We start from the raw sequence: 72,089 nt of genomic DNA, 5'->3' as shown, positions 1-72,089 counted from the left end.
GCATCCCTGAAACAAAATCAGCTCATGGGGTAACTAAATGGAATGCCCTGTAGATTGCAGGGGAGGGTGTTGTTCTGTGATGGGAAAGGAGGCGCAGCAACAGGCTACAGCAAGGCCCACCCCCACACCTCCCAGCCAATTGCATAAAAGCAGATAGTATGCAGACTTTGTATCTCTTCCAAACGGGCCTATAGGAACATACAACCCTCTAACAGGCCCACAGATTGACACCACTCATCACAAAAGAGTGGGTATACACCTACAGAAGGTAGTAACATGAAGGATTACATGAGCAAACTACAGAAACACAACACAATAACAAATAAAAAAATCACCATGGGTCTTTGTAGTTCTATATTAAATTACAAACTTTATAAACTTCACAGACAGTTTGCTGACATCGTCACTGGGCGTTCAGTTCCACACTGTAGCGGTAGCGGATTTTGACAGGCTCACTCATGAGTCTGAAGTGTGGAACCCACAGCAGCCCTCGCCCCACTACTTAAGGTCAACCTCACATTCCACCAGCCGACTCCGGCCGTCCACTTCCACCCAGCTCTGACCGGGTCACTGAAACCACTGACCTCCAGGCCAGCCCATCCGCTCCCACCTTTCAAACATTTCACACCATACACTTAATATCTCCTCCCAAAAACGGACAGTCAGTAGCAAGTCCAGTTCTAGCTAGAATTTCAGACAGTGTGAATAACAGTATCATTGTTATGGAGGTGAGGGGGAATTTACCAATATGATACTTAGTCCCTAAGCGTAAGTACTGAACTTCAGCACATATTGCTGTGTTGATTCTTTTCATATGTGCATATCATCACCTTTTTGGCAGCCGATATTGCAAATGCAAATGCTTGCCAGATGCTGTTAGCCATAATTGATAGACATGAACTGCAGCACAATTCGTGACCTATATATTTGAAATCTACTCAACACAACATGGGCCTCTGGGAAAACTATGGCTACATCCAACAGCAGAGTGGATGCAATGCACAAAAGACACAAGAGGACCTACTGACCTAAATGGCACCCTAGGCAATTCTCTGATAAAACCCTGGAAAATTGTTTGATTCAACACACAGATCAATGATAAGCTGATGCTGTATGGTTGACTGATGTGTCCCTGATACAACCAGCTACACACCTTCACTTCCAGTTTTTCAGTTCAAAGCTCAGTTTAAACCTCCTCTGACTTTCTGAAAGAGATTAACGTTCATTTCAATATACACTTATTCATATACATTTAAATGACAGGCTGTTTCTCTTGCAAACCGGTGACGCGTACAGCCTGTTTTTCCCTGTATGAGTGCCTGTATCACACGGCTCATAGCCTAAATGAGTCACTGCTTGGTTAAGGGGTCAGAGGTCATGCAGGGGCTGAAAGCAGGACTCAGGAAGGGAAGAAACACGATTCTGTTAACTCTCCACCTCACAAACAAACACAAATTAAAACTAGATGGGGAAAAAAAACCTGCCCAAAGCTATCACCCTGCCAGTAAAAGATGAAAGAATGTACAAAATATCTGCAAGAAAAGAGAACGGTGCATTACACAATGCGTTCACATTTGAGCTTGACTTGATTTTCACTCAACTTAAAAAATCCTGGACAGGATATTACCTGCATGTACTTCATTTACTTAAATTACAGTATACTGTCAGACTGTCATATATCGCATTGTACTCTGCTAAAACATGCTTTCAGAGCCTAAACCCCCAATTATGGTTTCAGGTATATACATGAAATGAATCATCTACAGTGAATGAATGACTCTGCAGTGATCCAGTACTACTAGCCTGACTGTAAATACATGCCCATAGGTTAGAGATGAAATGACAGGGCACAAGAGTGCCCTCAACTGCCAGTCTAACTGTCTCACTGTGTGCTTTTTCTCCCTCATAATGTTTATGGTTGAAGGGATACCCAATTGATTCCTCCTGTGTAAAACGCTGGAATATTGTGAAATATATGTAGCATATTTTTGCATATGGTACGTAGGAGCTCCACAGTATTTTGTATTACATATGTTGTAATATATAACAGTAAGGTATATTATATCATACATCATAGTAAGTATATTATACGTAATATGTTGTATATCCCCTTTTTGGGAAAGCAAAATACTGGAAATGTTAGAACCTCCTCTAAGTCAGGGAACTTGATCTCTTCACCCACAGTGTTCTGCCACCCATTCTGCCATGCACAAACAAGTTGACAAAACGTTTTACACACTGTGATGTGCCCGCTAACTGACGGACGCATTGAAACACCGCCATGTGCCCACAAACTGGTAAATGTGTTCACACTTCCATGTGCCTACAAATTGGCAAATGTGTTTACATGGTGCCATGCGCCCACAAACTGCCAAATGTGTCTATGCATTTCTTGGAGTGTTGGAGCACGGCTCCTTCAGGGAGGAGCCCAATAAAGGGCTAGTTATATGTCAATGAGGGAAATGGACAACACATTTCAAAGTTGATGAGGGAGAATGGAATAAGCAGTCATTTCTGAATGAAAAATAAAACTGGTTGCCACTATGGTGTTCTCATGTTATCATGTAACATGCAGCTTTTTGTTACATGCATCAATGGTACATCTTCACAGCTCCATGTTTCCTGAAAAACACTTTAACAATTTCCAAATGAGAAAAGTCAGGATCTGTACACTTCAATCTAAACATCAAGTCCCTGGATATTCCCAGTGTTTGTTTTAAACCATGCAATTATTGACTCTAATGATTTTGTATCTGATTTCCAAGACACTGTACATTTAATAGACTTGAGACTATCCAAGGGAACTTGTTATAACTCTGTTTGGAGGACAGCTGTGTCATTAGGGAGTCCATGATATTTATCACAGTTCCGCAGGAGGAAGAGACTGCCTATTATTGTTACTTCGATCAATTGGCAGTCATTGTTTCCTCAATGCAAGGCAAACACCACCTATTTAGACCACAAACACTTTTGTGTAAAAGCAACACCCACTCAAAACAGTAGGAGCCCCTGTGCTGCATATGTTAGAAAATATAAGCTTCATTTCCACTTTCAACTAAATAGATGTATTGAACAAGCTGAAGCACACAAATTGTACATCATACTCTCCAATACAGAATGTACATAAAATAGCAGCCACACATATAACTGTAACATGCTTGTTGTGACAAAGCTTTGCAATTTTGAGTGAAAACTCCACTCTGATAATAATGACAAGAACAATAAATTACACTCACATTCTGCTTATCATGAGCTCAAAGACGCTATACAGAATAAACAAGGAAAAAGGAGACACACAGACTAATAGAACAATGGGTGACAGGAAGAAACAGGAGGTGCTGGAATAGAATAGGGTGATTATTCAGAGGAAAACCTGAAGAGATGAGCTTTGAGACAAGGTGTGAATGTGTCATAGGAGGGAGAAGAACGGACAGGAGGGGGGAGGACATTCCAGGGTCATGGGACAGCCCTGGTCACCACGGGCGATGTGATGATGGGGTGTAGAGGAGGCCACAGTTAACGGACCTAAGGGGTTCAGTCGAGGTCAGACAGGTAAGCAGGCATGACCGAACATGGCTTTACAGACAGGTAGGAGAATTTTGCATTCAGTTCTGGCTCTGCATGCAATTTAATGGAAAGCTTTAAGAATCAGGGTGATGTGAGACTGAGAGTTCAAATGGTAAGGAAATGGAGAAAGTTGTGAATAAATGAAAAAGCATTTTATGCCAATGCATAGTAAAAAATGTAATCCAAAATGTAACAAATTGCTACTTCAATATATGCAATCCATGTGTACCAATTTCAGTGTTTGACCATTATATTCACACTTTGCGGCATGCATGGTGCCAAAAGGTACGAATGAAATGGTAATCCAAAAAATTGATTGTCTACTTTTGAATAACTTTACTGAATGACTCCACAAGTTTCACAGAAAGAAACAATGACATTCACCCTACCCTGTTAAGCAAGTGTTTCAAAAATAGTTCCTCTGCTAGCAAGGAAAGTCCAGTTTTCACACTCAAACAGTCATGTTACATAAAACTCACCAAATACCCAGAATTTACATAGATGGTTCAGCCTCATTAGCTGCACAAAAGCACCCCCTTTAATGGCTGTAAACACAATTTCAGAGATGTATATAGACCACATAAGGATTCACATCTGAAGTCCTGTGGTTTCAACACTAAGTCCCTAATCACTATTCCAGCCCTTGGGTAACTTTGCACATGCAAATATCAGCTGGGGTGAGTAAAGATTCACACCAAAAGCACAGCATCATTTCTGTGCTTCATTTAGTTGGTTTCTACTTCTAGATTACGTGTCCAGGATGCAGTGGGAGGCCACAGAGTAGAGTGTATCACAACCCTATAAGAGCAAGGTCACCACATATTCTGCAGATACTCTCTAAGTTAATGCCAGCCTGGTTTATGGATCACTTGCATTGCTCAGTTCAACCGGGTACACGAGAACCTCAAAACTATCACTGAAATACCTGCACAAAGTGAATGCCACACAGTATACCACATTAAAGACTTGCTCTAAGTTGCCTGCCATCCTCTGTTCCCTCAGCCCATCCCCGAAAAGTTCATCAGAGAATCCTATGCGACACCACCGTACTTCTCGGGGATACACCTGTCAGACTAATAATAAGACATGAAGATCTCAAACAGGGCTATGGAGCCACCTGCAGAACTGCATCAGTTCTATTACCAGTGTAACCGAAAGGTTGCTGGTTCAAAGTCCCACCGTGGCAATGCTGTTGTATCCTTGGGCAAGGTACTTAACTCACAATTGCCTCAGTAAATATCCAGCCGTATGAATGGATAAGATTGTAACCTATGTAAGTCGCTCTGGGTGAGAGCATATGCTAAATGACAATAATGTAATGTAATGTAATACAAGTGACCAATCTCACCATTGCCACTATTACAAGCATTGTCAAATCTCACAGCTTCTAGCTCCGTTCTGCAACTCTTCTGCAAATTCATCTTTGCATCCCTACATCACTACTACAAAAAGCACACACACCCTCTTTGGCTTTACACAATCCCTTGCTGTTGGATTATAAGTGTAAAATTTAACAGCTGTGAATTACTGCCACATGATTGGCATCTTTTGGAGAGACACACAGGCCCGTTGACTATACAAATTCCATCTTAACCTAATCAACATAAAAGGGTGACTGGTTTGTGCCAGCATTTGCATCAGGAAACATTCGTCCTTCACAGTTTATCTGAGAAATATTCCAGGGATAAAGAGAGAAGGAGAGGGAAAATGCAATGGATTATTTTTCAGGGGGGAGGGGGAGAGTGATGGGGGAGGAAGGAGGGGAGAGGATGACAAGGTGATGGATACTGTGAAAGATTTGAGACTGAAGGTTAATCTGAATAACACTTAGAAATTCCCTCAGCATATATCGAGGACCAATCTGCATCCAGATATGATGATCAAACCCAGCTGCTTATCAGTGAGCTGACCTTGTCATGGGAGGAGAACACGGGAGAGGTCTAAGGGAAGAAAAGGGCAAAATAGTGGGAGCTGTTGGAGCAGGCTCCAGCCATCGGATAGAGGACATACTATTACCCTGTAGAAAAAAAACTGTTTCAAAGCAGTGCTGAGCTCCTGAAATAGTGAAAGTACTGGACCTGCCTGTTTGTGTGATGAAAATGACATCTTTGCCTTCCTGTGAGACACAAGTCAGACACTAACAAAAAAGCTCCCCTTTATGTCTGTGCAAAGACACCATGCAACAAAACTTTTAGCGCTGATCTTGGATCAGAATTCCCAACCCCAGTCCAAACCTAAACTGATACTTTTTCTTCTGCTAAATATGATCAACAGTAATTAACCTGAATCGTTACTGAAATATGGACACTTTATATTTGTTCCATCCAAATTTCATTTACTACACCCACACTGTTTCAGCGACAGACAATATTGTTTATTGTTTATCTTCATCAATGCAATATGCAAAATTGCGTGTCCAGGTTTTTCTTTCCTTTTTTTGCAGTGTGGTATTGAAAAGATATCAGATATCATGAAACTTAACTGATATTATACTGAAGTTCGAAATAATCCTAATTAGGTAGGAAAAAGTGGTAAGAATCCAGACTTGGTTGAGAGATTGGTTGAGTAACTGAGTGTGGTGTCAGGAGGCATAAGAATGTGTCAACAGGATGCAGTATATTGATCAACTGAGTAATTAGCCAGGAGGCGATCAGGGTTGAGGCTACACCTTCTACAGTGGTTGGGAAGGGACCGGGCCTGGCACAAAGACAAAAGTGGAACATTCAAGTGAGATAAAATAAATGAACGCTGAGGGATTCCGTATGGGCTAGGAGACTGGTGATGTGGCATGACCATTCATTTATTTGCTGTTGCAAAATTTCATATTATTGCAGTTTTCTGGGGGGTTGTCTGTCTGAAGATGACTGGCAGACCCTCTCTATAGCCCTCTATATAGAAGATGTGATCTTGGTTATGTATGTAATATTAGTGTCACCCAAGACCATTTTCCCTCCTGTTACATTTACACAATAAAGAGAAATGAGAAGGAATGCACGAGAAAACAGGTGGTTTATCTGGAGCGTTGTGTTGTCGAGTTTGTATTGCGCCTGGTTACTTGGCAAAGAGACCGCCACAAAAAAGACGCGCTGCGGAATGGCATTTGGCAGTCGCGCTTCTGAGAATATGCATCTCTGATGATAGCTTTTAAATCATTTTAAAACCTACAAACTGGAAACGAGTCAGTTGAGGCGTGGCTCGTTAACTTAATTTCATTCTAGTCTACAACACAATATCAGTTTCTGGAATTCATATTTTATGTGTCATAGACCGCTCACGCAAATGGACCATTCACTTACAAGTCCAAGGATATAAGTTTAAACTTACGTTTGAACACATAAATATAAGTACAATCAATTTATATTCTGATTAATAGAAACTACCGAAGAAGCAATCATTTTGTGCACACTCCTGAGTTTCCGTTGAGACACGCCAGCAGTCACAACCGCAAGCATTCAACTTAATATTCATATTTAATAATTCATACATTCATATTTAATACTTCTTGCATTTCCATTCCGCGCACTGTAAATTATGCACAAATGTCTGCATATGCCTGCTACACACAAGCCAATTCATCGCCTTGAAGTACAAGTAAACCAACATATAAACAGCTTGACTTGCCTTCCATAAGTTGAGCCGCAGCAGTTAAATGGAACAACCACAGAGCAAGGTGTACAACGTTACCGGGAGGCCGCCGGGAGAGGCTGAAGGTGAGAGGACAGGGTGAAAAAGATCAGAAAACTCTCCACCGTAAGAACCTAATTTGAAGTGATTAGAGTTTTAAATTAACGTACTAACCGGTAATTCATCTTCGATTACTGGTGGTAATTCCCGTGCTTGTGCTGAGAGATGCTGCCTGTCTGTCCCTCTCTCAAGCGGCCCTTACGGTCTCCCCCTCGCTTTCCTCACCCTCTCGCTCGTTCAGTTCCGAATTTAACAAAGGCGGCTTTAGTCCTTCAGTGATTCAACTGGCTCTCAGTGAAACTCGACTCCTCCAACAAACCATCGGTGTAAACTTTTTAACCTCTCCTCGCTTTATATCCCAACCCCTAGAAGTGCAGCCCAATGCCAGTCTCTCATTCGATTACAGATGGGATTATTAAGTGCCTCTTTCGGGCATGTAACAGAGAATACGCTTAAATTTTGTTAAAAATCCACATTTAATATAATTTCTAGATGAATACTTTGGAATGCTACGTTGCATGCTACATTGCATTAGTGACAAAGCAATTTAATAAAAAAAAAAATCAAACGCATCATTAACTTCAAATTGTTGATTATTGGGATAATATTGTGCCCATTAATCTCAGTTCAATGTCGCATTATATACCTCAGCTCTAATTATTGTTAAACATTTTTGTAAATGTGGGCAATGTATTAATCAGTAAATGGAAGAACAGACTTATTTCTGCAAACAAACATGAACTGCAAAAAGAGGAAATGGATAGTTTGGTCTGCATTACAAAAAGGTACATTTGGAGGAATGTCCATCTTTGGAAACAGCCTATGTTGATGCCCTAAGGAAACTTACCCATGGACCAGTGCCCAGACAGCTGACAACAGGTAGCTATTTCCAATGTTTTGATATTTATTACTTAGTTCACTTGCACTGTGATCCACAATCATGAAACCGAGTGTATGTTTCTGCTTGTAGGCAGTACATTGTCTGCTGAGGGGATCACCTTTGGCAACAATCAATCATTCAGTCTTCAGAAGTGCTCCCCAATTCCTTTGTATGCAGGTGCACAACAGCCCCCTGGGCAGGATGAAATTAGGATGGCGTTAACTGTAGACAAGGCATGAAAGGTGAAATAATCATCTGAGATGCATTGTACTGACATGTATCTGTGTGTTTTTTTTTTTTTTGCATGTGTGTGGGTTTCATGAGGTCTGAAGCTGGATATTGTGCATCAGGATTAAACAGTCAAATTTATTAAATGTATCCTCATTAAAAGGTATTTCCAGCTGACCATCACACCATTACAGAAAATTCTTTTTTAACAAACACCAAATATTGAACAATGAAATCGGACTAATCAGAGGGCAACCCACATAAAATGATAATTAATCGTTTTACTGTAATGGAGCTTTCATCTCAAAGTGTGCATTTAACACCCAGTTCCTTAAATTTCCTTTAAATTGAGCATATCCCAAACCAAGGAGATAATGAACTGTGGGCTTTGTGACAGATTGTGCCAGAATCTGCAGGACCTAGCGATGCTGCTATTCAGAGGCCTGTCAGTTCAAGCACCTCATTAAGGCCTGCAGGTTGGTATGGGAACACTTTTAACGAATTTAAGCAGGTACAATTTTTTTTCCAATACTTGTCATCTTGTGTGGTGATCACTGAATGTAATGAAATATGTTGTTAAAGAATTTTAAAAACTCTTGAAGTTCTGCAATCAAAGTTAAGGGCAGAATGCAGTGGAGTTAGAGTGAATCTTCACCCCAGTTTCAGTCTATGATGTCATAGTCATTCATGGTATCATGATATTCATGATCTCAATAACATGTACAGAAAGCTTGGACTCAAGGTGTAGAGATCTATCTGAGCAAGGTTAGTAGTTCCATTTTACATCTGCTCAAATAAGTTTTTCATCTTAACTTGAAAGTAGGTTCATTGAAGTACGTTGAGGCTCATATAACACTGAATACACCTTGCTGAAACAGTGTCCGACATCAGAGGTCCAGCTTCCTTTTATGTTCCACATCAACAGCAACTATTGTAAACTTTGTGAGACTCTCATGTGGTAGAATACACTCTTCCACCACGCCGAGTCATTGTCTGGTTAACAGGAAGATTTGTCATTTCACTGACTGGTTAACTCTGTATTTGGTAAAAAAATGGACTATGATGTCATAGTGAAGAATTAGAAATCATAATCAGAGGGTTGAAGGTTTGATTTCTGTAAGGGGAACAAGAACTGTGCCATTCAGCAAGGCGCTCAGCTGGAATTCTCTCAGTAAATATCTGGCTCTATGGATTACTAGTATGCAAAATTGCATCCTGTATGAATCATTCAAGATAAGAGGGTCTGTAAAGTGCCTGCACAATGTAAAAACAGAACAAGAACAGCCAATCCTATTAGGTCAGTGGATCTTCATGATAGTGTATGGGCTCGCTGAGACAACAATCTGGCTGTGTTTGGTTAATGTGAAGAGAGAGTGGAGGGGATGGGTGTGCGATTGAACTTGATTAAAACATTAATGTCCTCATGTCCTCATCTCCCTCCTCTTTAAACAACAATAAAAACACTCTGCTAACTGACCCTAGCCCAACCCAAGCCATGCCATCTCTGAAACACAGCCGAGAGTTCACTGAGTGCAGGAGTTTCCTGCTGCCTACACTATGAATCTAATTGTTGCCAATATAGAACAATAGGGCAGTGTAAGGTAATGCAATGTAAAAAGTTTAAATCCTACACTCTGTGGGTCCCAGGTCCCAAGATTCACTCGTTGGGAGAGAGAGAGTGAAGGATATTGGTCTGACCAGGAGGAAAGACCCTGTATTGCTTTTAAGAGAGTGATAGCTCTACTAAGAAAAAACCCTGCAGTCTATGGAGGAGGTACAAGCCAATGGACTTACCTTTACACATCTCCATCTATGTGGCTGAGAAGGCCTCAGCCTCTACAATGCCTCCATTGATTGAAGATACATTGGAAAAAAGCGGACTCATTTTTCTAAAGTAATAAATTCTGAGATTCTGTATTTCAACAGCTGAGGTAATGGTGATTTAAGAGTGACAAATAGAGCTTTGACATCCATGATAATAGGGACAACTTCATACATTCTACACTAACTGATTCTTTTACTTGCTCTTAACTTAACCTTATAGACAATCTGTCAGGGTATGACAAATGCTATCTAAATTAGATAAAAAACATTTTGCCACCAGATAATTCATAGCTGAAGAGACACTATTAAGGCCTTACAGAACAAGAAATTTGCTCACAGTTAGTTCTCTGTCAAATCAAAAATGCAAAATAATAATCTTGTGAGCGTAAAGTCAAATCAAACATGAAAATGTTTTAGCCTTCAAAGCAAAGAAAATCTAGCCTTTGATGGTTGTTTCCTTATCCCTCCCTGCTTACATAATGGAGTGCTGAAAGATCTGAAGCTCCTATAGTGCTTTGAGACCAGAACAGAGGAGCAAACATTGATCAGTGGAGAGAGAACTCTGACTAATAATTTAAAGCCATTAAAATCACAATAAAAAAAACTTTCCTTTTACAAAGAATAGACAAAAGCACAAGCCAGTTGCTATAGTTTCTGGTACTACATTAGGAGTCATATTGAATAACTTCTATTTCTTGTTAAGACATGATTGTTTAACACATGAGTAGTTTTAATTTTGGAAATATCAGTTATGGCACTCTGGCACTCTCTGCACTTTGCCTAATAGGATTTGTGGTCTCTGTCTGTTGGTTAGGCAAGTCTAAGTTCAAACTATGATACAAATGAGTGTGACCACTGCATTAAGACTTGAGGCTTGAGTTTTGATTCTGGCAAACTGTGACTTGACTTGACTTGACTGTTGCAGGTTGGAACTTTCCTTTGCTTTAGACTTGACCATTTGACGCAGGGCTTGACTGTTAAGTTAGGACCTGAGACTCACTTGGGACTTGCATGTCTTTGACGTACACTGAGTGTAGCCCCTCTAATTGAACTGCACATTTTTCCTTTGTCAAAACACAGCGACCGAAACATACCCCCTACATCCTGACTGTGAATCCAACTCCACCACCTCAGTTGAAGATAACAACCAGGCCTTATACTCCTCACAAGTAAGAGCCACACATTTTAAAATCCAAATCACATTCCGATGTTAAAGTCATTTGGCTAATTGTACAATGAGGCTCTATCCGGTCCCTGACACACATTGGCTGCTCTATGTAAGCACAGTTGCATTTTCCAAATTTAGCGTGAGAAGGAAAATGGTTTTTGCCTCAGCCAGATTCCATCAATGGAAACCCAGCAATGGAACTGTGAAATGTACATGCAAGTTTTAAGGGGCAATGGGATGCCCTGCCGTTGTGTGGTGTAGGTTCCATTTCTGTACCCTGAGACCCCCAAGAGCTAAAACCGTACCTCAGAGGAAGGGTCTAGACCTTCCCATTTGAACCCAATTTTATTTCTCTTCTGGGGTTAAGCGACAGCCAACAGCTCCGTCAAACACAGGATTCTGAACATAATGGAATTATACTGTAAGTCCAGGCAGCCAAACATGGTGTGTGTTTATTTTAACTGAATCCCTACAGATGTGGGTTCCATTTCTGAGAAAAAAGGGGAGGGGTTCCCAAATGCCACCGTATACCACAAACTACGTACAGTTACGAGCCGTAAAGTCACAGCTGTATTAATGGATGCCACTCAGTTGTCCTTAGATATCCATGCGCCTTGTGTGTACCTTACACTGATGGCCATTGTGTGAACTATTTAATGACCCTCTGATGCCATTAAAGAAGAACTTTACAGTGCTGAAGTGTTACAGAGATGTTAATGCATGCCCTGAAACTTTTTTCCCCTAGCACAGACATGAAAGAAAACAGTGTTGTGGAACCTATGAGGTCATATTTCTATAAATGAAACTTTATGGTGATTTTTCTCCCTGTGTAACATAATAAAGCAAAGTCTCTAAGTAATTGAGACATTTGCACTTTATCTGCAGTAGAAAAAACTGAAGGTGTGAGTTCTTTTAATGGAAAAAAACACACTGTACAGTGTTTTTTTAGGCTTACCATGAATGCTGTTATGTGTATTCAACTGAATAGCATATATCAGTCCAGTTTGTTAGGGGCTGAAAAATGTGCTTGAAACTGTGTTTGACAGCTACTATAATGCTTGCAACTCAACTAGCTAACTAATGAAGAATCTGTTCATATGTACTGAATTATGAACCCAGTGCTGAGTTGGTTAGACCAGAACTGTGAACTCATGACACAATCATCAGTCTTTTCTTCCACCATTGTGAAAGCTCGTATACACACATAACACACACCTGCACTATTGCAGAATTATACAGGCATACAGTCTCATGTTCAGCCCACCATGAGGATAGCTCCAGCCTAGAGTAGGGATGTGTGCCTGTTAGGTCCCCTGGTGGAGATCGAAGGCGTGTATCACACACATATGCCCCTAAGCCTGTAAATCAGGTCAGTGTTTGACACAAGTAAACACAAAACAAACACAAACATATTAAAATATACCATACTCTTGCACAGAAACATGCTCACAGACACACAGGCACACACACACACATACACACACACTAATACAGTACACACACAAACATATGCATATACAGATGTATGCGCACACATTCAGTCACACGCATATACACATGCAAACACACACATGCACATTCACACACTAATACATACATGCACAAACATGCACAAACATAGACACATGCGAACACACACACATTCACACACACACACACACACACACACACACACACACACACACACACACACACACACACACACACACACACACCTACTTAAGGCATTGTGCTTAACATCTACAACATAGTATGGCAGTGAGAAGTCCCCCTTTGGACCCTCTGGAGGAGAAAGGGTTGTTCCTGACCATATGACAAGGACAGCGGAACCCTGGATCCAACCAGGAAGAGGGCCAAAGCCTTGCAGAAGCCTCTGGAATACTGCTCAGCACAGGGACCTGCAAGTAGGGGAGAGACATATAGAGTGGATGAGGCAGGACACGAGCTTCAGTAATTAAACTAAATATAACATCTGCTGCTTTATGATCTTTTCTACCTTTTCCCTTTAAAGGAGCTCCCTGAATGAATTTACTGAATTTACACTGTTTATTTCAGCTTGATTAATGTGTCTGTCCTTCTGGTACTGTTACAGTACCAGCATAACTGTTAAAAAAAAACTACATTGTTGCAAGTCTGCTCAGACTGGGCCCTCTCTGACCTAATCAAAAGACATGTAACGGTAAGCAGACAGTTACATGATTAAAGGTGTTTGGCGTAAAATCTGTTGAACAAGTTCAATGTCCTTAAATAGATTAAACAGAAGCTTGGCCTGGTGGTATTTCTGCAGTTGAAAGTTCAAAGATTGTGTTCGATGCCTTGCTTTGTAAGGAATTAATCACAGCCTATAAGTAAAGCCTGCAACAGTAAACTATCAATGTCCTGTCAGCGTTTTGCAGCTTTGATCAGTAAACAGCTGCCTCCTGTCTTCTTCAGGTGTGGTTTACACTGTCGGCTGGGTTGTAAGTCTTTTCATCACCTGAGGCCTTTCCAGGCAGATTTATGCAGACACTTACAGTACTGACGGAGTATCTCAGGAATAACAGACCACTATTCAACACTCTGATATATTTTGAAATAACAGGTAGAAGACAACAACATGTAGTGATATCTCAAGTGGATTTCATCTTTCTGGAATCAGATGAAGCAGGAGGAAAGACCTGGCTGCCATTTACCATTTGAGTTTTTATACTGATATCAACCCTAATTGTGACCTGGTTACATTCTAACCAGTTACTGAAAAGTTACTGAATATGATTTTTTATTTGTTAATGCATATTTCTATTCATATTTAGCCCTTATTTGATTTCAGTTAATAAGAATGTAAGACACTGGTGTAGGACCAGCTCATGCAGCAAACATTTGACTGTTATTCATAACCGTTGTCATGTCACATTTTCCTTCTAAGAAAAGCAATTACATTAGCTCAGCCAAGAGGGTGTCTGCACCTTTTTTGAAGCAAACCAAAATGGAGCAGATTGCTTTTTCACATATTCCTGTGCCAGGTCTTGGCAGTGGACTGTCCTGGGTGGGGTTGAGGCAAACGTACTGATGTAGACATCACGGGAGGCCCTGCAGAAAGGTAAAAGTTTGCCTATTAACGAATAAACTGATCCTGGAACCCCCACTGTCCTAAAGGATGCAGCTGAATATACGTGTGGCTTCACAAAAGCTAGACTGGGTACACCAGCCTAACATTATTTAGGACATCAACATTAGTGGAGGATACATAAATTCTGGCTTTTCCTTCTTCCTCCAACACAGGCATAAAAACACTTTCCATTGTCAAATTAACCTTGTAGCAGAAATGATAAATTCAATTCTCCAATGATGTGTTACTCCATTTTGCTAATGTAAACATTTCTGAATGCCAAGCAAGTTAGGCAGGAAGTATGTGTGGGCTATTAACTTTTTAATGGCTACTTCCTTTAGGCCTAGCTGAAAGTTTAATTTAAACCACTTTGGAAAAGCTATACTGTGTAAACGTATAGCACCTTCAAAGTACAGTAGATATTGAACATTTACACTTGTAGCGTGGGTGTATATGGTGTAATGAACTTTATCTGTTATGAAGTCAGGATGGAAATGTGTACTTTTGCCTCCTCAATATAAGCTGGATATAACAATTTATTAATTTTAAGTCTGAGTCACAACTGAATGTTCTTGCTGAACATTATTTTTTTAATTGATTTCAGTGACCCCCGCATTATTACTAAATCTTTGGCCAGTGGTTTGAGCAATGGCCAATTTCACTCATTGTTAATTTCACAACAGGAAAGCTTTGAATTGACAATCTAAAAAACACCGGAATCAATTTTATCCTCAAGGTGAAGGACCATCTGCATTGTGTTTAGACAGAACAGAAGCTCAAAATGTTCTTTTTTGACTAAAGTAATGGCTCGTGTGCTTGCAAATGTCTCCACTAAACAGGCTCAGCATTGATACTGTGGGGACTTGGCGGTGTGACTTGTGAGGAATGCAATTCTGTGGGACGCCACAGCATCAGCCCAGGGGTAGGCTAAGGCAAATAACAAGGCCATTTGACTTCACAGTCCATGTGATACAAATTGCCCAAATTATTTCAATTCGATTTACTGCCGTTTTGAAGCATATTAGTGTTGAGGGCCCTGTTTTACTTCTCAGAATGTGAAATTTCTTGAACTAGAATGGAAGAGTGCAAACAGACGTCTATTCAGGGATAATTCATCTCTCAGGACTAGTGACTCTGGTAATTTTGTTTTCTACTTCATTTACAACAAGTGCTACAAACCTTGTCTCTGTAAGTGAGGCACGCGACAAGGATAATGGAAAATGGCTGAACACAATGTATATATTCAGATGCAAATGTACCATTCGCATTTTATTATACTTAGTTTGTATAACTTAACCCAGCACACATTGCAAAGGAGAAGTACAAAGGCAATATAATAAAGTGGAATCTGATTACATTCAAACGTGTCTCAGTCCCTTAGACATTGCTCTACCCATGTATGGAAGAGGACAGGCACCCTTGTGGGAGAGGTCATTCTATTTTCAGTTGTGAAGAAGCTGGCTAATTGTTCTCACTTAAAACAGGAGTCATGTAATGGTGCCGTCACACTGCTGGTACAGTGGCAACTGATGTTATCCTGTTGTTCTACTCCTTACAAATGTGCTTAATCTCACAGTACTAATCTCAAAATCTGTCTTAGATCACCTGAACTGAAGGCTAAATAAGCAGCAGTGTGGTATAGTGGTAAGGAGTAGGTCTCATTGTCAGTCAAATCTTGGGCAAGGTACTGGACCCACAATTGCTTCAGTAAATACCCAGCTGTATAAACGGATAACATGTAAGAATTGTAACCAATGTATGTCCCTCTGGATAAGAGTGTCTGCTAACTAATTAAATGTAAATATGTATTGCTCACCCGAAGAGTGTATGATGGCTAGCCTTCAGTTCAGTTGGCTTATTGTTTTTGAAATCACCACCTGCCACTATCAGCACCTCACTCGGGTTGTACATGAGGTTTCTCTGCTCAACACTATTGTTCACGTAGGGTTTATAAGGATCTGTGTCTGAAACAGAGGCTTCAGAAAAAGGCAGTTAAAGCAGCAAAGCAAACATGTGCTTGAAGTAAAATGCAAGTTTTTCTTCATTAATGCATGTTCAAGGTTTACAGTAAACAGACCATGCTAAACTAATAATTTGAAAGAAAAATAGCTGCATTTGCACACCAATACACTCCATAGCTATACCTGCACAAGAATGCACACAACCCATCTCTTTCCTTAGCCTTCAAGTAGTACCTGTATAAAGTCCCCATTAAGGATCTATAGAAATATGAACTGTGCAGTGTGAAAAAGATCAGTCTGTACCTCTGAGAGAAGCTGAAAATATCGCATTCTTGTTTGGTTTAATGAAAACCTTTTGCCTCTTTAGTAAATGTTTCACCTTTTAAATCATACTCAACTCCAGCACAACCTTTGAGTACAGTTATATACTGCTCTGTCAGCCTTTTCCAACCTCTTAATATTAAAATGACCTCAGCATGAATGTTGAACAGAGATGTACTGTGCGTAGGGATTTTTTATATATTCCAACAGCTCTTGTCAACTAAATACCTAAGTACCTGAAGAGACATGGCCTGTGACCTCTAACTTTGTCCGAGTGATGCCTTGTCCCTGTTGGGTGATGGAATCTTGAGTTGTTTGGTCCTCTGGGGTCCCCTGTGTGTCCTTGGACACATGAGTGACTCCTCTGATACTAGAGGATGATTCACCAGGTGGAAACTATAGAACACAGGCAGGGAGTGAAGAGCAACGAAAAACAGCAAAACTCTAGTATATAAAGTATATTTTTATGTACAGTCACAGAAAATGGCAAAATAGGCAATATCTGTTGGTCAAAGGTCTTATGGTCAAACTTATTTATCCAGATATATAATGAACTGCTTCTCAGTTAACAAAAGGTAATGATGTGAACAAAAGTCTTGCAGCAGCAAAGAGAGACATCAGACAAATAGATGCAGGTACATAGACGAGATCAACAGGTACAAGTATCAGTCATCAGAGCTTTGACCTTGTAATAAAAACAGCAAGTAATGTAAAGTGACATCATTTAAGTCCCCATAGTAGCCCTAAGCGTCCAGTCAGGAACAGAATAGAAGAAATGTCAGCTGCGTGTCAGACAATGCTTAGTCAAAAAGCATAGATTGAAGAATTCACATTACACCACTTTGGTATATGAGCAATGGTACATGCAGCTTTTTCGACCTATTTAATAAATGAACTGTATGTGTTATTTATCTGCTATATTTTCTATACTGAACATACCAACGGTTCCACTGTGTAACTATGCAGGCTCTCTGGTGTGTATCTACAGATACCAGCTGCGGTTTTTCTGATCCAGTTCCCACTGACTGCAGTTTCCTTCCTGAGGCCTGGGAGGCTGAGATGAGGACAGACCTCACATTTATAGAGCAGCCATGCGTCCCTCACTCCCCACAGTAAGGAGATTTAGTTGAAGAAAACATACGGCAGAAACGTCATAACAGACCACCGCGGCCGTCAGGACCTCGCAATATTTCAGTCTGCGGTTGGTATGGCTTTACTGTGGAGATGTAACGCAGTCCACTTCAGCAGGGTGTGTGAATCCAAACACTCCGCCGAAAAATGTGAAAGATTTGTTGAAGAATGATATGTAAATTAAGGTTTAAGGAAGAAACTGACCTTTTTAAAAGGTGCTTTTCTGAGTAAAATCTCACAAATGGTCTCTGAAACCATGTCCCAAAAGGTTGTTTTCTAGGTTCCATGTACTGAAAAAAATAGCAAAGTACATTTTTTCCGTCGAACAATGACAGTTACACCCCTTGGTGGAAGAAAGAGAAAAGTATGTGCGTTTGATTTTTTCCACATTAGTTTCTTCTTGCTGAATGCCTCATGTAAATCAGCAGGAGTTCATGTTCAGAAAGACCCTGCTGATAAGGAATGCCCTACTCAGGGGCGTTTCTATCTATTGAAAAGATCAGGTCAAGTCTGCCTGGGGCTTATCTTTTTTTTTTTTTTTTTTTTTTGAAGGGAGATCAGCATCAGTAGGTTGGGGAGGTTATATCTACCTTTATAATAAATAAATATTATCACACCTTCAGATGCTGCAAGTCAAGTTCCACTCTGTTACACAGTCTGTCTACAAACACCTCCTTTTTCAGGGCGAAAATACTCGGGGCTAGGTTTAAAATAGCCCTGAGTATAATCGGACCTAATGATGCCACTGTTCACTCAGGCTGTAAACATATCTGTCTGTGAGCTTGATTTAATCAACTGTAATATGACAAAAAAGTGACATTTATTAGTTATACTGGACAATGACACTTTTCCATGAGTCCCTGAGGAGCTCTGTGAAACACTATTCTCTGTGGAGCTGATTCAGACGTAAGAGCACTGAATGGTTTTTCTGTATACCCCACTATGCAAATTTTAGCTTTTGTATTCCTTAGCAGGCATGGATCTCTTAAAGTAGAAAGTACATAGTTGCAGACTTGAAAAAATACTTGAAAATGTTTATTTCATTCTGGAAAAAACCACATACCCCTTCCGTGAGCCTGGTGGCTGAAAAATATTATTTTCATGGAAATCCATCAGAACCACTTGTCTTCATTACAAGACATGACCATAAGACATCCACAGCTTTCATTAGTAAAGCTGGGCAGACATTTCTGGGAAATTAATTCTGGAACAGAGATGAATCTCTCAGTGTTTTGGTATAAATGGTAAACATGTCAAAAATGTCAGCTTTAAAAAGTAAATTTATTGTTTTAAAATGAAAATTAAAGCACACACGAAGGCCTATTTGATATGCATACTGGTGTTGCTGAGGGGATGGCCAAGGCAACAGAGACATGACCCAGCTCAGAGAGGGATGAGGCTCAAGTCAGTCTCCAGCTCACATTTAGATGGCTTTGGCCTGACAGAAAAACATGACATGGTTCATAGCAAATCAATGAGAAAAACCTCTGACCTTCAGTTGAATTGTGTAAGATTTGGTTTACTCTTGGTGTACACACTAACAATTTAGATATGCAGTTGTGGAGAAGTTACTTGTGAATAATGTCAAATTTACAATGAATATACATTACAACTGTAAACACCCCATTCTAAGGGCAAACAGTGTGACAAGGTCCCCATGCTGCCTTCTACAACCGTGACCCACCTTTGCTCCTAAACTCCACACCTAACCCTTAACACATGGACCTTGAAGTGCTGTGAGCCATATCTGAGATATATCATGTTCCACACAACGCTATGGGCTACTGATACACTTTATGCAAGGTCTACCTTAACTGCTCTCCCACTGAGTCCTTAGAGGAAGCTTAATGAAATGAAGCAAAGGCAGCTAGCTGAGGGGATTCATAAGTCACAGCTGACAGAGCAACAGTGCGACCCCACTGCATGCTGGGAGAGAGTGATGTCATTGAGCTGAGACCCCATATAAGGCCCAGGCCTGTCAGTGGTCTGAGCTCCCACTGGGCAGGAGCCCGTTGGAATGCTTACACAGATGCATGTTGGAGCTTCCCTACAGACACAGCTACATGCAGGTTCTGTGTGTCTTAGAACCTCTACAGTGAATGAAAAACATCAATAAATGCTTTCTTTTGGTCCCAGCTGAAAAAAAATATATCAGCTGTGAATTATCAATGAACTGAGCAACATGCTTTTAAATGCTTTTTAGTGTAAACATACAGCAACTTCACACCATAAGGCACTGGTTCTGACTTGATACATGTGTGCATAAAATGTAGTTTGTTTGTAGTTCTTCCCAAAGGATTTCCACAGCTCTGTTACCACTACACAAATTCAGACATGGGTTGCCCAAGTTCCCACATGTTTGCAGAAAATGAAGACATTATGCCCAAAATGAGGAAGTGTCAATTATTTCCACGATACCCTTCCATGAGCACAGGTAGCAAATTTTATATAAATGCAATGCATATCTAGCTAGCAAATCCAAAATGTATCTGTTTTATTGCAATGCATTACATTTTAACTCTATTATATTTGAAAAGGGTGAGCAACATGTCAATCATCCATTGAATAGTCACAGTCACTGTAACTGAAACAACAGCGGCAGCTACCCTGAAATCATCCAGTTTCCAAAAGGAACTGTAACATTTCTTTTTGCTAAAAATCCACATTCACATAAATGTGTTTAGCATGTTAGCATTTTTCCATATGTAACAAATGTGAAAGATATGTCAGCACCTCCACGAGTAAGATCCAAAGCCCTGTTCTTGTTGCACAGCTAAAGCGTAATGGCCTACGTTGTTACCACTTGAACTTAAGGCAGTTTTCCCATAGCTTTATTGGCAACAACACTGGCTAACCAGTCTCCATTGGCTAACCAAGTCTTAGGGAGTGACGTCACCACTGAAACTGCTCTGATACCTGCTACCATACTGGCGTTATGCATTACTCACATAAGCCACTAATTTCAGCCACACATACTTAAGATCACACCAGAGCCATTGTATGAATGCTACCATAAATGATGCAATGCTTATTGCAGAGGGCACAGCAGGACAGGTGACACAGTTGTCCCCTAACAGTAGGAAAGTATATTATTATTATCATGTTGTCCCAGAAATATCAAAACTAATGAATATGTTCTAGTGCCCATGATATTCATCAAGGTGGGTTGAGCATTTTAATTAGACCTTTGCTTACCTTGTAAAAGCAGTTTTCCAGTGTTAGCCTAGGGGTAGCAGTGCTTTTTGGACCCACAATGCCATATTGCTATGGCTGCAGTTTGGGGAATAGGGCTAGACCAGCAGGTGCCAGTTTAGTTGTAGTATGTGTCATTGGAATTTATTTAGAGTGTGCAACTTTGTATGGCCCATTATAAGAGATGCATGGGTAGGCAAGCCTGAAAACTGTGAGGTACTGCACATAAAAAAACGCTCTTAAGCTGTTACTGGCCATTCATTTTTACATTTTTTTTTACAGACGTCTCTGTATTTGGGATTACATCTTGAAATCCACCCCTTTACTGCAAGATTGATAAGACTGCTTAGTCCAGAAACGCAACAGATGAAATTCATGTCCCAGGTGGAAATGTAGGTTAATGCAGGTTAATGGCAGGAACTGCATCAAACACCTGATATGATTAACATTTTGCTTTCACTCGAAAACAAAATCCATTTCAAATGACAAGACATCACCCCAAAACACTTGAGTACAGACCTGTATGACAATACACACTAATATTATAATGAAAATCTGCATAATATTGTATGCAGTACTACATCTGCGTGCATTATATTATATAATAAACTGGAATAATATATGGGAAACATGTTTAATATTTACGAGTTTGTAAGTCTTAAACATACCCCCTTCAGAGAAAAGAGATTGACAGTAATATAAAAATATTTTTTCTCCACTCTTCTGTGAATTTTAGAAATCAGTTACGAATTTTATTTAGAGGAAAAATGATGCTGATATCATTTGGTACACAAAGACCCATGACGTCACCACAGTAACCAAAAATCAGGAAAAGGAAATGGCATGAGAACGTGAGTGTGCTTTCATCATTGAGTGGGATGAAGAGGAAGGCTAACACAAGCAGCTAACCTAAGGCCCGGGGCACATAAAACATCCTGTCATCTCTTGGCCGGAAAAAATGTCTTCAGTGGTCACTGCTGCTGGAGTCGTGGAGCTGGCTCCTCTTGAAAGCAGTCTCGTAATTATCTCAGACAATACTGTTTGGTGCATTTGAGGTCATAGCTATAATTGCTATGGAGATGCAAGGCCATTTAGAATACTAGTGTTTGGGATACTTAAAACACATGCCATGAGGATTGAGTCAGTCTTAACTTTCAGTGTAGTTATTCCACTTTTATTAGTTCAACGTACACAAGTGCTAATTTAACTTTATCTATTATGCCAGCTAGCAAAATTAGGGGTTCATCTGAGTGGGAGCTGCTTCCAGAATGTATATAGAGGACATTTCTATGTATGGAAAATGGGGAACTTTTGATTGGCTGACAAGTGTTCTATTGTACAGTAAAAAAGTTCCAAATTTTTTAAAACACATCAATTTAAAAGCGTTTGCACAATCAAAAACTTTTGCATTTGCATTTGCCTAGGAGGTCATTGACACACATGTGGGATTTTGCTCCCCCTAATGGAAATATTTGGAATGACTTAAAACGCTACCTTCCTCTGCACATCCAATAAGATTTTGATTTTAAGAAGAAAAAAAACAAAAACAAACATAAAACAAAATAAGCAGTTTAATCTGCTAACAACAACTGTTATGGTGGGATACCGAAATAGATGGTGATTATATTGTGGACCTGGGGTTTTTTTTTGGACAATTTGTACAGAGCTTATGCAATGAACAGTTTATCAGTTACTACATTATTAATAACACAGTTTTTTTGTTGGCCTGCTTTTGTGCTCCATGTTTCACTGAAACTCATTGGCTGCTCTTCCTTTTCTGGTAAATGCTGGCAGACTGGCAGGGGCTAAGCATGTGCTGGCAGGAGATAAGGCGTGCAGTGGCGGAACAATCGGGGGTCTCTGGTCAGCTGCAAGAAGCGTAAAGTCAGAATAACGCCTTGTAACTTTCACATTAGCCTTCAACAGGCAGCTCTGCTTATAATTATAGATCAACAGCTGCTGCTAGTTGTGTGAAATTTGCAATGAATTACTTAACGGTAATTATAACATTCTGAATGTCATAATTTATTAATTTGTTAAAATTTAGTAGATTTACATAGCTTTACGTTGTCAGATATTTTCCATTTGTACATCTGGGTATATTTGCAGAGATGATTTAAGTTTCGTGTTAAGTGCCATGCTTATGCTTACAAATGCAGTGCTCCACTACTTTCACCACTCATATAATAAAACAATTTTTCCATATAAATATCAAATATGCCCATATCTGTATAAGCAGTCATACATCAGTGTTTGTACACTACATCAAGGTTCACTTGACTTGACATAATAGGACACAGCTGTGTCAAATTTATGGCAAAACACAATAAGTATTGCTAACATAAAAGCAATCAAGATGCGTAATTTTCCAAACAAAACCTCAATATTCCAGAATATGACTGTGTGAGTGACCACATTTTTTCCAGGATATCCTTAAACTATGAATTGCAATATCATGTTACTGGACACTTCATAAAAGAACAGAACATTCTGACATCATGCATATGCTTAGAAGCAGCCTTGATACAGGGGGATCCAACATTATCTATGTGCTGCCATAATCCACAGTCAGTTGATGTCACACCAGAGAAGTGGCATAGTGGTTTGATGACGTAATCAGAAATGGGGTGAGGCAGTGGTCAGCCCTAGACTGGTGCAAGCTGCTTGCTGGTCTGTGGATGGGAGCTGACACATGACGTGGTTGATGATGATGATGATGATGATGGTGACCCCTTGTGCAAGCAGGACTGGAACTCGGGTGCGAGGGGGTGAGAGGCCCTGGGCGATACGCCGTGGCGTGAGCCTCTTGTCCACCAGGAGACCGTTCCGGCCGAGGCCACCAGCGCAGCTAGGAGCAGCCACCGCAGAGCCGACCACACACGCATGCTGGCGGGGGACATGACACCGTGAGGCGGGAGGTATGAGCTTTCAGTTCTCGAACTAAAACATACTAGATCTGGGCCCAAAGGTAACTGTGTTATCCAACCAAACAGGGACCCTTATGTTATCAGTACCTGAGGGGAACCCAAAACCATTCCCTGAGAGCCTTCCTATCAGCTATATTGAATAAACAACTGGTTTAAACTAAAAACTAATTTCCAAATGATTAAGCATAGCCCAGCCCATAATTAAAATTTCAGGTGGCATGCAAAAAGGTAATGCTACCTCCTTAGACAGTGAAGAAGCAAGATTAGCTTGAATGATTGATTCTTATAAAAACTGGCAAGCTTGTTAATGAGGACAGTCTTGGCACCAGTATCATACAGCAAACAGACCACATCTCAGAGTGGCACTATTGCTGCACTCCGGTGCTACCCCATGCCCACTTCCTATTCAGAAATGTGTGAGTCCGGGCTGGGGGCCTAAAGACTAACACAAAGGAATGATGACGATGCAGAGGACTTGAATCTCACCCGGGCTCTCCTGTGCTGTGCCAGCTCAAGGGCGATGTCTGTGTAACCTCTGTTGTAACTGCAGCTGTGTTTGTGGTTTCACCTCTCGGTGGTGTAACTACTGTAACACCAATAGCTCATTAGTAAAAATATTTATCAATGTTCACATGAGTTCCTTTTGTCATTCATAGATGTTTTATATGTACGACCTGGATAACCTGGGGCAGGGGTGTTGTTGCCATGATCATCCTTCATATCAGAACATTACATTACATTATTGGCATTTAGCAGATGCTTTTATGCAGATTACAGGTCTTTTCTTTTATACATCTGGATATCTACTGAGGCAACTGTGGGTTAAGTACCTTGCCCAAGGGTACAGCAGCAGTGCCCCCATGGTGAACTGAACTGACAACCTTTCGGTTACAAGTCCTTCACCTTAACCACTATGCTACATTGCCGCCCCAAATTAGAACAGATAGATAGGACAGATCAGGTAGATACAAGGGAGAATAATGATGAAACATGTGACAGTGAATAGTGATGAAGCATCTCCTTACCCTCCTTCACTTTGAGGTAGACAGAGTCAGTGTCGTCTGCGCGGAACACAGATCTGGAGATGGCGCACTGGTACCAGCCCTCGTCCTCCGCCGTGAGCGCGATCATGGTGACGTAGAACACACCCTCAGAGCGGTCGTCCCACACGGACACCCTGCGATCCGTTACCGTACCATCCGTCATGGCGACCGGCCTGCAGGTACGCCGCACCCCGCCCCTGCACCAGTACTTCACATAGTCCCTGTAGGACCGCTCGTACCTGCACGGGACGGTCACGGCGTGCCCCACCCACCCGCTCACCTCACCGGGACCTCTCACCACCTGGGACAGGCTGACTGAGGAGGGACAAGGGTAAGACATCGAGGACAATTCTCCCACAAAAATGATCACAGCTAAAAATTTTTTCACTTTTTTTAACAGCATGGTTGCTCAGGAGTTCAGTTAATTGAAACTTGCAATATGTTATTTCCATCTATCCTGTGCTCACAGGTCTCAAATACAATCACCTAACCTTCTAATAATGAACTGAAATTATTTGTTGTAAATTGACTGGATGTAAAGAGAAAAATGAGAGAAAGTGTGAGGGTTAATGGATCAACTGACTCTAGACAATTATTCACCCTTGGTGAGTTTGGTTTCATCTTTTGGTCGGATTAAGATGACGGCTAAGAAAGTTGTGCCCAGCTCACCTGTTAAGGTGTGTTAGCACCTGGAATGAACACTGACTGCCCCACTTAATTCAGACCAAGCAAAAACCTCTCTCTTGAATTTCATACAGCAATAATGATCATATGTATAGTAAAAGATGAAATTCTTGGAGAAGAGCTTCCAATGGCTAGTATTCACTGTATCAGCTGTTTAATATAACTGACTGCAATAGCTGGTAAGTAAATGAACTATACATGTTCAGTACACAATCACATTATGGACTTTCTCTCTCTGGTTTCTATCGAATTAAAAGAGTACATATGCTCTCGATGAGAAGCACATCATTAGTTCATCAACAATAACTTGAGAAACAATCATTTCAAGCATTCATGTCTGTAACTCTACATCATTTACTCTATTTCTCTCCATGCAAAATCTGCATAGAGTTGCATTTAGAAATGGCAGGCACCATCCTACTCTGAACAGAAGCATCCTTTTGGGAATGTACTTTTCATTCATCTCTGTGCAAAAGCTAACGATGCTGATTGCAAACTCGAAGAGTGTGATATTTACCCATCAGGCCAGCCATAAAAACAAGGAGCAGCTCCATGACTGAGGACACAGAATGATCTGGACAGAGACATCAGCCTCTCTGGCATTGGGGAGAAAAATAGCAATTCCTCATTTCCTTCCTGCTGCTCAGAAACACAGTCAGCCCACTATCTCTTTCCCTGGCCAGGCAGGCTAGCACCCCTCAAGCCTTTAGAAAGCTTGGCCTAGAGTGCCTGCACACCCACATATTAACATGGATTACTAACTGCTACACACCCTAATTATTAACTGTGGCAGCTATGCCACAGTGGAAATTAGCGGCTTGCACAGCCTCAGACAGTTCATTTCCAGTTCATTACCATCTGAAGCACTCACAGCTGAGATTGCACATTACATTGCAAGCCACTGTGTTCCCTGTATTGATTTTGTTCTGTTCGCTGGGAGGAACAAGTACACTAACAGAATTAAGTGACTAAAACAAATACCTGGTTCAGTGATTATTGTCACTTTCAACTCCTTAAAGGTGAAGACTATGAAATGCCAGTTTGACAAAATGATGATGGAGTTGGTGAGGATGATGATGATGATGATGATAATAACAAACTTTATTTATACAGTAGTTCTCATACAGGCATTCAAAGTGCTTTCCAGATAAAAATTTCCAGAAACTAAAAAGGTGACAATAATAAAAAATAAACACATATAAAATAAAGTTAACTTTAAACACAAACAAGTACGTTGAGCAATGGAAATAAAACAAATAAAAGAGGTAAAATAGGTCATACAATGCAAATATCAGGAATAAACCAAAATAATTACAAAGAATATACAACTTTTAGAAGAGCTTTAGAAGCGGAGACTGTGAAACCCTGATACTCTCTGGCAAAGCATCTCAATTTGTGGACGTGTGCATAGAAAGCTTGATCAACCTTTGCAGGAAGAACAAAGAAAAGCATCATATATTCACTTTCAGTAAGAGCGCCTTCAACTTTAATACCCACTGAAATTGGAAATGCTTAAGGTAGCTGTAAATCCTGCTGTATTACTAAAAACCCCACTGCAGTTTGTTTGAATTGGACAATTTATTGAAATCAGGACCGCGAAAGCCAACCAATATACACATATTACCATTATTTCTGGGTTAAAAATCCAGAAATGCCACACGATCAGATGTGGACTCAAATAAGTAATCTTAATAGGTATCTAAATATATATATATTTCATATAGTAAGCAGGAAGGTGAAATATGCCACTATGGTAGGTACCAACCCAACTCAGCAAAATTAGCTTGGTGTGACACACATAGCTAGACATAACTTTGAACATATATATTGGTCTACAAGCCTTAATGATAGCTAAGAAGCTAGTAGCTACATTTCTGAGATATGTTTTAGCCAATCAAGCTGCCTTGCTTCTTGAATGGCGAACAAGCCAAGCTAGTTAGCTAAGCTAGGTTTGATATCTAACTAGCTGCTACTTCACATTAGTTGCTAACATTAGCTAATTTTAATCTCACAGACCAATTTCAAAACATAGTTTATCCTCAAAATCAAACAATTAACAACCAAACTTGACATAAAACATAGCTATCTAGATTCTGAATCTACCACTTGCTTTTGAAAGACTACTGGTAATGTTAAAATTAAAGTTTTGCAACTCCACTTCACAATGCAAAAAGACTGACCAAATTACATTAGTGTTGTTATACACTGCTATAGAAGTACTTAATATTTCTGAATCGTCTGTTTAGTAACTAGACGATTCAGAAGTTTCTGTTTTAGAATGCTTTAAACAGCTGTTTGGAGCACTCAGTTAGCCTATGAATTCATTTCTCATGTAACAACCCAGTGTACCTTTAAAATCTCAACAACTGAGTCTGTGCTGGCTGTGAGCCTATTTTTTCTGTTATATAGGGAGGTTAATGACTGTCCCTTCACAAAACATAACTATGACTTCAAGATGCAAGAACTCAAAGAACTGAAACAGACGCTCTGAAGGCTGACAGAAATACAGCTTTATTTTGTCAGCACTAGACCAAGAGCAGTCACACTCTTCTTTACAACACACAGTACATAGAAATAAATGCAAAGACTTAAGACACTCATACAAAATAGTACACAGCTAAGAAATTATAAAAGAAACAGAATGTTTTATGTGTGTGTGTTTGTAACCACTGAAATGTATGGCTGAATTGCTGAGCTGACTGTGACAGGCCTTGTCTGCTACACCATGGAGCTGATTCAGTCTTGAGATGCGCTAGTGTGAGCCCTACTTAACTGCTTCCCAAAAGATTCACACACCAAGTGTTTTGCCCAATGAGGGTGTAACTCATTCATTTCCAAGATTTCCAAGCTCACTCATTTTGACATGACACTTAAATCGGTTTTCTCCACAACCCTTTCACCCACAAAAAGGTGGAATAAACAATGTGACACAGTAGCAATCATGTGCAACAACATTGTGAAAATAGAGAACTGAGTTTCTATTTGACTCACATCGAATTTCGTATCAGAATTCCCCCCATTTGATAGTCTGTGCACATTTGTCCATATGATGTTAAGCAACTGCATTCTATAAACGTGACATGATATTCTCCCTGAGGTCTGAAACAGAGGGGCAGAGATGGCAGATTAACTGGTATACACCCCACACACTCATGAATGTTCAATAACTAAACTAGTGTAATAAACTATTTAGCTACACTAACGTGCACACTTGTCATATGTGCGCCCACATGTACAAATAACCACAATAATGTCCCCAGACATGTGGTGTTCTTTAGGAGTAAATTGCCATGTGTCCTGTACTACAAATCTTTCCTTTATCGGTGGCAACTATAGTCCGTGGGGTGGACAACTCCAGTTTTCTCTGAAATTAACAACTGGTCAAAAAACTAGCTAGCTAACATATAAAAAGGAAATTATTTTTTGAAACACACTGTCTTCTTTGCAAGGGGTACTGCCTCCGTTTTGACAGCAAAGAAGTTTAACTAACTTTAGACAAGGCCATGACACAGCTGCCACAGTTTCTCCTGAACAGTTGGGAAGTGTCTTGGACTGCTTTGCTAGCAGTCAGAATTCAACCCATTTTAATAGATACTTGTGTGCGCAAGTTATGTTTGAAAAATGAAAAATGTATGAGGTATGAAAAAAGCCACTTGGCGCTCTGGAGTCGGAATAAGCCCCTGTAATTCCATTAAATAACCACTATGCTCACTGATGATATGCAGACACCTCTACATTCAATATGTCAGCCATAAATAAACTAACCCAATAACTGCAGTACAAGGAGAACCAGTGGTGCAGCCTTACTATGCTGGAGGCAGGAGAGCAGTTAGGCAAAGATTGCTTGTAACTATATGAGTAATTCAGTTGAGATTTACTCATTACATACACAACATACACATACACTTGCAGTGTTGTGGGGGAAACAAAATGTGACTCTCTCTAAAATTCTAAGGACAAAGCATGTTTTGGTTAGAAGCTTCTCTTTTGGCACATTTGTACCTATGCAAAAGATGCACAATTAGAAACGTCAAAACGAATAAACAACAAAGAAAACTGTACAGTATAATACATTTAAAATAAAGACTGTTTTCAGCAGTACACAGTATCTCTTACAACAGAACAGCAATGGGCCAAGTGTCTATGCTTTCTACTGGTAGCTCTGTAAGGCTCACATACCAAAGACTGGACGAGGTCAAAAGCAGCAAAATGCTATGTAAAAACAGCTTATGAGTATATTATTGTATGTGTGTATTCTATCTGGGACCACCTCTGCCCATGTAGCTGATAAAACTGGGCTTCAGGTTAGAAGAGGCAGCACCGACATATACCCTGAACATGGTTTCACACTGTGCCTGCCCCACAGGATTCTAGGAATAAAGCTCACATGGGGAGTTCCTATGATTTCTATCACTCAGTCACTAGGTGTGTCTGCAGTTGCAAATAAGCAAATACTTCTACTGAAATGCCAGGCCAGTTTACACATCATAGCAAATACATTTCTGAGCGTCATAACAACGCAAGTCAAAGGTGATGTTTGCGCGTAAAAACTAAATTATGAGACAAACCTGAAATTCTGTGAACAGTGGCAGACCTGAAATGTTCATGTTTGAATGGACATTTCCATGTAATCAGAATTAGAGCAAGATTTAAAAAAAAAAAAACTGACTGCTGGCTTTTAGCTCAGGACAGACATCGTCTTTCCTTTTATATGGCTATGCTGCTGACGTTATTAATCTATGTGGGCGAAATAAAGGTCTCCATGCATTTGCTCTGTAGCCACTCCTTCCCCACTTACAACCAATCATGTTTCGAGGGCGTAACTGAACCAGATATTTACCATTGTGTACATACTTTCGATCAGATTCTGAAGGCAGAGATTTGCTTAGACAGGCAGAAAACATGAGCAGTTCTCCTCACGCATATCCCTTGGTAGGATTCTTCCACAGAGTTTAAAAAGGGTACATTCACCATTGCTGAAGGTAAAGGAATACACACTTGCATTGATCTTTAATAAAAATACTCCTGCTTTCCCCCCCCATCACATACCTGCATCTAGTATTATGGCTGTCACTAACAACTTCCTGAGAACATACTCCTCAGCTGAGCATCCTGACTCTGGCTTATTCCTACAGCAATGTCTGTTAGCAGGGCCTTGGCTTGATGACGGTCCTCAAAGCTGCACCAGCGGTCAGCTCCCTTGGCGATATGTCCGTTTGAAAGACGAGCACACAGTATCCTGTATTGCTTGCTCTTGCTTTGTCAACAACAAAGAAATAACACACTTACTGCACTCCTCTATACAACAATAAGCACAAAGACAACATATCCCTTTCCCAATAATTTAAATGCAGGGTCCCCTGTATGTAGTGATTTGGATATGTAAATGACCTGTGTGGTCATTTGGTTCTGAGGACTGGAAGGACGTTGCGACTCGTCTGAGATGGTGGTTTACTACACAGCCATATTTGCCCCACATTTCCACAGTTGTGCCTGAGTGACACCTCTTTGGAATGGAAATATTTAAAGGAACTACAACCAGCACATTGCTCTCCCTTTCGCTGGCTCTCTAAGAACCACTATAATTCTGGGCTGTCCTTTGGTCACTAAGGGGCCAATTCAGACTTGAGACACACGTGCACATACTTTGCTTATGCGTGTCCCAGAGGAGTTGCACACCTCCGTTTCCAATATGCAGACGCAGACACAGATGACTTACGTTCCCATGTGTGAGATGAGTTTTTAAACAAAACTGAGTTTCTGTTTTACAAATATTGCCGTATCTGCACAGTTTTCATGGCTGCGTTCTACAGTGAAGACTAGTAACTCCATTATGAAATTTCTCAGCCACTTGTATCTGGAAATGTGGTTTTCCAGGGTGAAATGAGTTTATTCTGAGCATTCTGAAGAGATACTCAGGTGTGTAATGAAACTGAAAAACGCACAAGTGAGGTGTGCAAAAAACAGTGCTCCTGACTCGACCCCTCACTGAGAGCCAGGAACAGAATGGCTACTTCCTCCTTTAGGCTTAGAACTGCCCTGGTTACCATACTGTAATGCTGGCCCATATCCTACCGTACTAGTCAAGCACTTCATTTTGGTACAAGCTTCCACAAAGATATACAGGCATATATTCTTTAAAAACAGAAGCATGGGTAATATGAAACATCCAGCACTACTTTCTACCCTTACTTATGAGCGTTTTGCATATACAAAAAACATGACCCCCCCCCCCCCCACCCCCCATACAGTATTCCACAGTCTAACAGGAGCAACGCACTCAAAGGTGCTATTTGGTGAGAATCCAGCTAAAACAGACCACAGGCTCACTGAAAAAGATAGCCAAACATATCTGTTTCATATCCAGTTTTTTGTCACTTAAAAAGAAACTAAAATTGAACAAAGAAAACTACAGGAACAACAGAGAACACTTTAGTACTTGCGCTGTCCTTTGCTCTACTTGTTTACATAGCAATGCCAGGCATTTTTAAATGTGTGTTTAAAAACAGAAGAGCAGTAAAATGTTAGAGACGCTGAGATGAAATGTGGGTGTGCCACGCCCTGCGGTAAAGGTGACAGCTCTCTCATCCCCGCCCTGCAGGGACTGGTCCTGTGGTGCCGCTCCATGGTCTCGACCCCCTCGCGCCGTTACGAGTAGATGGTGATGACCTCCCGGCCTCCCCCTCGCACTAACAGCACGCGCTCCAGCCCCTCCATCAGAACCTCCAGGAACTCCATGTCTAAGGAGGCCACGGTCAAGGAGGGGAACGAGTCACATGACGAGGGGAAACGCTCATCACGTGACAAGGGACACCCAGGATTCAAGCTAGGCTTAGTAGCATAATGGGAGATATCCGGTGTTGCTTAAGCATGTGAAGCATGCACTCTCACACTGAAACACACTGAAACAAATGCAATAACTGTAAAATAACTGTAAAGGATACAGTTCTCGTCGCCCTCCCTGTTTTTAGGAGGTCCAGGCATGTTGAGCAGCACCAGCTGAGCTCCCTGCGACTTGCTCACCACGGCCTGGTTCAGCTTTACTGCGGTGTGCATCCTTCGCACGTTGGACTGGTTCCTTCAACAAACCAGACAAGAGGCGTCTTTTCAGGGGACTGTACCCAGATCAGTCAGACACAAGCTGGACCCTGACAATTGCAGAGGTTTGTGCCCTGGTGAGCCCCTTAATGACCCTGGATACACCACCTTCTCTCCTATCTTCTAAACAGGACTGATCAATGCGTCAACAATGGAGACTGTTAACAGGAGCTGCTAGCAAGTGAACACAAGTCACACACTGGCTTACAAAGAGAGGACCGACTTGCATACTGATTTCCTAATATAATAAATGATAATAAATGTTTGCCTTTGGCTGCCTTGCGCACACAGGTGTTTGCGCAAGGCAGATTATCCAATCAAGTGTGAAATTAATGCTTCCTGGGACAACCAGGCACTGTTCTAAAACACACTGATGAGAGTGTTCTCACATTAAAGAATTAAATGTTATAAATTATACTTGATATTAGATAATTACTGAGCTAATGACAAAATGAAAGCCCTCCCCCATACCCCAGCATGCGTAAACAACACATATAGCCTGTAGGTTACACAAAACGCAACACTTATGACTGTACAGTCATAGCACAGTGCAGTGGTTATTGTGCCAGTCAAACCTGCAGCAAAGTTCAGAGGAGAGATGGGCTTTAGCTTGGCATGAAGACCAGCAAAAGTCACTGTGCTATGGCACTGTAGCATGCACTGCACCAGTGTTTCACACAGTGACATTCAAACGATATTATTGTCACATTATTTAATTTGATATTATTTTTATATGTTTGAAGTAGCTACCTACGGATGAAGAGAATAACGTTCAAAATGTCAATGTCCATTTTACTCATTCATTTAAAACTCAGTTACTCATCAGAATCAATCATCCTTGGATAGATGTGGTTCTTAAAAGCAGAGTGCACTGTAAATTATGTTTTAATTTTATTTTATAACGGACTGTACAAAAATAAAGAACAATTCAAATACCCTTTGTTTCATATTCAAAGAACAAAGGACATTCCTTGATTAAGAGTTAAATGTTTAAAACACAAACATCCATTTTCTCCCTTCATTTGGAACTCCACTTTAAGAATCTGAGAATCAAACAGTCCAGATTTGATTCTTATATGTGGACTACAATATATTACTTTCAGCAGGTTTAATGACAATATAATGTAATAATGCTGTGAAGTATCAACACCTTGTACATTAGCTTGTCCCTAGAAGGTGAGGAGGATGGGATAATTTTTGTCGCAAACTACACGAATGGACACTTATAGTACTACAGTAATGAGATCCCAGTGTCCTTAGTCAAACAAAACCATTAGATATGAATAAATGTAATTTTGTGCAGACTTCTTTTCTGCAGAAGTGAGCACTGCCCTCAGGGCTTTTAGGACATGCCCTGCAGTGTGTTAATACTTCCCCTTTTAAAACGCTTTTCTCCCTTTATGCAACCCTATTTCAGAATTAGTAATTGAGCATTGTCTCACTGCGATAACCTCCGAGGTCACTGATACACTCTGAGGCAAGGCGAATGCAATCCTTCGACACCGTTTTTGGCACTACATGTCACACAGTGCTCTACAGCACCCACTGGAGGAAAGTTGTTACTCCAGTGATGTCATCCGTGCAACTCGCAAGCACCTGACGAATTACAGGGTGCCTGAGAGACGTGAGGTGAGGAAACCCTGGCTGATCTACCTACCCCTTATCCTCGGCGGAAGGAAACTAATTTGTTCTGCTGCTGTGGATTCCTGGTCTTTATCAGCAAACAGCACTGCCGGTTTCAAAACCCGGGCTGTACACCTCAGCCTGCCCTCAATGGGAACACCTTGCTGACAGAGTCACTCGGGACTTCTTAAATGCTGAATTGCTAAGGATGTTTGCAATCTTCAGACAGCAGGAGAGCGCAGTGCACTTTACAACTTGCACTTTCCATCCAAATAGTAATTAGTATTTCCCTTTATGATGTCATACTTACAAAAGCAATGACTAACTTCACAAAAACTGAGCAAGTATGCAGTCTTAAAGCATGTGTAACACAAGTTAGTTTGCATAATGCATGCCAAAAATGTAAATAAATAATATTATAACATGCAGATCAAACTGGAAAGTCCCTGCAAACGGGGGGACATGCTGCATTTGCGCTGGAGATGTATAGAGAGAATTTCCCCCACACAAACAAACACAAACACGCACACACACACACACACACGCGCACACACACACACGCACAGAGGCTCTGTCGCAGTGAAATGGGTGCTCATGAGAGCGGAGCTGAACTTAAAGAAAGGACACCATCAGACACGCACAAAGACATATGGCAGGCAATGAAAAATTTGACTTACAGACTCTCCCACTCTCTGGAAGGGAAACAAAACAAGACACACACAGGCTTAGACGTTTCCTCTGACGGGTTTTAAAAGGCTTATGGTTACACACACGCTCCCCAGCACCACAACATGACATCATCGCACCCAGTCAGTCTCATCAGACCGTGCATTCTTCCCACCATACAGTATTACCACCAGGACAATAGTCTTCTTTTGGCATAGTATATTGCTAAAATACTATATACTAGAGAGGATATGAAACAATCATGCTGCTGAGTTCTTAATCTTACTGGTTAAACTTTACTGCAGTAGGCTTTAGAACTAAAGAATTAATAGCCACACCCTTAGTGAAGCGCCACATCTCTGTGGCAAACAGACTCCTGCAGGTGGAAAAACTGTGCCCGTTGTGTTGATTTGCTGGTGAACCCACTTTATTATGCTACTTAATTTACTACACCAGAGAGTGTACTGCAATCTCGAGTAAAGGGCTGGGTCAATGAGAGATCCAGCATGATGACATCAGAGAAACAGTCCGTTGCCTAGTGGGGAGTCTCTGACCGGCACTGAGGGACTATAAGTATATGCATTAAACAGCCTTTGCCCTTATGAAAAAGTAATATTTACCCTAAAATAATATCTGTATTTTATTATGCTACAATACAGATGCTTAAATATGAGCGGCATACAACTGAGATATTTATCACACACAGATTGTGCCCTTACGGTTTCATGTTGAAGAGGTCCCGCACGCCTATGTTGGCCTCGCGGTTGCGGTTCCTCTCAGTGATGAACTTCTCTTTGGTCCAGGTCATGTGGACGCGACTGGGGGCGGAGTTGGCCTTGTCGTTGAGGGTGGCATGGGACGCCGTGTTCCTGTCATGGATCAGCTGGGCCTGGCCAGGGGGGGAGACAGCGGCTGTCAGAGAGGTGCAAACAGGAGTGCTCTGCAGTGTGTGTGTGTGTGTGTGCGTGTGTGTGTGTGTGTGCTGTCACACCCGTCTCACAATGAAACACAGTGAGGGAATCCATGTAGGACAGCACAACTTTTACAAGCAGAACTCTACTAGCAGCAGGTTTTTAAGAAAAGCACAACAAGTGAGTTTTTATGCAGAAAAAGCATTAAACCAAATATACAGCCCTTGTGCTTAGCAGCATTGTAAATGACTAATATAGACTGTATGTTAATCGCCCCATTTTTAAAAGGTAACACATTTTGTCTCTTTGCAATTTTTCAGCTTCATTTTAATACCAACATGAGCACTACTGCAAAAATGATCAAGTTGAAGATAAGTATGAATATTTGCCTTTTTGGGCAGTGTGAGATTCCCTTTATCCGCCAAACCACCCTTCGCTACATTCATCACCAATGGGATGTCACACGAGGATGGGATATACCAATGGGATATACACGAGATAAAATCATTTTTCATTCAGGCACTTACCTAACAGTCAGCTCTCTAAATAGTATTCAGCACAAAACCGAAAACAGAGTACAATAGAGTCTACTGTGTACAATGTTGCTAAATATTTTGTGAATTTATAGTGCTATATACTGTCAACCTTACATTTATTACAAAGTCATTTAAATGATAATACAGGCTAGCAACTGCGTGTTTAGAAAATATTCTCTACTGTGCAAGATGATGGTATAAGGAGTATTAAACCTTCTGCAAATGGCTAACCAATTTTCCTCCAAGAGTTATGACCTTTCTCAATACTTGAAACTCAATGTAAACATGTGGTACAAACTGTACAGTATTTATTCAACACGTGTGCATTTGAAATTGAATGAACGATATCATAAATATGCTGATAAAATGCACATACCTTCAAAACAAAACACAGACGTGAAACAACACACTTCAAGCTAACCTCCACCTTCGACAACTTTACAACCTTCTGAGTAACACAACATCAGTAACAGAAAACTGCACTGGGTGCCATGCTAAAACCACAGGAAATGATTGATGTGATCCATGCTATGAACAGCTGGGGAGAGGAGCATCAGGGTGGGAGGGAGTCAGGCTCCAAACTCAGGGGGTAGGACGGCAGTGGTTGAGCGGTGGGGGGGGGGGATGATGACACTCGCAGAGTCACAGCCTTGTTAACAAAGTAACAGAACTAATGAGGCCTGGATACAGTCTTCAGAGCAGCTATACAGCAGTTAATTTAGGTTGCCTAAAACAACACCTAAGACTGCATCGGACTGTATACTGAGGACTGGGATCAGCTTCTTAAGCTGAGTATAATGCAGATCAGATATGCTGTGCTGAAAGCTCGGGAGCGTAATGACTGTGGCTCTGTCAGTGTTTGAAGCCATGGGCTGGGGCTGGGGAACACGTTGTTAGGGCACACTGTTCTACCTCATTCTTTTGGGGGCAGTGCTCTGGCTGCGGGACCTGCAGGTGGTTACTGGAAGTGCTTCTTCCTGCCTGGTTCTTCCTCTTGATGGAGCTACGGGACTCGTCTGTGATGCTCTGAATCTGCACCCCCCACAGACCCGTACAGTCAGCAGGACAGGAGAGTACACAGAGGGGCCCCTACTCACCACGTCGGACAGGGGCCTCCTTTACGCACCCGCTCCGGTCTTATCTGAAAAGAACTCCATTCTGTGTAATGATTAAGCCAGCGGCCTCACAGTATTTTGCTGTGAACTGAACAAGCGAGGCAGTGCTTTGCTCAGTCAGAACCTAGATAGGTTGTCTAGACTGGACGTTAATCTGGCTGACTATGGGACGTCACACTACGCTACAGTACAAACAGACATTACCTCTCTCTCCCGCTCTGTCCTAGACAGCTGCATCTGCTTCAGCATCTGAGAGCGCTGCTCCATCACCAGGGTCTTCTCATAGGTGAAGGCTGAGATGTCGCTTTCATGCTGAATGACAGCACAGACACAAGCAGCAGGCTTAATGAGGTGTGTTCTCTGTCTAAATTTCCACATTTTCTTTGTGTACCGAAGTTCTTAATGGTGGAAATAACAGCATGCACGGCTGTGGTCAGGGTGATGTCCTCTTTTGGCCCCTTACCATTTCCACCACCTCGACCTCAGCGTCCAGACGCAGGTGGTACAGGAACATCTGCAGGTCCTTCTTCATCTGGATGCTGTTGTCGTCCAACTGGGCCACAGTGAAGATGCGCATCTTACACTTCCTCCATACCTGCAGAGAGGGAGAGAGAGGAGGGGGACGGAGAGGAGGGAGAACGAGGGAGAAGAGAGAGAAGAGACAGAGAAGGAGAAGATAGAGAGAGAGAGGACAAAGAGGGAAAGGAGGGAGAGGGTGAGGAGAGAGAGAAGGAAAGGAGACACGGAGAAGAATAGGACAGACAGAGTGGGAAAGTAGAGAGAGGGAGGGGGAGAGAGAAGTAGTGGAAAATAGAAATGAGTTGAGAGGGCTCCCCAGCTGCTGCTCTGGCTATTGTTCCGCTATTGTCTGCCTCTAAAGAGCCGACATTCCAATCACCAAACCCTGCCTTTTTTCCCCACGCTACAGACAAACCACTACATCTGTGTAAGTAACGACAACATAGAGATCTGTATTCTCTCACACCTTCAAGCAGGAAATTATTCATATAAGATCAGTATCGGTTTCATTCAGGCTTTAGTTTTACATTCTTTAATATTCGTGAGGAAGAATAAAACTGATTTTTTTCTCTTTCTTGTGAATTAACAAGCATTCAAACGCTGATCCATAGTGATCGGACGGTGAAATATTGGTTGAATAGTGTAAAATCCTGGGCCTTGTTCCCCCCTCTGTACCTTGTGCTGTCGCAGCAGGAAGGGAAGCAGCATCAGCAGGCCTCCGTCGTGCACGATCCACCACACGTCGATGGTGCCCTCCCCCCGCCGTTCCTGATTGGCTGGGAAGGAGTCGATGTTCTTGGCCACCAGCAGGGCCTGGTGGGCTGCTGTGGTCTCCCTCACCGTTTCTGTGGGAGAGGAGTCGGGACAGCACAGAAACGGGTCTCCACATCTACTTTCAAACACCAAAGCATCTCCTTGGAGTTCAGTGATTGTTCTATACAGTCTACAGGGAGACAGTCTAACCTTACACATTTAATGATAATAGATGGACACCAGTTTTTACACGAATCATGCACATTCTCACATTCATCTTGGTATATGGTCAAGGCTTAGTGTGCCGTATAGAGGTACATGCTGGCATTGAGGTAGATGAGTAAGTGAGAGGGTGAGCCACTTACCTATGAAGTTCTTCCAGGAGGAGGAGCTCTCTGTCTGCTTCCAGCTCCCAGGCCAGGCCATCAGCACGGCGTTGTGCTTCATGCCCCCCAGCCCGGCGGACTGGATCAGGTGAGAGAAGCCGTCGCGCAGGTTCGAGGACACCACCACGTGGCAGAAACCCTTGGTCTTCTCTGCGGACATGGCAGACTTGACATTCTACACATCAAAGAGAGAAAGGGGGAGAGAGAGAGGAGAAGGAGACAGAGGGAAAGAGAGAGGGATATAATTTGGCCTAACTTGGGAATCTTCAACTGCAAAAAAAGCCTCACTGAGCTAATGCCAGTTTTCAACTTTATCATGCATCAAGGAGAAATCACTCAAATTGATTGGAAGAACATGACACTCCTGCCAGATATTGATTAACCCATGTATTACACTGATTTGGACAAGCTCAGGTACAACTCTGAGGGTGAAAACACAGCTTCATTTAAACAAATAATATATTTGGCTTCATAAACGATGATAATAAGCTGTCTGAAGTCTACGTTAAGGCCATGTGGCCACAAATCAAGATATATACACCATGAGCTCCTTTTTGGAGCTTGTTGAACTAAGAGAGAAAAAAACTTGTTTGTGTGGCACATGAATCTAAAAGCCTCCGGTTCATGTTGGTATCTGAGTGTGTTCAGCAGTTAATACATAATCTCCCTTCATTAATTAACTCACACCATACGCCATTGATCATTACTTGAGGGAAGGTCAGTTGTTACCACAGAGCTGATGGCCCACAGGAGACTAAACCAATATAAGAGGTAGTGACATACAGAGTGAATACACTGGATATTACCAACAGAGATGGTGGGGTAAGGCCTGTTTGATTGTTTGACCCCAGATCAGTCCAGGGTTCAGGGTTCTGTCTGCTGGTTGTTACCTTTAACAGCTTGTGTGACCCCTCGGGGATTGTTCTACACGAGCTCTAATGACTCCACATGGGACATGCAGGGAAAGGACTGCTGCACACAAACATATTTATGCACAGGCCAGCGTAAAGACAAAACTGATTTGGAAAACTACCAAACAATGGACGGCTGCTAAATCTAAATCTGCTCTAATAAGCAACAACACTTTTACAAAGAAAACTCTGAGATTAAGTAGAATAATGGTGAGGAGAAAAGGGATCACATATGCAATGTATTCACAATGTAAAATATGAGCAATGTCAATTGCCCTGGATAACAGCATCGACCAGGTAAATTAAGTTGTCAGCAATAACTAATTATGAAACTCCCATTATGTTTTTCTCACATGTGTAACTTGCTGTTGTCTAAAAAATTACTGTTATTTGTGTCTGTATTTCCCTTGTTTGAAGCCATTTCCTTCATTTACTCAAAAAATAAATTACTCATGAAACTATGAAAAGGCACTACTCTACACTGCTAATTTTCTGAAGTGTTTAAAGATAGAGTGGCCCAACCTCAAAGAGCCTTTCATTTTAAAGTAAACAAACTCAATGACACAATGCGTTATATCCACTCAGTGTCCTCTGGTGCACCAGCAGGTGGCGATGTTGATACTATATCGCCTGCTAGTGATGAAACAGCTGTGCTGAACACATCGCTGACAAATATCACAAAAACAGAGGGCACATCCAATCATTGCATTCTGATGGGCAGAACTAGAAAACTGGTTCTCAGAGGAACTAAAAATCACCATTAATGGAGCTCAGTGAATCACTCCAGCACTGGTGTGCCGGCCCTCACCTGCTCTGCCTGCTTGGACTCTGATTCCTTGGTCATGTAGGTGCCCTCCAGCACAGAGCCCACAATAGTCAGGCCTTTACCAGCCTTCAGCTGTGTGGTGAAGGAGAGCAGCCGAGGATGCTTCACCCCAAGATCGGTGTCCAGGTTCAGCAGCACCAGCAGCTGTGGCCTGCAAGGGGAGGAGTGCGTGTGCGTGCACGCGCGCACACACACACACACACACACACACACACACACACACACAAACACACACACACAAACACACACACACGCGCACACAAACACGCACACACAAACACGCACACACAAACACGCACGCACGCACACACACACACAAACACGCACGCACACACACACACAAACACGCACGCACACACACACACACATACACATACACACACACACACGCACACACACACATACACGTTTCTTTAGTTCTTACTACTCGAAAATATAGAGTCCTTCTAGGATGTCTTCTTGGACCTCTGCATTTTTCAATATACAGGCTACTGCTATGCAGATAACACGCAACTTTATGCCTCCATGAACCTGGACCAAGCTCTCCCAATGGAGAGACTAAGGGACTGCCTGAAAGAACTCGGATGACTTCAGTTTTTCTGTGATCAAATTAATTCTTAAAATTACTTAAGCAATAAAAGAGGAATAATGCCCCTTGGTGCCTAAACACACATGGCCTTTCTGTAACTATAAAAACTGAGTGTGTATTAGTTGGAATATCATGTGAAAAAACATAATTGGTGTAGCCTTATTTAATCTTATAAATGATACAGAACTAAAACTGTTCTGACTTCCCAAAGATCCAGAAAAAACTTGCGCAAGAACAAGGTGCCTCACTGTCTAGCAAACTATGTTTTCTCCACTCTAAGATCAGTTTGGAAATGTTTCTGCTAGGGTCTCAACATTCCTACAACGAAGAACATTATTTAATTAAATATAAAATAAACTTTATTTAAAACATTTATTTATACACTAGTATTAAGGTGTTCCTGTAAGACATTGCATAAGCTGTGTATACGCAATGCGATCTGTGGTCTGTGATAACCCTTTCGACGAGAGTACATTGATTACATACATTGATAGAGAAAAGGCATTGGGTCAGAGTGGCTGCCTTACTTAATGAATCATGTTGCGCTGTGCTCTTCCAACACCTCACCTCCAGTTCTTAGTGTGGGGTGGGGCCTCCTCCAGTTTGATCAGGGCGTAACGGGCGGCGTTCAGGGACAGGCCACGGATCCCATCGCCCCACTCTTTCTCTGCTCTGTGGGTAGAGGGGAACAGAGAGAGTCTTCTTCACACGCAGATCCTCCCATCGCCCTGAGAGCTACTCAAATCTCCTGCAGTCAGCCACATCTCCCACAGAGGCAGTCGCATCTTACAGAGTCACTCACATTTCCAAAGCCGTACAAAGATTCACATTTGAGCCACTGTAATCTAACCAGCACAAAGAGGACATGATGGCGTTGCAGGTGACACCTGATCGTGCCATCATGACAATATTATACTTGTGTAAGAGGTATAAGAAGAATATTATTATAAGTATACTTATATACTTTGCTTGCCTTCACAGATTCTTTAGTAAAAAGGAGAGGATTGGTGCCAGTTTTGCAAGTCTACCATGTTACACAAAAATGGCCAGAAAAAATTACAGCAAGGAAATATGAAGGAATCATAAGATTCTACTCAAAATTCTTGACTGTTGCCACAACACCTGACAGCAAGAACCTCAAACTGTTCTTACCCTCTGTATTCAATGTACTTGTAGATGCATCCAGCGATCATCATGGCGACCAAGGCGTAGTACCAGGAGGAGATGAACATGAGGGAGAGACACAGACTCATGCCCAGGAAGGACAGAGTCCTGTGAGAGAGAACAGGCAAGAATCAGATCCCAGTGTGCTACAGACAGGTTGATCCCTGACTCACAGAGCTACAGACAGCCATGAAACCTGACTTGCGCAGTTACACAGAGCCATGTTACCTGAATTACAGATTGTTGTATTCAGTTGAATACAGCTGTATTCAGTTGTCTGTGGTTCTTTGTGGTGGGGTGACTCACCAGTGGTAGAATTTGAAGCGTGGTCTCCAGTTGGGGGTGCGGAGAAGAGTCTGAACTGCACAGGCCAAGTTTACAAACAGGTAACACATCAAGAAGAACCTGCACAGAAGCACAGAACCATGAAGATACAGGTCTGAGAGAGACAGACAATACCCCTCTCTGCACCGACAGAGCCTAACACAGAACCATGAACACTGACAAAACTGACATTTACAATAATAAACTGGCTATGATTTTAATGGATTTTAGTTGGCTATGAAGGAAAACTCCTGCTCTGTGTATACAACCTGTTTCTGCTGTTGCCTATAGAATAGGGTCCCCATACTGTAAATATGAATACAACCAGAGTTCTGGTTTCAGAAAAACTAATCTCAGGTAAATAAATACCACTTTATTTGAGCCAACATTACCATAGAGCAAACCACCAGGTACACGTATCTGGGTCTGACTATCGGTGCCTCGGGGATGTTTGAACTGGCCTTGACTACATTAAAGTTAAAGGCAAACAGCTTTTATGCTGTAAAATGGCACTACATTTTAAACCTCCCATTAAAATCTAAATAAAAATATTAGCCAGTTCAATAACAAACCATGAAATAAAATAGGACAAACACTCCACTGACAATTTGCATGTAGAGCTCTGTAGTAACATTTGAAAAATTATGAAATAAAATGCACACTTGAACTGGTGTCATCAAAGTTCTTTGACAGGGCCTTTTGTGCAATTGTTATGGTACCTCCCTTTCTAAAATACAATTGTTGGTTAATTATTGTTGTAGTCTGTGATTCCTGCTTACATGTATCACCCATATTATTTATATACTGTATGAAAGGCAGAGAGCAGGAGAGAGAGGGGCACTCACATTGAGAGAATGGGGGCCACAGCGTCCAGGGAGGCGATGAGTATGCCGATCTCACAGATTCCGGCCGTCAGCAGGAGGGCCCAGGTGGGCTCGCCGTTGGCTTTGCCGTGACCGAACACCTGCGGGGGGGGGGGGGCATATAATACAGTCCAGCTCACTGGGTGCACTGCGAGGAAGCCACTCACTGTGAGTGTGACCTGACCCGAGTGCTGACTCTGCAGCTGAGAGAGCCTGTGGTAAAGTGCTTTTCCTAGTGCTGTGTGTATGCGGTGAGCGGCCCTCTCCCTCTCACCTGCAGGAAGGGCACGATGCCATCGCGCGCGATGGCCTGCAGCAGCCGGGGGGCGCCGGTGAGGCTCTGCAGCCCCGCCCCGCAGCAGGAGAAGAAGGAGCCGATGACGATGACCCAGGGGGAGGGCCAGGCCAGCGTGCCGATCACCAGGTTCCTTTTGACTGAGTCTCCAAACCTGCAGTGCACGCACAGATACACGCACACACACACAGATACAGACACAGACACACACACACACACACACACGTAGACACAGACACAGAGAAAGACACAGATTCATACATACATAGAGACACATACACATACAAACACACAGCATCACTACCTGCAGCAATTGTCTGGTCATTTGGTCATTTTGTTTCTGTAAACATGACTTCACTCCTCAATATCACGACAAGAGGAAAGCTGTTCTCTCTGAATTCTGCCTTATCTGCTGTCCTGTGCATCCAGGCCTTCATTCATTCTCAAAGCTGTCCCTTTATGCACAACTCCAAGCAGCTGACAACTGTGTCGTGGAAATTAATGGACTGTGGAACAGTGAAGGCTTCATTGTCAGTATCAGGTACAGGGTCATGCTGCTTGAAAGGGTCATTAGCGTGCTGCTACAGGCAACCTCATACCAGCAATGTACAAAGTACTTACTTATCTCTCAAAACCACACCTTCAATACAGGCACCAAACAGCACCACACAGGAAATGTCTGTATGACGGAATTAAAGAAGCATGCACTCCAGGTGGAAAAAAAAATGCAAGAACCATTTATGGTGTGCTAAGAATCAGTCTAATTAACCACACAGAGGATACAGATGAAGGATGTGGTTGCTATGGCAAGGATGGTTCCCGTTGGAATGGACCGCTGGGCATCTTTTAGGTCTCCAGACCTGTTGGACCCAGCCATGATTCCTGAAGCAGACACAAAAAACAGAACATGGGAGTGAAGTCAGAACACTCTGCAACACAACACACAAGTGAACCAGCTAATCACTAACACACAGCTAGCACCTGAGGTACTTAAGCCAGAATGGCCACAGTAAATATCCAGCTGTATAAATGGATAACATGTAAAATGGTAACCAAAGTAAGTCAGTCTGGATAAGAGCATCTGCTAAATGACAATAATGTAATATGAATTTGCATAAGAAACACAATTTCCTTACCAATTTCAAATGGTTACTCATTGGAAGATTATCTTTAGTTTATCACAGAAATATTATTTTATGAATTTAAACTTTATACCTAAGAAGTAAATAAGTGTTTGAATACATGTGAAAACTCCAAAGAGAAAGAGAGGGTACTTTTAACGTTTTTCCATGGACCACAATTAAGCATTGTGCTGAGAATGTCTCACAGCTGAGAACAGCTGGCAGCCTCAGATCTGCTCTAAACCTTCAAAACAGAGGCTCTACACAGTCTGCACCAGACACACTGCCTGAACATGCCCACTGCAGGGAAACCCTCAGGGGAGGGGCCTGGCCTACGCAGGGCCTCCAGCTGGAACACTGAGATAACAGTCAAGAGACCCCGCAGGGCCAGTCAGAGCACAACTCCATGCTGGTTACAGCCAGGGGGCTCTGACCAGACTTCCCACACATGAAACTGCACAGCAGGCACCTTTAAACAGGGTGACCTCTACACTTACACTGTCCATTTACACTGCAAGCCTGCGAATGACACACTTTATACACCAGCAAACTGGTGTTACTGTTCAGCTTCCTGGTAACTACGCCACACTGATACTCAGAATTCTCCCCTCTCTGCAGTAGCTGGTGACACATCAGTTGTCATAAGTTGTGTGATTATGACTACCAAATAAATTCTTCTAATAAATTAGAATGGACATTCATAAATGCAGTCATGATCAGCACATTGATTGTAACTGTTACATTACACTACATTGTTAGCATTTAGCAGACACTCTTATACAGAGCAACTTACATAGGTTACAGTTTCATTCATTTATACAGCTGGATATTTACTGAGGCAACTGTGGGTTAAGCACCTTGCTAAAGGGTACAACAGCAGTGCCCCATCCTCCCTCTACCCCCACCACTGAACCAGCAACCTTTTGGGTACCAGTCCTCCTCCTTACCACTACACCACACTGCTACCCATACTGCTAACTGTAATTGCAATTAGCAATAACTTTGCTAACTAATAACACAATCTGTACCATTTTAGCATGTTCATTCCTAAGATCTGTGCCATTTTAACACATTTGTTCCCAAGACCTGTACCATTTTAATACACTGGTTCCTGTGATCTCCCTGTTCCATTTTAATACGGCTGTTGCACGGTCACTCTCTGTGACAGGTGTATGTACTCCAGTGAGGGTGGGGGCGGGGCACGGCCTCACCTGTCACCGAGGGGAAGTAGATTCCCACCAGCAGGGTGAAGAAGGTTGCGATGTCGTTGAAGACGTAGGGCAGGTAGATGTCCCGGGACATGTCCTTAGCCGGGACGGAGGGCTGTCTTTTCCCCTCCACCAGCATGCCGCTGGGGCCATAGTTAGCCCATAGGTTGTCTGCAGCCACGGTGCGTATGGTGGGGGTAGAGGGAAGATGCCCAAAATCAGATTAATGAGGAAATACATTTTCTATGATTAACCTGTTATTTAAATGTGGCCTAAATGTTTTCAAATTTAAAATTTTTTTTTTTGTTTAAACACATGGCAAAATCACTGCATGTGCTACATCTATCCCTAAAAATTCTCAACAAACGTAAGAACTTGGTGAAACACAGTGAAACCTGCTTTTGTAATGTGTTATGTGCTTCAGTGCTTTGTGCTTTGTTGTTTTTCCCCTGCCTTCCCTGCACAAGACCACCTGTGGCCAAAGTGACCTATCGCTGAGGCGTTGTTTTTGCTCATCTTTCAGACACGCGTCAGCTGCCTTGGGCTATTTTAACTCGGGGAGAAACCTGATCGATACAGCATTGCCCTAGTGGTGACCTCTGTGATGGAGATGGCACCACAGACCAGCACCCTGCGCTCCCAGCTGCTGACATCACGCCGCCTCTGAGGTGAAAACATCTGGCTGGGCCTGATTAATGCTTTCAACTTAAAAGCCCAACATAAATTCTTATCCCTGTTTATACATTAAAAAAAACACATTACAGAAAATGTGTTAATTACATTAATATTACATTAATATTACAGAAAAATGTAGTTATTGGATATATTCTCTTTTAAATTTTTTAAGTAAAATAGCCCATACATCCATGTTATAAATGTTATTTGGTATTTAATCAAAGTACAAAACTGTGTGCGCTGAGGAAGATCAGCTGATGGTCTCCGCACAAGGACACAGCAGTTGGGTTACACTTGTATTCAACCCTGCAACCCCTCTGCTCCTGATGTAAGGCCACTTCTTTGACCACCACCCTACAGTGCTGTCCCCTGGTGGTCTCTTGAAAGCCCTACCTGAGATGACTCCGCTCAACAGGCCAGGAATGCCCTCGATTTCTGTCACATTATTCTTTTGGAAGTACTCGTTGCAGGAAGCATTGAGAAGTGTCCCGTCGCAGAAGAGCGTCCACAGTTTGGTGGCGACCGTCACGTTCCCAATCACCTCCGTCTTCTGGCATTTGTCAAAGTCGTGGTTCTGCAGGGAGCGGTTTCCCAGCAGGCATATCCTGTGCATGCGAGAGTGTTCATTCAGAAAACTGCTCACAGCGATGTGAGCACATCCATTCAACACATCACACAGGGAGATATGAATGTGTTCATTCAGAAAATTACAGAGAGGTGTGAGCCTGCTGATTCAGACAATCACACAGAGCGGTGTGAGAACACTCATTCATTACCTCAGGCACACAGAAGTGAGTATGTTCGTTCAGATAATCACAGATGTGAAAACTTTCGACGCTGCTACTGACTCGTTTAGCATGGTGCTTTACCTCTTTTGTTCCAGAAAAAAAAAACTGTGAACCACATTCACACTACAGTGTATATTCTGAGGTGTTTCCCAAATGTATAATTTAATGTTGAATCTGATCTGGAGTATGGGCATGCTGGGACTCACGGGAAGTTGGGTGGCTCGATGATGGTTTTGATGACGCCGGCGTAGATGGCCAGGATGGAGAGCACCACGCAGGACAGGAAGACCAGCGCCAGCTTGTTGACGTACTTGACCCCCACGAAGACGACCAGGGCCATGAGGGCCAGGCAGCAGGTGCCGTACACCCGCATGTTGTTCAGCAGGACCTCCGCCTCCTCCTCCTTCTTGTCCGTTGTAAAGATGGCGCCGTTCGGGATGATGTACGTCTGGAGCACGTGGACACAAGAGAACAGGATGGCGAACATCACAGGGGAACACTCTGAGATGGGGGCAGCAGTGTAGCATAGTGGTAAGGAGTGGAGCATGTAGCCAAAAGGTTCTTGGTTTGATTCTGTTTTGGAGGCAAGATACTTAACCCAGAATTGCCTCAGTAAATGATAAGCTGTAACCTCTGCTTCCTCTGGATAAGAGCACTTGCTAAATGACAATAATGTCATGGGGGGGTGTTCAATCTAAATGTTATAGTGCTTCCTCCTTATTTGTGAGTAAAGACCATTGGTACATATTCTGTTTTTTGATTCTTTGACTTCATAGCAATTTTAGGGAATACAAAAATAATAAAAAAATGTTCCAATTCATCAGTTAAGGACGGTCAAGTACAAAGAATCAGGTTTGAAATTTTGAAATGAAACTGCATTTCAAGTATGCTGCCGGTGCTGAGAGAGCAGATAGGCAGAATGCAGGGCGGTACACACAATCAGCCCCCATTACACCTGTAGGGTCTCACCCACCAGTAAGATTTCAATGGTGCCAAGGATGTACATGGATCCGGCAAAAGTGGTTCCGAGGTAGAAGCAGAGGCCCACCGCCCCACCGAACTCTGGCCCGAGGGACCGGGAGATCATGTAGTAGGACCCACCGGCTGTGGAGGGAAAGGAGATGCCCGAGATCCACGAATCACAAATCACGCCCACAGCCTATACTTCTATAACAAACCATCTCTCTTTATTCATGCCCCTGATTAAATAGGAAAGAATGATGTTGATAAATGAATGCGTTGGGTTTTTTTCTTTTTAAACAACTTTGTATGTTTTAAAATGTCATACTTTTAAGCTTAATTGCTTAATAGTTTTGTACAGAGCACAGTAGCATTGTTCACAAAGCTTATTCCTCAGTACATAAGGGATATATTCTTAACACTGTTAGATCTTTTAAAAACAAATCTACAGTAAACACAGAAAACGGTCTCACAGAACCATGACGAGAGAATAAATATTGCAGCCAGAGGTGGAAAACCCTGGCTTCAGAAAGTAAAAGTCCTGCCACGTATTTGTCCCACCCATGCACTACACCAGCTGAATTTAATCAGCACAACTCTTCAGCCAGGTAGAGGAGCTAATTAATGAAATCACCTTGTTTAGTGAATGGCTAGAACAAATACATGGTAGGACTTTTACTTTCTGAAGCCAGGGTCTTCCACCTCTGATTACAGCTCAAACGTAAATGTCAGTTTAATTCTTTTCAGGGGAGGACCGTATTCACCCATTATGAAATGACTTACTTCAGTACTGGGTCTGTGCATCTTAGACTTTCATGCATATTAGAATATTACTCTATGACACTACTTAGGAGACTGCATTGTGATAAAAATGTCTTACACATAATCCCACGCATACATTATTTTAAAACGGCGACACTGTAGATGAGTTAACATTAATTAATGTTAACTCAAGTTAAAGCTGAGTATGTGATAAATGACCAGTTGAAGCTGTACCTGGTACTACGCCATTTGTAGCGATGGCGCTCATTGATATTGCTGTCAGCATAGTCTGCAGGAGAAACACAAGTCTGACAGTGAGAACAGTTTCTGTGCATTCACAGTTTTTATTTCTTCACAGGGTTCAGTTTAAGAAAAAGGTACATCCAACAGGTTTAGCACTACCAGGAAAGAGTTTTGGAAAGCATCGGATGCTGCAGATACTGCTGTTAAACAAGTCACTGTTCCTGAGAGAGGAATCTGTTTGTTGCATCCATCGAAGTATAGTCCCAAGAAACACAAAACTGACACGCAGTGTAGCTCAGTTCAGTGATAGCGTGATGTTGTGCCCTTGGGCTAACATGCTGTGAGCGACTGAAATAAGAAGCCCTCTCCCATATCCCCTGAAGTGTCTATGGCAGACTGTAACCTTCCCAAATCACTGTGTGGTTAGGGCAGTGGAAATCTGGATTAAAACCAATTATCAGCAGCTTAGCAATACTACTGAGGCTCCCTTGAAGGAATAAGCCCTTCATTAGCCTCTGCTAGCCTGATTTGTCATGGGTATTAGCATATTAAGTATTAGATCAGACCTACACTGTAAAATTAAGCTGTGAATTCTACTGCCCTCTTAATGCTAGACATGCATGCTTGTCATGTAGAAAAATAAAGAACCTATCTACTATCCATCAATTTACATCCTTTCGTCATTTGAACATAGCAGCACACACCTTTAAAAAGACTGCTTTCTTCAAGCTTTACTTTATCCATTTCCTCATTTTTTTCTTATTCTGAGACAGGGTTCCTTTCAAACTGGGAGAAAATGTATTGATTTGTTGCTTTAGCAACACATCCAGCAACACACTACAGGGTCCACTCCTAAAACACTGTCCCTTTTAGAAAATGTCAACACAGACTCCGAGTGGCTCAACTGGCAAGGTTTTCACCTTGAGTGTAGGCTACAGGCTACAGCCTGCAGAATTCAAAACTGTCCGCATTATCTGCTGACAATGACCGGGAACCCAGAGTCAAGGAGGAAATTGACTTCGGCCCACTGGGAATATATATATATATATATATATATATATATATATATATATATATATATATATATATATATAGGTAGGTGGGTCATCCCGGGTTTCCTTACCTCTCCACTCTCAGACACCCTATGAATCATCAGGCATCTGTTGTTCAGTGCAATTGCATCTGTCCTCTAGTGAGAGCCCAGACCGCTGTGGTCCCTTGTGTGACTTATAGCGCCCAAAATAGCTGCTGGCTGTGCGCTAGTGTATTGGCGGATTGTATTTGTCTCGCTTCAGTTATCCTGATTGCAGAGATCGTCACTGTGAAATGAGCCTAATCTACAACTGGCAGGTCCAAACAGAGACGCGTAAAGAGGGAATGCGTAAAGATGAAAGAAAAGAAAATTTCAACAACAGCAGCAACAGCAACACCAATACTAATAACTGTAAAGTGTAAACATTAATGTAATATTAAACCTGACATTAATACCTACTTGCTATCTGCTTTTTATTTTAATTTCAGATAGATACAAAAGTTTTTTCTTCACTTACATAAGGTGATTCAAGCCTAGCAATTGGTATTGGCCCTGAGTGGTGCAACAGTATAGACCTAAACATTCTCTAAAAATGAATCTGTTAATACAGACACCTCTTCAGGGCAGTGACTAAGCTTCCCTGTAAAACAGCTGAAAGGGCACCTAGGCCTCTTCTCTGGAAAAAAATATTCTGTAGTTTTCCTTTTAATTACTGCTCAACAGATATGTACATCTAATTGGAGCTTGAAATGAAATTTCAACTGTTCTGGGAACAGTCAATAAAGTATACTGAAAATATACCCCTAAGGGAAATGTTAAAGCCCTGAAACACTAAACCAAGGCACCTAATTAATAAGAGCTTCACACAGCCAATCAAATGCTTTCTGGTGTTTTGTATTTTCACACAGTACCACAGCAAGTGCCCTTTAGGTGACCCCTGAGGCGGGAGGGGCCGACCCCGGGGGGTGGGGACTCACACAGGCACAGCACATGAAGACGATGGCGAAGGACTCCAGGATGCCAGCGGTGCCAACGATCCAGGGGAGACGCAGGAAGAGGATAACGCCCAGAATGTTCTGCATGCAGGGCAGGTACACCCCGATGAAGGTGCCCATCTGAGGACTCTGCAGGAGAGAAAAACGTGTTCTAACACAGTCACATGATAACATCTCCTCCAACTGTGGCACGATAACATTCCTTCCAACGGCCACACGATAACATCTCCTCTATCTGTGACATGATGACAACATCCCCTCCAACAGTGACACAGTAACACCTCCTCCAACAGTCACACACTAACATATCCTCCAATAGGCACACACTAACATATCCTCCAATAGGCACACACTAACATCTCCTCCAATAGGCACACACTAACATCTCCTCCAAAAGTCACACACTAACATCTCCTCCAATAGGCACACACTAACATCTCCTCCAATAGGCACACACTAACATCTCCTCCAATAGGCACACAGTAACATCTCCTCCAATAGTCACACAGTAACATCTCTACTAACAGAATCAAGAGCACAAACTTCCCATCACAGCAATACTGAGAGCCCCAAACACATCAATAGAGTGTGTAATGCTGTAGTATTACTCCTGCGTGGCAGCACTTCAACAGAGCATTACAGAGTGGAATCTTTCCAAACAGCTACTCAAATGAATGTTGCTTTTAAATTATTATATGACAATCCCTGCTAGGGGAGGTGGGATGTTCCACTTCAGCTGCTTTCCAGGGACTCTCTCAAGCACACTTGATTGTATCAGTCACACAGTTGATCAGTAGTCCCTCTCTCTGACTGCCACTGATTCCAGGCAAACTGAAGTAGCTAGATGGTGTGGGCAACTCCATCTCTCTCTCTCACTTCTAAGGTATGACAGAACAGTCATCGACAAAAGTATTTTCAGTAATCATAATGGACAATGCAATAATGATACCACTTTAATTAGTTTCCATCAAGAGCCAAAATATCTACCTGTCTCTCTGTCTATCTATATACCCATTTATCTGTCTAGCTATTTATCTATCCTTCCACAAAATGGTATTACAGTGACACTCTAAGAGTCATCACTGGCCTCAGGAGGTGAGAAGCTTCACCACTACATCAGATGATGAAACTATTCTGCTTCTATATGGCTTTCACATAACAACCAGAAACTACCAGAGAGAAAGAGCTCTCCTCGGATAATGATTCATCTTGAAAGTGTGAAAAACACAGGTGCCCTCATCCTCTGTTGAAAAGCCGTCACTGCAGTTGAGTCACCGAGGTGATTAATTCCTCCGGTCAGAGCCTTGCGCCTGTAATGGTAATGATGTATGACACTATAACCTTGCGTTCTGCCACCGCCGGTAATGAGAAAAGGAGTGGGGCAGTCTGCGAAAAATGAAAAATACGCCCCTGTTACTCTATTTTTCTTTTGGTAAAAATGTATGCACATACGGACCCGCAGTGGAATGCCAGCCTCTCCTCAAAGACTCAAAGAGTGGATGGGCTGGGTTTCCTTTAAATTGAACGTTGTGGGTGTCGGGTGCATCAAAAAGACTGAAACTGCCTCTGATTGACTGATCTTCTCAAAACCTAACTGAACCCTTCAGTGCCATTTCCATAGATATTCTAGGATCAAAAGTGCCACAGTTCCTGACAGCAAAACGCCTCAAACGCTTCAGCTCTGGGGAGCCAAAATTTCAACAATCAATGTGCTACGAAAGCAGACATCGCTGAGTACGTACCTTGTCCCAAATCATAAAGCCCCAACTATCCCAACCAGCAGCGGATGAGCGAAACCCAGCTTGACCAGTCAGTCTGCCTTTTCTTTTCATTAGAGGAACGCGTTCCTGAACTAAAACTCCTCTGTTAATTGGCGAACGTGTTCCTGGGCTAAAACGACCTGGGCTGGCCTCTTTGCTCTCTACACTTAACCAAGCCGTGCAATCCTTCTCTGGCCAATCAGAGCTGCGTTCACTGTCTCCATGCAAAATATCTGTTGGGCCAATTGGCAAGGGATGTTGGCCGGGGTTTGTGCAGCCTTGCGGTTGAGCTTTGCAGTGCTGGGCAACAGTAGGGGTATTTTTAATTAAGAGTGACGACCAAGGAGAACAACAGCTAAACACGGGGCCTGCTGCAGCCCTGGAATCAAAGACAAGAATAACCAAAACGGAGCTGTTATTAAAGGAATGCCGCTCTTGGTTCTCAAGGGAAGGCATTCTATAACACGCCAAACACAAAATCATAACTTTCTAAAAGCGCTCTCATGGAAAATACATATTTTGAGGTCATGGATTCATCTCAAAAATGTCTGTGAAGGCGGCTTGTCTATTGTGTGTTTTCGATTCTGTACTCTGGGACTGTTCGTGTGGAGGTTTGGGAACAGCAGATCGTATGCACGCATTGATCCGTCACACGGAAACACATGCAGGGGACTGAGGGGGCACGTGTCCGCGTGTCATTCAGAGGACATATGGAGCGCAAATGTTTTCCCCCTGTTACGCAACACGTGCCCATTGATTTCATAAGCAGTGCATCTCTCAGTAGTTTTTGTATTTACAGCTGGTATCATTCAGGTTGTGTGTTTCTCCCCTTGTTCATGTTAGTAGTTAGTAGATTATACATTTAAGCTCATCATTAAGCGCAACCACAACTGCTGACCTCGCTCAGGAATAGCCTGATACACGCGCATGTCTACTGTGACTGATTTTTAACACCACAAACCCCACCATGCACTAGGAGGCAAAGGCGGGCTCTACTTCACACTGCTAAAGCATAAAGCATTAGTTACAGCAAGGGGACCCTAGATGACCTACCCACCCCTATCCCCATTGGGACAAAGCCAATTTGTTCTGCTGAAGTGGACTCCTGGTAATTCACGGCAAATAACATGACCTGCTTCGAACCCACGCTGCAGGCGTGCACTTGGAACAGCTTTTACCATTTGAGCCGACGGCACATTTTAAATACTGTACCTTGACGGCTTTCTTCTTGGCGCCCTCTTCGTTCTCGGCCTCCTCGTGCTCGATGACACCCTGGGTGAGGTTGGTGTAATTGGCCAGTTTGTTGAGCAGTGAGGAGACCATGGGGTTACTCTCCATCTCTTCCTGTGAACACAGAGGCGATCCTTTCCTTACAACCCCATCAGCACGATAATTGAAGCATCTGCTTCACTGAAGTTTGCCTTTTAAAACAGACACTGGGCTAGTGTGAGGGATGTACACAAAGACAAGCTTTGCCACTGGCACCATCTTGAAATGGCGGTCAGTTCATATTTTGCTGGAATATTTCCTTTAACATGGGCTGGCATATCCCAGCTCAACCACTGAGAAGGCAATATACTGATAAATATTCTCTGGAATTAACATTAAAACGTACCTCAAAGAGAGCCATGTTCTTCCCATCGTACAGGCTTCCCTTGTCACTGTATGTGCTGTTGATGAACGGACTATTTTCCTTTGGGTTGCCATCTCCTGGAAAACAACAAGAGAAGACATCAGTGCAAGACCCCAGCAACCACATCTGAAGCATGCCGTTCCTCTGCCTACACACAAAATGCCCAGTTATTACAATTCATTTTAAACACTGAAATCATTTCTGACACAAATGCAATTTGACCTGAAAAGGGTCCTTGCTTGGGTCAGTTTGCCTTGACAGTCAGAATTGGTCCTAATGCATAAATAAAAGGTAGCAAAGACAGGTTCTCTCAGCATTGAACTGGACCTAACAGTAAATGGCCCTAATAAAGATAAAGGTGTCAGACAAATGTTTGGTATATTTCTCAGAGTTTTAGTTTTTGAATGAAGCAGGAAGCATTTGGATGCCTCTATGTAGTTTTAGATGCTTCCATTGAATTTAGTTTGCTTTAAGACTTAAAGGAATACAGCCCTTATGTTTTCTGGAATAAAATTCATTATTCCTGAACAATATGTCTTCTCTCTCTGCAATCTTATCTATTTTGAAGTTAAACATTTTCAAGCACATCATCCAATATGTACACACTTTCTCATAAATTTTCGTTTGTTCCTTTTTAATCAAAAGAAAGAATAAATCCTGAGATATATATAAAATACATGAAAACAGCAAAAAGCTAGTGTTACATTTCTTACACCCACAGGCACCTTTTAAAAACGCAAAGGGTGTAAAAACTGCTTTCAGATCAACGGTTTAAAACCAACAGAAAATAAACGGAATTTGAAATGAACGCTGGTCTGATCCAGGCGTACAACTGGCGCTGCAATCCCATATTGCTTAGGGATAATGTATTTTATGCACGTTTGTTAGATGCCCTTTGACTGAAGAGAACATAAAGGTGACAGATGACTAGACAGAAAAGCCATCTGACACAAATTACCTGCGCCACTGCTTAAGGCTTATTGATCCACAAAGCATCCAGAGGGCAGCGGAGACATCACCGAGCTGGTGCTGAGCATGGGAGAAGGGCAGGACCCGGCAAGAGCCCTTCCGCGTGTCTGATCAAACTCTTCCACTAACAACAAAAAAGCCCTCCCAATGTGCCCCAATGCTTCAATACGCAGAGAAGACCTACATGGTCTTATTATCCTAATTTCAAAACATGGCTCTTTATGGATAACTGTTCGTTTTGAATCGTTTCTGCATTGAACAGGCAGCTCTTCTATGCCATAAATTTAGTATTATTCAATATTCAATATAGTTTTTGGCTTTTACTGAGAGTTAAAATGTTTCTAATTGCTGAAACTTTGAGTAATGGGTTATTTATGACCATCTTGTTATTTTTAAGTACATTTATATTGACAAGGCAGACCAAAAATTCAAATAAAAAATATGAAGATTGACACAGTGCAGCAATAATTCTTATGAGGTCACTCTAACTCTACTGTACTATACACAGCACCAGTAGTTATTATACAGTATTTCCACATCATCAAGCCATATTCCATATACACAGAGGTTTTGCAGTACTTCCTTCTGTAACGGTTTGAATGAATAAAGATTCCACACATTCACCACCTTGCTCTCCTGCCAAATACACTGGCATCCCTCCCTGTGACTTGAGACCTTCAGGTGGCAAAAACTGTTCCTGAGCTTTCAGGAATGCTGGGTGATCTTTGTCATCACGGCTATGGCGAGCGTGCACGGGGTTCAGTACTGATTTCCGCTGGCCCGGGTCCCAGCTCCGCCCTTGATGTGCCGCGGCGGCGGCTGCTGTTGACATTTCGCCCGGCCGCGGCAGAACTGATCCCTGGCAGAACATTCTGGCACCAAACTGCGACCTGGCTGTCCTGTTCCCCTTCGTGTCACAAAGTAAATGTTTTTTATAGGCCGGCCGGGTGCTCGTGGGCAGACACCCGCACTGGGAGAATGGCGTTTTCTGTGCAGTGATGAAGCCCATGCATTGGACAGTCAGTTTTGCAGTCAGTCATGACTGCAAAAATACAACCAGGCAAATGAAGCCCTACCCTGACCTGATTGAACTTTAACTCAGTGAGTTTGCAGCTCTATCCAGCCAGCTGGAATAGGAGTGAAGCTAAGCCGTTTCATGATTGTGGAACATGCCTGTCTCCCTGTTTTCCTGTACTGGGATGCACACATGCAAGTCCCCCTACTGGAGAATGACCATGAGGAAATTGAAATGGCTTTTCAGCAGACTGTATGATGTAAAATGGAGGATGGACACTTGTGTCCATGACAAACCTATGCGTCATAAATGTAAATATGAATATATAAAAACATACAGGAAAAAATGATGGAGGATGGATGCTTGTGTCCATGACAAACCTATGCGTCATAAATGTAAATATGAATGTATAAAAACATATAGGGAAAAATGGTAGGCTTAGAATGGGGAGACACTTACTGCCCATGAAGCCCAACTAGAATCCCTGGATCTGACTTCACAGAATGCTGCTACGAAATCTCCATTTATACCTTTTTCTTGCCCTTCTCCTATTTCACCCTGACTTTGCCATGTGTTGTACAGATCAGGTTCCCTTCACTGTAATGTCAGGAGCACTGAAGCACATTAAACGCATCTTACTCTTAGCTATTATCAACTAATGACAATCCATACTCAAGCTTGTGATGTCTCCGGCTGTAGGGCTTAGTTTGTGCTCACAAGGAATGCCTTAACCAATGAGCCCCTCAGGGACCATTAGTCAGAACTTACACACTCACATTCTGTCGTTATCAATATATGCCCTCAGACATAGACCAGAAAAATGATTCATCCCACACATTTTGTATGTACATCCATTTTTTCCAACAGAAATCAATGAAAAGTCATTTGAAGAATGGAGAAATTTGCAGATTCAGTGTGAAACAGTGTTCAGGTTAATAGGCTCTACACACTATGTGATAATGAGGATGAAGCTTGCTTATAGTGGGCTGCTGAGTGGCTGAGGTGCTTAGTCCTGCAGCCATGACATCACCAGTTTGGTCAGTGTCATTAGCCAACTAAGACTGTGAGTCCAGGGTCTCAGGGCAGTGGTGGCTTCATCCCATCCAGATAGGGTGGGATTTTACTGGCTAAGGTTCTTCAAACCACCATTGTTTCAGTGCTTCACAGTAGCTCATCACTTGCTTGTATGTCCTGGGCTGCTATCAGTGAGAGACACCATTCTCCACATTATACACCACCTCTCCTGCAGTACAGCTCATTGTGTAGCTTTTAGTGTGAATATGCTGTTGCAGGTGAGTCTATTAGAGTAGAGCATGCGCACTGCTTCAGCTCGTCCAGAACTGCACTGTGGATGTAGTCTGGAGAATGTGGTCACTTGGCAATTCCATAATAATAAATCTTGAACCGCACTTATTTTTTCTGCAAAGTCTTTGTCCTGGTCCGCTCACTGGCAGAGTTCAGTGTCTACACTGGTAATAATTGTTTTCCATTTCCAATTTTTCACCAACTGTTTTGAGTATCTTCTGAAACAATTCAGGTTAAATACCTTGCTTGGGAGAACAGCACCGTCAAACTTGGGATTCAAACCAATGACATTCAGGGATAGAACCAGGAGTTCTATTCCTTAACCAGGACCACATAATGAAACACATACCACAATGACCCTTCAGGTCAGCAAAATACTGCTTGACACATATGAAGCCAGAGACCCAAGCCACAGCCAAACTCATCCAATCAGAATACAGTCTATCCATGACTGCATTGGACCCGTCAATGCAGCTTATAGATTTCCTGAAACTACTGGATCCAGAGTATATCTGAACTCCATCACAAACATGGTACTATAAATATATATTAAAGGAGCTTTGGAATAATCCATTTTTCAATGGAAACAGATTTCAGATTTAGATTTCTTTAGCACAACTAAAACAACATAAGAATCGACACATAGAAACATATCCAGATTCCAAGCAGCAACAGGCTAAATCTGACTTGGTATAATGTTTTTTTGTTAAAGTTTTATTGGAATAATTTTTGACTCTTTTAAAAAGTGAAGTTAAATGCTGTAAATTGAAGGCACAGAAACAGAAGCTGAAGGGTATTTTTTCTTAAGACACTTATGAAAGCACTTCTAGGCATATCCTGCAATCGTTGGGTATTCAAGCTAGAAATGCCTAGCTGACAGAAAGCAATTTTACCTCAAATCCTCCAAAAAGAATGCCTTAGCTTTCAGAACAACATTACATACCAGGAATAGAAGAAAATACTGAGATTCTTACCAACATATTTATCATTTTTTGTCTGTGCTGTTTTTGCAGACCCTGACAGGTGCTTTCATCTCTTGCTGTCAAATAAAGTCTCTTCTGTGATTGTTATCAGGGAAGACACAAGTTTACCTTCTGAATGACATCTACTGGAGCTGCACATTATAGACGCTGGGTAAGCAATAGTCCCGAGGATCGAGGATGATGAACGAGGGGCTCAGCTTTGAAAAACTTGAAAAGGGCGAGGAAAACAAAAACAGAAAATTTGCCCTTCAAACAAAATTGACCCTTGCATCACTTCAGTCTAGCTCCAGCAGCGGGCAACAGGACAGGTTATGAAAAGCAGAGATTGCTCCCCCCAGACAGCTTTCAGCACGGCGGGGTCAGAGGCAAACACCGAAAAAGGCCACACTGCCCTTGCAATGAGTCCCACCATGCCATTAAACTAGCCCCCAAACACAGTTTCTGGCTTAAAAGCCATGCAAAAAGGTATACGGTCAGCTTGGTAAACTGTGGAACTGAAACTGAAGAAGGAATACGGAATATGCAGGTTCCACCCAGACCCCTTACACAGTGTGACAGCACCAAGATCCATACTAATGAAATGGGCATAGGTGCATAGGTACCCCACTATAGCACATCTATATCTATAAGCCGCCCAGTGCATCTGAAACTGACTGTGCCCATCCTCTTTATCTAACCCCGCTCACCTGCTGCTAGGTAAAATCTGTACATATGTACAAACAGACATACACACAGGTAATTCATTAGCATCCTGCCAGCACACTGAAAGTTCACCCAAACCTCCAAAGCTCACCAAGCGCTGTTGGTCCCACGACAGAGAGGACAGCTCCAGTGGGATATGTGCTCCATTCACCCGGCTGGGGCTCCATGGCAGGGAGGAGGGGCCGGCAGGAGCTGCGCTCACTCTGCTGCTCTGAGAACTGTCAGACTGACTGAGAGCGCAGCATCAGCCCCCACGCTCCTGATCTCCGATCAGCACGTCAAGGGGCGGAGCAAGAGGAGGGTCTGCACCAGCTCACCTAGCTACTGTGCACACAGGCGCACACTCCACGCAGTGTTGACACCGGACGCACACATGAATTTAGAAACAGCACTCATATGAACATGCATGCATGCATGCATGCACGCATGCACACGCACACATACATACATGCAAAACACTTCAAGACACACGCGCACACTCAGAGACATCAGTGTGTTCAACCAGATGAAATGGTTGTGCACTATACGACACATGTTCAGTAACATGGAAACAGTCATGTGTGTTCAATAACACCGGGGACCGTTGTGTGTGGTCCATCACATGGGCACAGCTGTGTGTCACATGGAGATCGTCGTGAGGACAGTGTGTTCGCTCACATGGCCACAGACGTGTGTGTTCAATAACATGGGGAAAATCAATGTGGGAGGCCACCATAAGCCCTGGGACCTCTCCTCCCGAGTGGAACGGCTGCAAACTGCTACACACCGCAGTCCGTGCAGAAACTCCTGGGCACCTAAGTCACTGCTGACTCGCCTGGCATCGCACAGTGAAAATGCCCTCACCTTGTCGAAGCCAGCCTGCCCCTTGCACTGGCGACAGGCAGCTCCTGATGCTGCACTGAGTCCCTGACCGCGTGTGCCATTTACATAACGACATTATCCTAGAGCAGGTCACCCACAGTGTCATTTTGATGCACGCATTTCTGCAAGATGGACCCATTCTGAATAGAGGACAGTGATTGTAAAATATACATATAAAAACACCATGAAATTTTAAAACCAAATAAACAATTTGTAAAAGTAAAAACACAACAAAACAAATAAAATTAAAAAAACAGTATCTAAAACACAACTATCAGAATAGAACTGCAAACCAGCCTTCTTACTCTCCTTGGCCTCAGAGTGACCTAGATAACGAGATCATTTAGGATCCAATATTACATTAAGCTCACCTCTGACCTCTTCCAAAAGTCACTGAGATACCATGAGGCCGTGCTGAGTAGGGGGAGGGAGTGCGTAGATTCCTGTGCATGCTAAACCCCAGCAGTAGCCAACTGTAGCCCAGTTTCATCCAAATGGGGTTTAATATGTGAATCACTGACTCTTAACATAGCCGGTAAACAAGAACTGTTAACATTAAGGAAATACTGTGCCTTGCACTTCAAACCAATTTATCCAACCTCAAGAGAAGAATATTTGGGGGGGGTGAATGTGTTTGGCTCCATCCTAAGAGGTAAAAGAGACCAGGGAAAGAGGAAACCATTAGAAGTCTCTATACCTCCAGAAACTTGTACTTATCGCCCACAATGTGACAAATGGTGCAGATTTGTTTTCGTTGGATGCAACTAAAGAGACTACATAAAAGTGTGAATAAATGTGCCCCTCATATTTTCTGGAAAAAAAAATCATTATTTGTGAATAAACTAGAATGTGGTTTATGAAGTGGTCAAACAACCATGAAAAGGTTTAGTTACTGTGTTGTGTTTATATTCTGCATATTGTATGTCTTGTCATATAAAGTCTCCGTAAATGTACTAAGGGTAAAATGCCTGAGTCCACAGTATTTGAATAGCAGTGGGTTCTTGTATATCTACATCTACCCATATTTGAATGTATAGTAGTTTAGGTAGTTTTATTAGTCAGAAAGCAACTAAAATGAGAAAATAAAGCCTGACTTTTTTTCCAGACAACTTTACAGATGAAAACTATCATTTGTTTCAATATACAAAGTAACTTTTCAGTGACTAGCTCTAGTTTAAATTTAAGGATGCTGACCTTTTTGGTGATTTGTACAAGTGAAAAAATATATCTAATTTAGTGGGGGTGAGAGCACTGGAATGAGCCCAGATGTAATTTCCTAACCCAATACTTTAAGATCACAGTACTCTCTTACAAGGCAAATGTCATATGCAGTTACATGCCTTCCCTGTTCAATACATACATAGCTAAGTGGTATGGCCCATATCTGTGGATGGAGAGCTGCTAATTACCCACAAATCCAAGGATAATGTGAAGGTGTGGCCTCAAGTCAAACCATCAGTTACTGCTCAAGGCTTAACAGCTCTCTTCCATGCAAATAAAGCTAAAGACTTGTGGCTGGAAATCAAGGCTAACTAGCTTGCCACAGGCTTTCAACTTTATTTTCCTCCTGCTCACAGCCAACGGCACTGGACACCTGTTTATCAATTTTAAATATCAATATTCATGATGCTGTGAAAAGAATTTTCACATACATGAGTTGTTCGTTTATCATCTGTAATGAGCAAGCTATCACATATCTATCTCAGTCTGTAAATGGCGACATAGGAGAATGAGCTGTAGGATCCTGGAAGGGCTCAGCCGGTAAAGATGCTTGTTCTGAGGACAGGGTGAGCCATACAGCACATTACAAGCTAGAGTCTGAGCTGTGTCACTTAACACCAATGACCTGCAGTCCACAGCAGCAGAGTATAATTGGCTCTGTTCCACCAGCGTTTGGCCGAGTCCCCACATCACACCACTTAATAGCACCCTCTAGTGTCTCAGTCTGGCAAACAGAACTAACGCAGAAAACAATAACAATAATATTACCACCACCAACACCAACAGCAAGAGCAACAACAATAATAAAATACACAACTATAACTCTAACAACATAACTAATCATCATCCGTGTCATCAGTTGATAACACATACCAGACACCACTGGTATGACATTGAAAATGATTGGAAAGCACTGCTAAAACACTAAAATATGACCTTTTACAGCCTCTGATATGGTTATCAAATAAAATACATTATCATACTGGTAAATGTCTCTAAAGGCTACTTTGCTCTCTATGTGCAATAATTCACATTAAACTTAGCAGACCACAAATGGCGACCACTCACAATGTAACCTGCTTCTAGGCTATCGTGTTGCTTTTTGCTGTAATGGACACCCCTCCACTCAGGGGACACAAAGAAATGCTTGTACCCAAAAAAGATTTTGGCAGACAAAAGATTAGCATGTGCCCCAAAGGTAATGCGCTGGGGCTATTTTGAAGAAAGGCTGAATCAATGATATTGAACTGCAGCGAATGTAAAACTGTAATGAGCCCGAGAGGCCAACATCCTGACACCAGCAATGTAAAAGCGCCTGTCCGAGTCTTTTCCCAGGCACCTCTCCACGCATGCAAGAACAAACAATGGGGAAAAAGTGTCTAGAGAGAGTTATGCACCGCAGACTTCCTTTTTCTCAAAACGGTTTCCTCGCTAAAGAAAAAAGAATAAAGCGAGAGAGAGTCAGGGTGGTGACTTTCCACTTGCGTCATGACCTTTTGGTATCCTGTCCAGAGCCCACTGAGGGACACAGCTTTGTGTGTGAGAAAAGTGGCACAATGTGTGACACTCGATACCTCTGAATGAGTTAACCCTTTCAGTCCATTCTGGCATTCACAGCAGCACTTTTACACATTTAAACCTTACGTAACTAAGGAACACGCAGGATGCAAACAGGCTGCTCTAAGCATGAGGACACATCACATTTAACCCGTAGTTCACTGAAAAAACGCCTGCTGATACAGACAACAGTAGATGTATGGTATATGATATATACATGTATCTGAAGTCTGTCATGGTGTTCTGCTACATACAGGAGTGAGTGGTAATGAAATTATGAGCAAACCTTTCGGCAGAAAAGTTACAGAAGCCAGGCAGAAGTTTGTGTGTGGAATGAGGCTCTTTGTTATCTGCACCAAACAGTGCAGACTGTACAGTGGTGTGAGGGTGGGGTGAGGGGTGTAAAAAGAAAAAGGCACAGTCTGATGTAGCTGTGGAACAGTCAGCACTCAGCACACTGTTGTGAGAACAGAGAATCCCATACTCTGATACTGAACCCAGCTCCATCGGATGTCGACATTCAAACTAACCAATAACACTCAGCCAGTCATTCATGTTTGCAAATTTGACACCTGGTTTCACACTCCACATATTTAACTCTTTCACCTAGAGCAAAACTCATACTGTTATGACTAAGCAAAGAAACTAAACAGTGCTACTAAATCTTAGCTGTACAGAAAAGTGATGACAAAATATTACTGTGATCAGTCTCTGAGGTAGAGGGTGGTGTCCAAAAAAGGAAATCCTGGTTATGCCCTGTTCTGTGTGATAAAACTCGGCCACTCTTCAAAGGTGTTTTTGTAAAGACAGACAATGGTGGTAACAGGGCATTCCCTCAGTAGCTAGGTAATCAGCAAACCATTTCTATTCTATGGTAACACAGTGCTCAACCTGCTTCTTTTTTCAGAGTGTAAAAAGAGTAGACTGACAGGTGTACTGAAAAACAAAACATTTTCAGATGTGAGCGTAACCGAAGTGTGTAAAGTGACTTACCTGATCCAGGCTTTACACTGATATGAAATCATACCAGTCTTTGGGGGGCTGTTATATGAAGCAATGTGTCCACCATAGCCTTCGAAAGCCTTGAGTTTAAATAACATTACAGTCAGGCTCATTTGCGATGTGGAGGAGGCTGAAGTCACTGCTGTACCTGATCTCATCCATGCTAAGATGTGACAATGAAGGTATGTTTTACTTTTGATGAAAGTTGCTTCACGCAGTTTACATGCCCAATTTCAGGTCTGAACCCAAAAAATGCCAAATGGGGAATTCAAGACTATACAAGATTGTGTATAGATTAGGGGCAGATGCAGTCTTACTTTACTGGGGTCACACATAACACCCAAACAGTTTCCACACTTTCCTCCCTCAGTTATTAAAGAACAGCAAGAGATTACAGCATAATTTCATCTTGCAATGAAAAATATCTTCAAATATGAGAAGGTCTTTCATTTGCGATTGGCCCAACCCTACCATGTTTAGTGTGTTTCCTTCACTGATCACACTCTAAGTGACTTAGATGTCACTGATCTCCAGAAGCTAGGACCTCGCACAGGTCAGATGAGTATTAGTACTGCCATATTAGGTTTTAGAGTGAAATATCACCTGATCAGTCAGGATCACTTCAGATATATATAGCATATATAGCATAGCATAGCATGGTCACTTCTTCATTGCACTGCCTGAAGCAGGTTCTTTTTTCCCCTAATTTACTTTCTGGAGTGCTGTGAATAGTTGAACTTTTCTCTTCAAGAATCACAAATAAAACACCTAAAACTGATAGTTTTCTGGATCTATATTGTATTCTGCACCCATTTCCTGCAACAGTTTTAGTTTAGTAAAACAAAGTATAAAATGCAAATTTTTGCTAATCAACCAAAAGCAGTATTGCTCACAAACTCTGAAAGTGAACCCCATGCACACCAATAACCATCACTACCGTTCCAGGTCAGTTTTGTAGTTATAGTGGTATGACCACTTCCCCTCATTTGACAGCTCTTTTATGGTTATAACAATCATTAGGGTTCCAAGCCTGACTGGGCCTTCAGGCTGCAGAAGTCTAGCCCTGGAATGTGCCTGAAATCTAACTCTCCATAACCCCCTAGCACTCTAAACCAGGAAGTGAAGTTAAAGTGGTTCTAGCAAGGAGACAGTATGCTTTCAGCAAGGTGTCTGAAACGGAAACTTACACACAGTGCGGCTGTTCCAGACCAGCGTAGAGTAACCCTGCTGACACTGAGGCTCTGCCTGACCTTGGGTGTGTGGAACTAAATCAGTGCTACATTCTTACATTCAGACGTGACACCTTTCCCTGTCACTGTGTGACTGAAGCTTTTTGGAATAGGCAATGAGGTTTTTCATTTTCAACAAGACTAGGTTAAAGAAAACAAAAGAAATCCAAAGAATAAAAAAGATGAGACTTAACATACAACTATGACATCAAGGATACCACAGATTGATGTTTTTTTATTATTATTTGGCCAAATGAGTCAGCACAGTTTTCCTTCAACAAATTTAGCCTGCATTAGCTAGATAATTTCCTCATGGGTAATCCTGCTGTTCATATTCTGAACTATAGACCAATCTGCCCTTAACATCCAACCACGTGATTCACTCCCCGTACAAAAAAATGGGATGTCCTCCAGGTCTTTGATCTTTGTGTCTTTTGCTGATAATGTCACTTCTTGTTTATCGCCTGAACTTACAATCACTACGTGGTTAACTGCTGTACAGTACACACAGAAAGATAACAGTTCTTGGAACATGTTAATGCTTATTTCCATGTTTGTAATCCATGCTGTGTAATCAGTCAGTCTAATTTATCACAACCCATTGCTATTCTGGCAACTGTCAGTATTTAAAATATCTGGCTTTGTTGTACGTTATGAAGGATATTCTACTGTAAATCTGCTGTCTCTGTCTCTGCTGTCACTCTGGGAGAACATTGTGCAAAGACTGTCACACTGTACTGGAGGTGACATGTAATAATCCAATCTAAAAAGGTTCAAAGCCCTATCTGACAGGTCTTTTATGCTGATGTGCTACGACCATCCTGACAGCAGCTGGCAATGTTTAACATATTCCTCCAGACCCAGGGTAATAAAGGAAGCCAGGATCGGTCAAGTACATTTTTCCCTGCACTTTCCGTTCCACCCAGGTATTGCATCATTCCAAAGAAGTCAAAGAGGGTTCACGACCCCTGACCTCTCTGCGCGCACTGTGATGTCATAATGGGGCCCTGCATGGGTGGGGCAGGGAGGGGGGGCTTCCCAGCTCCTCACATTACACCTATCCCATGAGGCAGATGCACACAGGGGTAATATCCTGAATGAGAGATCATTGTCCGCAAACATTCATAAAGCTGAAAAGTGTTCCTTGTATAAGTGCTTAGGCCAGGTGCAATACCAAAGCTTAAGATCCACAATTTCTGAAATGTCCACCGACCAGCAGCGGCGTACTGCAAATTCCCACGGCTCCCCAGAAAAGTTTGGGAGGGGGCCCTTCGGAGGTTGAACAGTCTCTGGCTGTGCTTTAGCTCTGAACAGTGCTTTGGGGCCGCCACAACATGTCCCTCATATGCTCATCCCACAAACCACTGCCCACCAGGTATTGAGTTTTCAAACAAACCATCATCCTCAAAAACTGCTCTTAATGGGCTAATTCTGTTTAAGAGCATGCCCATTGCTCTTAAACCGCTAATTCTGTTTAAGAGCAATGGGCATGCTCTTAAACAGAATTAGCGGGGTCCACCCAAGTTTAACTTGATCACACCATAGCAATACTTCACAACCAATGTGAGCTAGCCCTCGGGTGTCCTCCAGTCAGTGTAGGAGATTACAGTATGAATTTCTGAGGGTGCTTCCTGTGTTTGTTATTGCAGACAGGGGTCTTCACCTCATGATTGTATCTCTTGTTCTCTTCATTGCCCTTGAGATCTAATCTCCATGCCAGGAGACTATTCTACTGCTTTCCACTTTAATGCCCATTATTAACATCTTTAAGGACTGTGGTACAACGGCAGCCCTCCAAGGAGTATCCAAGTGTATCTTGCCACTATCACTGGCCATCTCCAGGACACAAACTGTCAAAAAGTGTCAGCCAGATTTACTTGCATGAATGTGGCATTCATGGCCAGGTTGGTAGGCAAGGCAGAGGCCTCAAAAAACCAAAAAAAGGCACATATGAATTATAACTGAAAGCATGTCTTATGGCCAGAAGAAAAAAAAACTGACGAACACTACAGAAAGAATCTTTCCAGTTTAATCCATATAGGAGTATGTAAAAAACGCTAATTATGTTCACATATTTGTGAACATTTCACTCTGCCCTGTGCAATGACATTAAGATTAGAGTATATATAAGGAAACAACATATATGTGTTTAATGCAATGGTTTAATCGCTTAGTATTATTAAAGATTGTAGTAGCATTTTAGTCTGGTTTTGACAGGTATGTAGTCTACACTATTAACAGTCACAGTTGCCATATTTCCTTTCACAATAGCCACAGTATTTCCTTGTAAACAGAAATTTAGGCCTTGGTTAGAGCTGCAATATTGGATATGGTGCACTCAGCCTGTCAGAAACATATTCCTCCCTAAAATTACACACAAAAGGCTAAAACGGATGATCGTGTTTTAAACATTCGTCTCTTATTTTAGCTAAATGCTTGTTTTTAGCTGAATAAAAATACTATGACTAACATTTATGTGACCATGCAAATTACTGGTGCTGTGTAGGATGCAATCCCACATCACGATCTGTGCCATGAACTAAATTAGAGCATAAAATAATAATTACTCATGTTAATCTGTGGTAATTGGCATTATGTAGGCTGCATGGGTTGCATGCCAGTTCACATTCATTTTCTGTCACCATCTTCCTTCATGATGCTCATGGTGGTCTTTCAGAATGTCAGGCAGTACAGACTGTGAAGTGCTCAATTACTCAGCTGCATCCCTCTGTAAGACTACCGCTAGGCTAAAGAGGGCAGCCTTCTTCATTTATTTCCTTTTCCTGCCTTTCGTTTTCCTGGTAAACTGAACTAATATTTCCTAGAAACATTTTAAATGCTAGGTACTTTGGCAATCAATACGCGTCTGACTGAATTCAAATTCTAAGTGGTCTTTTTCTATTAGGCTTATAAGGCACCACTGCACTTGGCTGAGTGTTGTATTACACATTGAGTAAGCCTACAATGATTCTGTAAGTAGATTGCTTGATGCTTACAAGAGGTATTCAAACAGCATTTGTACAGGAACAATTCTGTCATGGTTGACTTGAATAGAAGTACTTCTAAATTCTAATCTTCTCACACACCTTGACACACCACCGGTGCCACAGCCTCAAGAGGTTTCAGCTCAAACTAACCAAACAGCCTTCCCAAAGTGACAATATATTTAATTGAATTAAAATGCATGAAGCATTTATTAACGCTTCTGATAAAAGTACTGGAAAAGCTTCATTCCCTGTTGGTTTTGCTGTATTCAGACCGGCACAGCTGAGAATAGAAACACGCGAAACACAAGCTCCCACAGTACTCTGCTCCTCCCAAACCGAGGCTGGCTCTTCCGGGAGGGAAGGATCATAATGTCAAAAATCAATGCTGTCAGACCCAAGTAACCCAATCAGGGCTGGCCATTTTTTCACTGAGGAAAACGGACAAACGACAAGAAACTTAAACACAGTGAGAAACGTTTTGTTGCTGCTGTAGAGCTTTAGAGGACAGTCCCTGCAATGCAGACATGAGAGTGGGAGATAAGGCCTGGCCTAGGGAGGGCCCTCATATCGCTCATAAGATGAACCCACACTCAGGGCAGTGTTAATGCATGGAGAGATAACACACGCTAAAATTAAATAAACTATCCAGCACTCAGTTCAACATACACTGACCTCTATGGCATATACGGTATTACAGAGTATACCAACTCAAAAACACTTTCATATGTGAACTCTCACACATTCACATGACATAATCATTACAATACACAGTCATTTTATTGTCAAACATACCGTTTTCTATCATTGATCTGATCTGGGTTGTCGCCCACGTCAGTAACACCTGGTGTTGTTTGCCACACCTCATGACCCAAAGGTGCTTGGTGCCTCTACAGACCACATTTCCTGTCCCTAAATCCTTCTATCTCTGCATACTCCTTTTTAAGGAGGGACAGGTCTACAGGCAAGTTTTCTAAACCACAGGAATGAACAGCTGTTCCATCAGGTTACGCTGACTACCCACATGCTTGGAGCGAGACAGCCTTTGCTTCGAGTCATGTAAGCCTCGGTACAGGATGTGCGCAGAGGAACGCTGCATCCGAAACGCCTTGTTCCATCCCTGTTACCCAATGTGTTTCTGATTGGACTGATTGCACACAGATGTCAGGTTCTACTGCAGTTTTATAGACTCCGAAAGCAGAGGGGGGACCCGGAGCTCCGCTTTACGGGGTGCGGTTCCGACCCCGTCGGCCGCGGGGTGGAGAGGTGGGAAACGGTGTCTCAACAGGCCGGCGACCGGGCCAATCGATACGATCGACAGGCACACACGCCCACGGGGTCCAACAAGCAAGCCTCTGTCAGCGTGCTTATGTAACAGCCCGCTGAACGGGTGCCACTCTTTCGCAGAGTTCCGTGACGCTCCACGCTCAGAGGTCAGCAGTAACTGCACACTATTGTGGAAACAAGGAGGCGGCGAGGGGGGTGGGTCATGGTTCATGGAATGGCCAAAACAAAAAACAAACGCAAGTAAAAATCTGGGGACAGACAGGCATTCCACACAAACACATGCACGCACACACGCACGCGCACACACACGCACGCACGCACACAGACTGACAGCTAGCACGTGACTTACTAATGCAAATCATTTCGGCCCCCAGTGACAAAAGAGCAAATGACTTCCATGAATTTTTATTTAATGAATGTTTTTCACTTCAACAGAGTGGAAAAGAAGAGTATGAATTGGTGCACATTTCGAAACAGAAGAACAACTTGTACTGCCCCGTAAGCGTACTAAATTTGAAATAAGTTGTGACAATGCGTTAATGGGAAGCTAAGAAACAGCAAGAAGGAAGGAAGGAAAACTTGGAAAGCAAAACTCATTTAAGATGAGTGACAGCAGCTCTAGACAAACAGGAACCCCTCATACCGCCTGACAGAGTGCCCATTTCACACCAGAACGACAAAAAGTTCAAGCAGTCGTGCAGCTTTAAAAAGCTTATCATCCCCTCTTCAAAAAAAAGAGAAGCCAATTGGCTCTAAACAAACCGGAAAAAAAGACTGATTTATCAGCAACTTTTTCGGCTGAGCGACGCAGCCATTCCAGAGAAGCTGCCCGGCTTGTTTGAGCCTGTTAGCGGGACGGCGGAGGGGTGCAGGCGGTTCCAGCGCGGCCTCACCTGAGAGACGGCTGGGGGAGAGGTCCAGCTCTTCCTCGTCCTCTTCCCTCAGGGTGTCCTGCTCATAGTCCGGACTCGCCTTCCTGCCATCCTCCACCGGGACGACGGTGAAGTTCGTGGGCATGTTCACACCATGTGCTTTCCCTTAGGTGTGCGCGTGAGTGAGTGAGTGAGTGTGTGTGTGTGTGTGCTCTTTGTTTTTTGTTTTTTTTTGTGCTCCCACTCCGCCTTCCTCGTCCCGTTTCCCCCGTAAACTGTTTCTGCCACAGTTCGAAGTTCTCTGCTTCACCTCTATCGCTTAGATACTGGCCCCATGTGATCGGCTTCTCTCCAAATAAGGAGCGCTGTTCGACTCCTCCCCTCTGAGCTAGACCTTCCCGCTCCGCGCATATCTCACGGGCAGAGGCTGGGCTGTCTGCTGGGAAGCTTGCGTTCGTGAGAGTGCAGTTCTCCCCCACCGGGGAGGGGGGGGGGGGGGGGGGAGTTCTGTTACAGCATGCTTTCAGGGGAGGGACAGGGCATTGCTCTCAGTCTCACTCTCTGGGCATTAAAAGGGAAGCTGCCATCACCCAGGTAAATGACAGCACTTCCTGTTGACATCCTCTGCCAAAGCGTTTTATGAGCTC

The 72,089-nt window shown here is 42.4% G+C and overlaps 1 protein-coding gene across 1 annotated transcript; it reads right to left on the bottom strand.

Annotated features, from left to right (window-relative positions):
• Window positions 1-31,935: 31,935 nt before the first annotated feature.
• On the bottom strand, window positions 31,936-71,798 carry LOC118770854 (solute carrier family 12 member 7-like). Its single transcript, XM_036518598.1, has 26 exons — window positions 71,464-71,798; window positions 55,438-55,532; window positions 55,035-55,166; window positions 52,045-52,191; window positions 50,026-50,080; window positions 49,043-49,173; window positions 48,276-48,517; window positions 47,675-47,886; window positions 46,610-46,777; window positions 45,061-45,159; window positions 44,899-44,956; window positions 44,257-44,431; window positions 43,965-44,083; window positions 43,102-43,200; window positions 42,784-42,903; window positions 42,199-42,303; window positions 41,025-41,193; window positions 39,285-39,480; window positions 38,842-39,011; window positions 38,111-38,242; window positions 37,852-37,959; window positions 37,445-37,564; window positions 35,805-35,974; window positions 35,097-35,111; window positions 32,643-32,776; window positions 31,936-32,438 (listed from the first exon to the last, which is right to left on the bottom strand). Exons 1-26 carry the CDS (start codon window positions 71,585-71,587, stop codon window positions 32,347-32,349), a joined length of 3,387 nt encoding a protein of 1,128 aa, XP_036374491.1. The 5' UTR covers window positions 71,588-71,798; the 3' UTR covers window positions 31,936-32,346.
• Between the last annotated feature and the right edge of the window lie 291 nt (window positions 71,799-72,089).

This window comes from Megalops cyprinoides, chromosome 24 (assembly GCF_013368585.1).
Source record: "Megalops cyprinoides isolate fMegCyp1 chromosome 24, fMegCyp1.pri, whole genome shotgun sequence".
In the NCBI taxonomy this organism is placed as follows: domain Eukaryota; kingdom Metazoa; phylum Chordata; class Actinopteri; order Elopiformes; family Megalopidae; genus Megalops; species Megalops cyprinoides.
Note: the sequence above shows the minus strand (reverse complement) of the source record. Positions and strands in the feature narration are given on the sequence as shown.

Bases quoted from the DNA above. Each gene is read 5' to 3' on its own strand.
- LOC118770854 (XM_036518598.1), bottom strand. From the start codon at position 71,587: ATGCCCACGAACTTCACCGTCGTCCCGGTGGAGGATGGCAGGAAGGCG. The intron at 55,167-55,437 runs GTACGTTTTAAT...CTGTGTTCACAG, and splicing joins AGAACATGGCTCTCTTTGAG to GAAGAGATGGAGAGTAACCC. The intron at 41,194-42,198 runs GTGAGGTGTTGG...CTCCCCTTGCAG, and splicing joins CCCCACACTAAGAACTGGAG to GCCACAGCTGCTGGTGCTGC.